Source organism: Saccostrea cucullata, unplaced genomic scaffold (assembly GCF_032062105.1).
Source record: "Saccostrea cucullata isolate Sc308-1 unplaced genomic scaffold, CSIRO_AGI_Scuc_v1 ctg391, whole genome shotgun sequence".
Lineage (NCBI taxonomy): Eukaryota > Metazoa > Mollusca > Bivalvia > Ostreida > Ostreidae > Saccostrea > Saccostrea cuccullata.
Genome location: NW_026938695.1, coordinates 412,905 through 484,993, shown reverse-complemented (window position 1 = coordinate 484,993; position 72,089 = coordinate 412,905). Strand labels below are relative to the sequence as shown.

Here is a 72,089-nt window from a genome sequence, read left to right as displayed (position 1 = left end):
CTTCAATTGGAAGTCTTTTAAAATACGACAAGATCGGGATGCCGTCGCTGCAAGTTAAAGTGTTAAGGACGTAGGTTGCTTCGTTAGCCTCTTTTATCTTGACCTCGCACTTCGGTCCAATTTGTCTGAAACCAAGCTCGCATACAGTCTTCAGACAAGATCTCTAAAATGAAGAGGTCAATCTCAATGATTAAATCAGAAAACTTCAATACATTTGTATATATTTGATTTTGTTTCTTCTACAGTAGGTTTTTAAAAAATGATTTTTGATTGATGGGTACATAATCAGAAACTCTCTCTCTCTCTCTCTCTCTCTCTCTCTCTCTCTCTCTCTCTCTCTCTCTCTCTCTCTCTCATGGCAAGTGATCTAACCTTGTTAGAAAATATACTTTTTTATACTATATAATGGTCTTTGTAGTTACCTTTTTTGGATCGTAAATTTCACCGGGGTCGCATTTTACGCTGTATTTGTGAGGAAATGGTTTAGGATTATGAGATGAAAAATGCACATTAACAGAATCGTTATCCTTGTTCCTTGCATATTCCTGGATTGACCCGGGGCATTCATAGCTAAGATTCTGATACGGACGCTGTGTATTGCAGATGGCACAGTAAACATTCTTGTAAAGTTTATTGCAGTCGGTAAATACGGATATGAAATCAAGATTTTCACACGCTTTCATGATGACTTGGTCGAAGTTTCTCCATACACCAGTAACGTTGCAGGTTGATATATATTCAGAGTAACATTTTTGGACGATATCTTTCGCGGACTTCGAAGGTTCAAAAACAATATCAAAATCAGTGATGTTCTGCATGAAGAATTTGTAAATTTCTTCATCAGACTTTTCAATATCAGAGACGCCAGCTAGGTCATCTAATTGAGATTTCACGAACATTTTCCAACCCGAAGTATTTTGTCTCTCTTCACCATTACACAGTGAACAATATATATTTTTATAGGTAACGGCAGTGACATAGGACGTGACTGGTCTGTGAAAGGAAATGTCTGGTGCCATGAGGTGAGCTTCTTGTGTACATTTTTTGTGAATATCATTTTCAGGATAATTTGAGGGGCACGACGTCATCATCCAATACTTCGTAACCTGTTTAGTTGTACTTCTGATTCCTTCTATTTCCGATGCAGAACACGACAGTGAAGAATTCCTCAATCTTTCTCCAGTGTTTCTTTCAATCATTGACCGGATATTCTCTAGGTCTTTTGAGGGACAGCAATTGTATGTTTTAAAACATTCATCGCTGCAACTGCAGGTAGTGCAAGCTTGTTTCTTGGAAATGTTAACGTTATTTCGTATTTCCTCTCCCAGACACATGTCCTGATTTGGACAGAAGATCATGTAATCTCTCAGCAATGTCAGATGTACTTGATCTTGAACCCAAGAGAGTTTACCGTTGATCAATCCAATGATTTCAATGGAAATGGTCGAAATGCTTCCGTTAACAAACTCTGTGCTGTCGACTGCTGGTGTTTTATCCGACGGTAAATTTACACTGCTCTCAGTGACTGGTGCATTTGCTTCCGTTGAATATACATCTGGACTTTCAGTGACTGGTGCTATTGCTTCCGTTGAATATACATCCGGGCTCTCAGTGATTGGTGCATTTGCTGCCGTTGAGTATACATCCGGGCTCTCAGTGATTGGTGAATTTGCTTCCGTTGAATATACATCCGGGCTCTCAGTGATTGGTGCATTTGCTTTCGTCGCATGTACATCTGCGCTCTTGCTGACTGGGGTAACTGTTGTCGTTGAATTCACATCCGGGGTCTTTGTGAGTGGTACATTTGCAGTTGTAGTTTGAAGGTGTACCCATACAATAAACTGATTGAAAAAAAAGCTCATAGAAATAGTCTTGAAATGTTATCTTTTTTTAAATAAAAATTCATACATAGAACTCTAGCAATTAAATAGCTTGTAAAAGATTTTTTAAAAATCTATTTTAATTTGAAAGACTTGTATTTCTTGACATACTCCATGAATGAAAAAGTGTAAAGTGAGGTTTGCTTAATACATTTATATATGATTTAAGTTCTGTTCATCCTCCACCGATAAAGATTCATAAATTATTATAATAAAATAATAATAATATATGCTTTCTTTCTCTTTCATGGAAACCGGTCACGGTAGCCTAGTAGTAGAGCGTTCGCTTCGTGATCGGGAGGCCTGGGTTCGATTCTCGTTCGCGACGCCGCGTCATACCTAAGACGTAAACAAAGGTAGTGACTGTTCCTTCGCCAAGCGCTCGGCACTAGAAGTGAAAGTCACGGGTCTTTCGGATATGACCTTAAAAACGTAGGTCCCGTGTCACGGTAGGCGCTGGCACGATAAAGAACCCTCACTGCTCAATGGCCCTGAGTGCCGAGTATAGGTCTAAGTTTGAAGCCCTTCACCGGCATACGGTGACGTCTCCATATGAGTGAAAAATTCTCAAGAGGGACGTTAAACAATATACAATCAATCGATCAATCTTTCATGGAAAGGGAAAAATGCTTTATTGAATTCAAAATAGCGTTATAAAATTTAATATCAAAACATTAAAAAAAAAAGTTGATTTGCAAATGATTCAAATAGCCCCCTCCTTTAAAATGTATAGACATTCAAAATGTATACTCACTATCAGAAAGATACTCAAATTCATTTTAATTTTCTATCAGCATGCTCAATGTTTGTTTAAATGCTCCAATTTTTAATGAGAAAGATAGGCTTTTCATTTCTATTTTCTCAAAGCTTACAAATATCCCGCTGTCAAGTCTATATATCATTGGAGCGTATTTTTGAATCTTTGACGAGATATTATCGGAAAAGTAAGGTGGTAATCCACTTTAAGATAGTTTTCCTTTTTTTTTTTGGAGTATCGCATTACATTGTTTAAACAAAATCAGCAAAGGTGTGGAGAAGCAGAGTGTGTATACGTACTTCTTATAATTATGATCTTGTATGACGAATGGAATACTTTTTTCTACTTCATCATTATTAACGCTATCTACTGAAATTTCATCCGAAATTTCATCATAAATTGATAAAAAATGAAAGGATCACCTGGAACCCCCTGAGAATTATATGTTTGCCTTCTAAATGTATCATTTACTATTATGACTTGATAATGTTAGTTGATAACTTGATCCTACCAACCTTTTAATCTTTAAATATTACACTTGAAATTAAGACGACAAACTCTACATGAATGGTCATCAATATCATAAACAATACGCATGCTTATGCTGCCCTCTATTCATTCTAAATTATTCCACCCACAGCGCGAGTAAGGAGAAAAATACAGAAAAAGAAATGCTAATTATTGCATTACAATTCAAGGAACATTACGTGTAAGTTGTGTACGTATAGCCTTCCATACAGCACCTGCAAGTTGTAAATGCATGCTGTATTTGCTTATTTTTAGGATTTTCATGTCTCCTTGAATCTTATAGTCATTAAAAATTGCTTTGAAGGAGCAAACAAGTATGGTGTGATATTGCTTAGAAATGGTATGATGAATGCACTTTGTCTAGTAACTACGAAAATGTCTAATTATTTTTTTTTTGTGTGAGTTAATGTTTGTATCAAATGAAAAGCACAAACAAATACACTGTTGTAGAAAACTGATGTTAAACCTCTATTCATTTGGGGTTTTTTTTCTATTTTTAAGTATTGATCGAAATATAAACTGCATAGTAAATAAAACTAAATATAAAAACTTGTCAGTTCACTTAAATAATTATCGATTTTTAAAGACTTTCAATTACCTTGGAAAATTTACCTTCAATACCTTATTCAATCCGCAGTATTCGCAAAATTAAAATGCACCGAGTAGGACTTAATTTCAACAAAAGTTAACAACCACGAACTGTTAAATTGATAGCTGAAGGGCAACATAAAGGAAAGGATATATTATATCCACGACGAGGGTGCATTCGTCACGTCAACAGGAACAGTCGTACGTGTCTGTGGTAGAATATGTTCCGTTCTTGAAAAAACAGAAGGTGGTTAGACAGTGTGGATCGCTACGTGTATGCATAAAATGGCATCATCTTCAGAAGAGCTTCAGGTTCACTGTAGTGACTTCTCAAAATGCTCAATTTGTTTTGAACATTTTAAAACACCAAGGTATTTACCGTGTTCACACTCATTTTGTCATGAATGTTTGTTGAACCATATCGTATCTACGAGTAATTCTAAAGAAACTCCTGTAGGATTCCATTGTCCGTTGTGCCGAAACTTCATTCCGGTGGAAAACTTTTTAAGTAAACCAATAAATTGGGCGAGTCAGTTCCCCGTGAATGAAATCCTAAACGAAGTATCCAGAAATCAAGAAAACGAAAATTTTTGTGATACATGCAAAAGGGACGAGGAGGAAAGTGAAGCTAGTAGATATTGTTATGAATGTAAAGAGAGACTCTGTGATATGTGTACTAAATACCACAGGCGTATTTCGCTGACCAAGGACCACAAGGTTACATCTTTAAAAGAATTGAAGCTGTCACCTGTGAAAACCAGAAACAAAGAGCAATGCCCTAAACATGAAGAGAGAACAATAGAATTTCTTTGTTTGGATCATTCTGTTCCTTGCTGCACAATGTGTATTTGTGTTGAACATAGAAAATGTGACAAAATAGAAACTGTAAAGGAGTCGGCAGAAAGAATACGAAAGGGCGAGTTTGATAATCTTGTTAAAGAATTGATAAAACTGGAAGACGAATTCAAGAGTACACAAAGTAAACAAGAGGAAAACATTTCACAAATAGAAGCCAAAACAGGGGAGGTATTGGAAGCATCTGAATCTTTGTTTTCTAAAGTCAAAAATCACATCAAACAGCTGAAAAATGATTATCTTGATAACCTGTCTGCCAAAGCTAAAGAACAAAAACAGACTTTGAGAAAGAATGCAGAATCAAACGGCGACAGAATTAAGTATCTCAGACAGGTTAAAAAATCACTTGAACGATCAAAAGAAGAGTTGGATGATGCTACCTTTGTTTTAGAATTCTATAGATGTAGTGAAAAACACAGAAAGTTGAAAGAAAACCAAAATACAAACAGAGATATATTATTTAAATTAACAACATTTTTTGAAAATAGTATAAGAGATTATGAAACGGTCAACAAATTTGGTGATTTTGAATTCACCGCATTTTATACTAATTCCCCAAGAGATAACAATACGAAGACACTTGAAAAGTGTAAATATAAGTGTCCTTCCAAATTAAGAAAACCTTTTGTGTGGGATTAGATATTTGTTTTAAATCTAAGGATAATCTCCCTCGTGCAGCATCTCTTTTATCATCAGACGAGTTTGGCTCCAGTCTTTGACACCTATTTCTTCTGGTTTTTTAAGTTTTTTCACCTAGATTTTCAACGTTTCGGCATGAGCCTCAATGAAGAGGAATAATTTGTCAAAATGTGCATCTGGTGCATCTACACGGGTACCGTGTATGATTTACTCTAAAGTATGCAGAAATAATTTAATTTCACTTGTATCAAGCTATTTCATTGGCTGAATCATTCAGAGGAACATATAATATTTTGGATAACATAACTTGCCTACTTCACAATGAGTTACGTCAAAAACGTATCACTCCGCTTGACGTTACTTTTAAAATAATGCTCAATTTGAAGCCTTATTCTGGAGGGAAAATTGTCTTATTGTCTATACTGAAATTAAATTATAAGGAATGAAGCTAATTTCAACTTATGTTATACGATATAACATAACTTGGGGCAGTTTACGCTTTTTTATAAACCGCTTCGCGGTTTATAAAGCGTAAACTGCCCCAAATTATGTTATATCGTATAACATAAGTTGAAATTAGCTTCATTCCTTAAATGGAAAAAAAAGTCACATGTCTTGTGTAAATATGTTTCATTCATAAAATTCCTATAACTGAGTGTAAATATTAAATAATATCCTCGGTGATCAAAAAGAAGCACAAGACGCATTTCAATGATTAAGTCTTAATGATTTAATTTAGATATTCTCTTTGAATTAAAACACATGTTCGTAATATTTTTTTCTAATTTCTGATTGTTTGTTTGCACTCATTTTTGAGTATGGCCCTTCGTGTATTGGATTATGGCATATCCTATGATTTCCTGGACTTGTTTCTTCTTTTTGAAAGGTGTTTTTAAGTTTGGAAAATGAACCAAGTCAAAGGGTGATAGATCTGGCAATTGTTGATGTGTGACAAAAAAAATTGCCTTTCGGTTTGTCCCAAAACTTAATTTAATGTGGTGTACATGTATTCCAAAGTCAATGTTTCTGATTCTAGTTCCTTCTTCTAAAAAACCTTTCGATTTTTCTGACAGCCTTCTCAAATAAAAATTTGAACAACAAGACCACTAATATTTAAGAAAATGGCATATAAAAATGTCATTGTCCTCTTCCAATTCTTTGCTCTTCTCAGATATTTGCTGTTTCTGTCAATTGCATATTATTGTAAATTTTAAAAATTAATGTTTTGAGGCTAATAAATCAATGGATTCAAGTGTAGTTGTCTGTTTGAATTTTAGACACACGTGGATAATTACAATTTCTGATTTTTAAAATAATTGTTTAAATATTCTTAAACGATGTCGTTTTCACTAATTATTCAAAGCATAGGGTGAACATTGAGCAATTAGCGTTTTTACTGTCAAATATTTCTCTCAAAAGGTGTGAACTACTTCCAAATTGATGCTTATTAAATTTGCTATGTGTGTTGAACTCATCAAACATCATAGGTAATACTTTGTTGAATTTTGGCAAATAGAGCATTGGTTATCATAAGTCCTTGTCGCCAAGGACGGTACCCATTTTTGATGCCCATTATATATCATTACTGTTAATTGAAATCCATCTGCTTATATGTCTTTAAAACAGCCATATGTTGTTACTGTAAACTTCACAAATTTCAGTGAATATTTCTTTGGGATTCTTATCAAGTTTTCCAATTATTTTCACTCTTGTTTACTGATTCTTTACCATTCATTTTTAATGTAGTGCCTCGCATATCTCTTGTTTTCCAGCTTCTTACAATGAAAATATAAGATAAAAAGTGGTCAAATAAACTGACAATAATTCATTAAAGATTCAGTCATAATAGAAAGTCGAGCTTAATGTCATATGATATATGTATTGTATTTTATAGAGTTCAGGACATTATTTATTGAACAGCCCTCATAAGTTGGCTGATATGAAAAATATACGTACATGTACTTCGCTTAATGCATGAATCATTTTTTTTAAATAGTTACACGTTTATTCAACACTAACTTCTATATCTACATACTTGAAAAAAAACTTTTAAGAAAAAATCGTGAATTTTATTTTGAATAAATCATTTTTTATATTTACAAGGTGCATATTAATGTACGTTTTTGTGTTTTCGTTAGTTTCCCAGAGTAGTTAATTCTTGTGCGTGTTTTGTCAATATTATTTAAGATATGCACAAATGGATTATCGACTAACTCTTTGATTATACAAGCATCCATTGTTTGTATATATACATGTACCATGCACATACATTGTATACATGTAGCAAAATATTAATAGTAAGGGGTAAATATTAAGTTTTGATTGAATTAATGGTACTTGGACACAGATTTGAAGTTATTATTTTCTCTATAATATTACGACTTATATATTTTAATAGCATCACACAAAAATTAATTAAATATCTTATTTCATTTAAAAGTTTTTAAAACTTCAAATTTTTCGGTGGGTTTGATTGACACATGCTTGCACTTTCACAAATTTTAACCTTATTCTTAATCCTTAGGAAAAGTGGCAATCTTGTTGTGTATTAATGAGAAATATTTAAACTTTAATCCAGAAAAATAATTTTATTCAGAGTAGAGATGTTAGAAAGCAAAACTCCTTCACAAGCATTGTCATTCCGAACTAAAAGTTGCATAAAGGGTTTAGCAAATCGAGCACAGTCGTGTTATGTTCACAGTTTTTGTAAACAGGGCACGAGTTCTGTTATTGTTTATATTTAGAATTCACTGGGTGCGTTCTAAATCGTCACAGTCTGCTAACCACAACTGCACGGACTGACAATATATTGTGTGTTTGTTTTGCTTTCGAACATGTCTACTCTGAATTTTCTGGATTATAGTATTAATATTTTTCATTTATACACAACGAGATTGCCACTTTTCCTAAGGATTAAGAATAAAATTAATTTATAAAAGTGCAAGGATGTGTCAATCAAACCCGCCAAAAAATTTGAAATTTTCATATATTTATATGAAATAGGATTTTTAATTAATTTTTGTGTGAAATGCTATTAAAATATATAAGTCGTAATATTATAGAGAAAATAATAACTTCAAATCTGTGTCTAAGTACCTTTACCTAATAAATTGGTAACAGTAAAATATTATCACAGTAAATTTCCAAAGACATATATACGATGTACCTATAATGTTGAGATGTGTCTTTGTTTTACGCGTCAAATAGCAAAGCAATCTTAGTTCGAAATGAATTTATTTTTGACATGTTTGAGTTTACTGTTATTTATTTGATTTTTTTAGATTAAGTACATGAAGCTTATTTTAGAAGTACATGTACATGTACTGTGGATTTGTCTGTTTTTTTTTGTTTTTTTTTTGTTTTTTTTTTTTTTCGGGGGGGGGGGGGGGGGGTGTTCGTGGATTTCGTGGTCATCCTTATCTACGAAGTTCATCCCCGCAAAAAGTTTAACATATTGATTATTTGAATCTTCTATGAATACAAGTTACCCACGAAATTACGTCCTCACAAACTAATTTTTTTTTCTTGTTTAGAAACAAAAATTCACAAATTAAAATTATTTTACAATAGTTAAAACTTAACTAATAATTGGGTGTAAGAAAAGAAAATATATCTTTCGAAAGCATTGCTTGAAACTGTGGATTTTAATTTGTTCCTGTTATTAATTTAGTCACCAGCATTGCGAAGCAGTTAGACATTTTGCTATAAGTTGAGTCAAGTAGTAGGAAGGTGATTCTTACTTGAGGGTTCAGAATCCCACTGCGTGACGTTACTTAGAGACCGTTTATTTGATTTCAAAAACAGTTCTGCATAAAACTTATTTTAAACAGGATATAAAAGAATGTATTTTTTAAAAATAATTACTACACTTACTCTCAGGCTCGGTCGTTATCACTTTCTGTGTCTTCGGTCAATATCAATTGCCATGAGTCCTTATAACCACATATCGACCTACACTGAAGTCCATAATTGTATAATATGGCACGCCAAATTCACAAAAATGAGATAATCATAATTTCACAATCGATAAACTAGGTTTATCGGCTGTAAACTAAAGTTTACGGATCGAAATTATAGTTAACAACGTTAATCTATATTTCACTTCTGTAAACCATAATTAACGCGATAATCTATGTTTTACAACCGTAAACTATACTTAACATCGAAAACAATCATTTGCGATTGCAAAACATAGATTATATGATAAATACAGTTTCACGATTTGTAAACTATAGTTTACAAACCGTTAACTATAGTTAACGATCCGATAAATGTAGTTTCACGATTTGTGAAGCTATGATTAACAACTCTTAACTATAGTTTACGATTGTAAACTATAGTTCATCAACAAAATCTATTGTTAACGCTTTATTCAGACAGAAAAACTTAGATTAGCATTCGTAAACTATAGTTAACGACCGTTAAATATAGTTTTACAGATGGAAAATATACTATCGAATCGTTAACTATACTAAGTCTTAACGAATCGTTAACTATAGTTTACGGTTTGTAAACTATAGTTTACAGTCGATAAACCTAGTTTATCAATTATAAAACTAGATTTATCTCATTTTTGTGAATTTGGCGTGCCATAGATATAATCAATAAATGGCATTTCAAATTGTGGAGTGGTAAAGGAGATTTTATAAGGCTCTGTCAGAGGAGGAATTTTTGTACGTAGGGTCTTATTTATGTTCTTATTTACGAGGTAAATAAATAGAAAAATCAACATTGAATTTCAAAGAAGTTAATTTTTTTTACCTTGGGACAAATATGTCTTTTTTGTTTATTGTCGGAATATATAGTTTGTTTGATTATTTTTTTATTTTGCAACGTCTGTAGCCCTTTTTTTAATTAAGAATAATTTTTCTCTCTTTTTATCAACTGATAAACAAAACTAAGACAACTATAAATCTTAATCTAGAACATTCTTAATTGATTTTGGTCTTATTTTTACTTGACATTACTCCTTGTAAATATTCAAAACCTACATATATATTTATGTAAACAAAGAAAATAAAAATATTGAAATAAATTATTTAAGTTTCATTGATCAATTAGGTACTAAGCAAGAAAGGTAATAGTTTGTTGAAATACATGCACTATATTGACAGTTGCTTTCACACTGAACTGTTTCCTGATTTTTTCCCCGTTTGCCCGATCATGCATGATAAAACAAGACACGTCACTTTTATAACCACAGAGTGGTGAACTAAAAGCTGACGGTTCAAAAAATTTAAAATGCATTTCTTATACCAGTACACTAAGACAAAGACTTCTTTCAAACAAACATTTTCGTAATACTTTCCATCTTCAATCAAAATAATTGTGATCACGTGATAAATATATCTCTACATGTTCGACCAGTTTAGCATCGTCATCTAACATGTCCTAGGTTTTAATTTGTATTAACTCTAATGATTTTGCAAGAAGAAAAGCAGTTTATATTTTTTCTTTGTATAGAAAGTCATTTTTATTGTTTAAAAAAAAAATGGGGACATCTTTTGAAACCCTTTTACTTTAGGCCTAAAATTAAAATCCGTTTGTTTGCAGAAGCCTACCGACCTACTGAAAATGCACCCGACCCAATCTTTTTTTTTTTTAGCCATTGTGTAATTTAACTTTTTTTTTTTATTTTTCAGGATATTGAAATTGTTTTATTTTCAATTTTTGACTTTTGTTTTTATTAATCAGTGGTTTGTAACAAGAGAAGAGCAAACATTCATTTGTTTGTTTGCAAAACTTTAATCTTGCCAATAACTTTTGTTTAGTGGAGCTATGACTTTCATATGTGTATTCCTTGTGATAAGACCTCTCTTTGGGTACCCCAAATTTGACATGGACCTTTTCCTTTGGCCATAATGTTTTTCACCGTAGATACTAATAGGACTTTCATACTTCACAAATGTATTTTTTATGACAAGACCTTTCATACCAATTTATGTGACATTTTGACCTTGGAGATTTGTACATACTTTATCAAATTAAACTTTTACCTTGGCCATAACTTTTGAATGGTAAGAACTAGGACTTTCATTATTTACATATTTAATCCTTGTGAGAAGACTTTTCATTGGGTACCGACAACGTTGACCATTTGACCTTGGAGTTTGATCTACTTTATAAAAACAAACATTGACCATAACTTTTACACTCAGGGTTAGGGCTAGGGCTATCATACCTAGCATATTTTATCCTGTTCTGTAGCTAAGTACTGAGTATCTCGTACGTACGACTTATTATCTCGTACGTACAAGTTATTACCTTGTACTTATGACTTAGTAATTCATACATACGCCTTAGTATCTCGTTTGACTTACTGTTATCTTGCTTATACTTAAAGGAGAGTATTTTTATGCCCCGCCATGAATATGGCCGGGGCATGTAGTGTTTGTCATGTCCGTCTTCTTTCTTCCGTCCTTCTGTCCTTCCGTCACACTTTGTGTTTAGCTCTGTCCAAAGAAACTGTCCAAGATATTTTCTCAAACTATATATGCTGATAGATATTGATGAGAGCTATGCAACTGCATCAACATTTTTTTACCATGACCTTTCCTTTGACCTTGACCTCACTTTTCTTAAATTAGTGTTTAGCTCAGTTTTAAACATACCATTTAAGATGATGTTATCAAACTTCACGTGTTGAAACAAACTTGCACGGATGATGCATCTAGGGATGAACACTACCAGACTTGCTTCGGATGCTGGATCTGACCTACATTTTCCAGATAAGTGACAAGGTAAACGTTTTTGGAGCAGGCCCATTCCTAAGAAACTTAGCTGCAATAATGTAGCCCTCTCCGATTTTTTTTATCTGATGTTTTCTGGAGAGGGCTACAATTCCATCGCATGTCCGTAATGGTGCAAATATATTTTTTGAATACGGGCGATTGAAGGCAAATTAAATTATTTTTACATTCAACTTACTTCTTATAAGATGGAATTTTTATTCACTGTCAACAACATAGCCCGCTTAACTCGAAAACCATGTAAAATATATCTGCATGTTTACCAGAAGCAGCCATGACAGTTCACGCGTGACGTACTGAGACTTTCGCTTGAAATTTAGAACAACTAAAAAAAGCAAATGTCGATGTTTATAAACGACTGTGCTGAAAAGTATCACAAAAATATCGGTAAATAAAACCATTTCAAATGTTATTTTTACGCAAACAGAAATATGTATGCTTAAAATAAGGGAATTCCTGAAAGATCCGCTCCTATAGATTCTAAATTCTCATTGGCTGTCCCATAATAAAATCTATCAAGGTCAGTAAACATGGCGGATAAATTCAAGTTGTGATGTTGACATACACGAAAAATAACCGATATATTGGTCATTGTGAATATTTTTGGATCGATTTATGTCTTGCATAATTACTTTTTTGGAGTCCAGGTAAGAGATGTTAATAAAATAGCCGTTTACTGATGATTTGAGCCGAAATCCGCGCGGGAGCGATTCACTGCCGCATTTGCACCATTACGGAGATCCTAAGGAGTTGTAACCCTCCCCCCCCACCCCCAAAGGAAAAGAAATCGGAGAGGGCTAAATTATTGCAGCTGCCAAGAAACTATAAGCCCTAGCCAAACCAAACGTTCACGGATGATGCATCTAGGGATGAACACTACCAGACTTGCTTCGGATGCTGGATCTGACCTACATTTCCCAGATGATTAACAAGGATAAAGTTTTTGGAGCAGGTCCATTACTAAGGAGCTATAAGCCCTACTTGGACCAAACTTGCATGGATGATGCATCTAGGGATGGACACTACCAGACTTGCTTCGGGTGCTGGATCTGACCTATATTTTCATTTCGAAGTAACTGCAAGCCCTGCCTGAACCAAACTTGCATGGATGATGCATCTAGGGATGGACACTTCCAGACTTGCTTCGCACGCTGAATCTTACCTACATTTTCATTCTGAAGTAACTATAAGCCCTGCCTGAACCAAACTGATTAAATTTTATACACATACAAATTTTTCATGTTGCTTTACTAATACATCCTCGGCGGGGCATTCAGGTCCTATGGACATATTTCTAGTTCTAAAAACATTGCTAATTTACCATTCTCGTCTCGGTTCTGTCGATATGTAGCTCCTAAAAAGGACAATTAACACCTCGTTTACGATTTTGAAACTTTTTGCTGTAGGATGGATCTCTCGTTATACTGTGTTTAGAAATTATTTCCTTAAAATGTCAGCTTTTTAACATAGAAAGCAGTCAAACAGATTAAATTACTGTTTGAAACTTTAAAAAAAAATTTTGCTATAGATCTAGATAGAATGTACAGAAAATACCAGTTACTGTTTCTATGACATCGCACGTTTCTGAAAAAGAAATATTGCTTTCAATATGTTCAAATGTACGGATAAATGCGCATGTATAGCTTCATCTTGTATAGCTTGTATAGCTTGCATCTCTTAGACAAAAATGAAATTCAGCAAATCACTAGAAACTGTCTAATCATGTTAAGAAGTAACTTCTTGATTAAAATTGTCTGCTTTGGACGAACATAAATTAGTATGTTAATTTACTATGTAAACAAAAACATGACATGGACCCTGTTTACACAACAAAGGTTTGGAGCTCTAAATCCGTCTTGTATCTCGACAACTGAAGTTCAAATTTTGATGATCATTTGAAAGACATTCGTTAAATGTTAGTAAAAATGGGAAAATAATTTGGAAAATTTTAAGCTGAAAATGTGTTCATGTCCCTTTAATAATAAAACCAGTTTATCGATATCGAACAAACAACTAGAATATAACAAGACTGGAATTTTTCCAAAAGGAATATTGGATCTCACGAAGACTGAAACAGCTAACCGCTGGGGAAAAAAGTTGGATATTTTATATCTTTCAGAATTCTAAAGATGTAGGAAAAGATATTAAAAGATTTAAGAGGAGAAAAACAGACCCGTAGTATTTAACTTTAATTTGACAGACTGATTTAAAAAAAATGAATGAAATTTTTTCAAAGAATAGAATATTCAAAATAATCTGAAACTTTAAATTTTCAAATTATTTTAAAAAGTTACGAAAGTCAAAATGACACTGATGTAAATTTAAACAACATTAATATGAATACTGTTGTATTTCTTAATTCCTAGACAAATGTTCTTTTCTTCATTCTCCAGTCCTTCAATAGCGTTGGCAAGAATAGCATATACATAAGAATGACATGGGATTGACCACAGTATCATGTTAATAATTATCCACACACACTTACATGTATATATTCCTCTGGATGGTCATTCATTTTATCCTTCAACAGAATCTGCACTGGCAACACATGGATGAACCAGGGCAGGTCTTATTATTGTTTCGATATGTTGATCCCTTTATACCTATTTTCCCAAATTATAAGATCTGAAGAAATTTAAAAAAAGATTTTAAATATGAGATATCAATAATGTTGAAAAACTTATTTTTAAAAATCATTACATTTTGCAGGTTACATTTTTTTTATTCCAAAAAGGTTGTTAATTCATATGAATATGTAGCAGGAGGAAATTACTTTTTTTATATAAAATGTTTAGATAAACGGTATATAACTTTCTTGATCTGCAGTTGGATTGCAGAATACACCATGATGCAGAAGGCTGTGTTACTGCCCCCCGGGCTTCTCATTGTACAGAATCCCACAATACCGCCCGGGCTTTACTAGCTATAGAAAAGTGGGAGCGAAATAATCCCACTCCCAGCCTTCAATAGATCCGTCCTTACATCGTACAGTGTGATCCCAATGATCATAAAACCACTGGGTTTCCTTTGGTATCAATTCTTCTGGACCTACCTGGTAAATATTTCACATATAATATAAATATTTAATGTGCTTAAGATTGTTGAATCTTGTGAAATGAGAGTTGTACATGCATACCAGAGAACAGTCAGGTTCATGAAGTGTAGTTATGTTCTTTTTATAGTTATGATGAATGCACTCTGACTGATGACTACGAAAGTATCTAAATATTTTTTTGTGTGAGTTAATGTTTTGTATCAAATGAAAAGCACAAACAAATACGCTTTTGTAGAAAACTAATGTTAAACCACTATTCATTTGGTTTTTTCTATTTTTAGGTATTGATCGAAATCTAAACTGCATAGTAAATATGAAAGACTTGTCGGTTCACGTAAACAATTATCGATTTTTAAAGACTTTTAATTACCTTGAAAATTTTACCATCAATACCTTATTCAATCCGCAGTATTTGCAAAATTGAATGCACTTAGTAGGATTTAATTCAACAAAAGTTCACAACAACGAACGGTTAGATTGATTTTTGAAGGGCAACGTAAAGGAAAGCATATATTATGTCCATGACGAAGGTGCATTCGTCACGTCTACAGGAACAGAAATATGTTCCGTTGTTGAAAAAACGGAATGTAGTTAGACAGTGTGGATCGCTACGTGTATGCATAAAATGGCATCATCTTCAGTAGGGCTTCAGGTTAACTGTAGTGACTTCACAAAATGCTCAATTTGTTTTGAAAAATTTAAAATACCCAGGTATTTACCTTGTTCACACTCATTTTGTCACGAATGTTTGTCGCTCCACATCGTATCTACGTGTAATTCTAAAGAAGCTCCTGTCGGATTCCCCTGTCCATTTTGCCGAAACTTCATTCCGGTGGAAATCTTTATAAGTAGACCAATAAATTGGGCGAGTCAGTTCCCTATTCATGAAATCCTAAGCGAAGTGTCCAAAAATCAAGAAAACGAAAATTGTGATACATGCAAAAGGGACGAGGAGGAAAATGAAGCTAGTAGATATTGTTATGAATGTAAAGAGAGAATATGTGATATGTGTGCTACATACCACAGGCGTATTTCTTTGACGAAGGACCACAAGGTTATATCTTTAAAAGAATTGAAGCTGTCACCTGTAAAAACCAGAAACAAAGAGCAATGTCCTAAGCATGCAGGGAGAACAATAGAGTTTCTCTGTAAGGATCATTCTGTACCTTGTTGCACGATGTGCATTTGTGTTCAACATAGAAAATGTGACAAAATAGAAACTGTAAAGGGGTCGGCAGAAAGAATACGAAAGGGCGAGTTTGATAATCTTGTTAAAGAATTGATAAAACTGGAAGACGAATTAAAGAGTATACAAAGAAAACAAGAGGAAAACATTACACAGATAGAGAAGGGAACTGAACAGGTATTTGAGGCTACCGAATCTTTGATTTCTAAAGTCCACAATCGTATTGAAAGGCTGAAAAATGATTATCTTGACAATCTATCAGCTAAAGCTAAAGAGCACAAGGAAATTCTAAGAAAGAATGCAGAAGCTAACGGCGACAGAGTAACGTATCTGAAACAGGTTGAAAAATCACTTAAAAGCTTTGAAGGAGAGTTGGATGATGCTACGTATGTTTCAGAATTCTATAGAAGTTGTCAAAAATACAAAACATTGAAATTACACCACGACAGAAACAGACCCACTCTATTCAAATTGACAACTTCTTTTGATGACAGGATTAGAGATTTTGAAAAAATCAACACATTTGGTGATTTTAAATTTTGGGGATATTATATTTATTCTCAGAGAGATATTAATACAGCGAAACCTGCAACGCTTGAATGTAAGGGTCCTCTAAGAAATCCACAGACGAAAATAGATTACGGATTTCGTGGAAGTAAATTTGATTTATAAAATTCAAATTTTGAGTGTAGTGTAAGATAAATGTCGCTACTGTTACAGACGTGCACTTGGTCAGGGGATAAAAAAAATCTTAAATATGATGTTTTTAACATTTAATGACATAATATTAAATTATTGTATATAAAATATAGGAGAGGATTATATAGAATTAGTCAATTGATGTCACAAAATGAAAACCACCCAAGACATACGTAGTTAAACAATTAGATATTTGAACCATTTTCTATCTTTTCAAAATCAAAAAAATAACATTGTGCATTTTATCTTTGAATTTATTTAATGGCAATGATATAGACTAATCGAGGGGTCTTTCTTTGTGAAAGAATTCATCGAAGTCTTTTACGAATTACAGGTATTGCTCCTATTACAATGCACTTTAAAGAGTTATTCAAAGTATGTTTAATTAAGGACAAAGTAAACGCACTTTGATTTTTTTTTTCAAAGTGCGTTAATATCAAAAATGTGCACCAGTTAGTCTATATTCCGGCATATTTTAGATGTGAGAAATAATTATTTGAACCTCACTGGTTGGATAACTTTTCTTCTCTACTTCATATATATATATATATATATATATATATATATATATATATATATATATATAGTTTGTGTATATAAAAAAAATTTATACACATATATATATATATATATATATATATATATATATATACGAGTGCTGTTCAATAAATAATGTCCTCGGTGCTCGGTAAGAAACAAAAACGCTTTTCAATGATTTAGTCTTTATGATTTAACTCAAATATTCCCTTTTAATTAAAAGACATGTCCATAACATTTTTATCCTATTTTTGATTGTTTTTAGAACTCTTTTTTTAGCATGACCCTTCGTATACTGGAATATGGCAGATCCTATGATTTCCTGCACTTGAATCTTCTTTATGGATCTGGTTCCGTCCTCTCTTTAACATCTCGATTTTTTGGCAAAAAATTTGCTTTCTAGACTCCTCCAGAAATTGAACTGCCTCTCCGAATAAGAATTTGAACAACAAGACCACTAATATTTAAGAAAATGGCATATAAAGTTGTCTTTGTCCTCTTGCAATTCTTTAATACCCCTTTTCAGATCTTTACTGTTTGTGTCAAGTTCATCTTATTGTAAATTTGTTTTGAGGGTTTAAAGCAATGGATTAGAGTTTCATCTCTTTGAATTTCAGACAAATGTGGATAACTACAATTTCTGATTATTTTAAATACTTCTTTATATCTTTTTACATGCTGTCGTTTTCACCCATTTTTCAAATCATAGGATGACCATTGAGTATTAAGCCTTTTTATTGTCAAATGTTTCTTTAAAATAGTGTGAACTAACCCCAAATTGATTCCTATCAAATTTGCTATGTGTCTTAAAGTCAATCAAACATTGTCATTGATAATTTGTTGAATTTTGGCAACCAGAACATTGGTTGTTGTAAGTCCTTGACCCAATTTTAATACTCATTATATCATTATTGTTCATTGAAATCCATTGGCTCATGTGTCTATAAAACAGACATTGGATGCTGTAAATTTCACAAATTCAGTGAATATTTCTTTGGGTTCCTTAATAAGTTTAACAACGGCTTTGATGAAGCATTTAATTTCACTCTAATTTACTAATTCTTTACCATTCATTTTTAATGCAGTGTCTCGAATAGCCCTTGTTTTCCAGCTTCTCACAATGAAAATATGAGATGAAAAGTGGTCACATGAACTGATATCAATTCATTAAAGATTCAATCATCAGAGAAAGTCAAGCTTAATGCCATATGATATCTGTGTTGTATGTCATAGAGTTCAGGACATCATCAGCCCTCGTAAAATGATTATTTGATTAGTATTAAGATGTATTAAAAATATTTATGCATTTTATATTTTTATTTTTTATACGTACCCGGTATTTTATTTTTTAAAGTTACTTTCGCCAAAGTTTGGTCAATTGGCTATTATTGTCAGCGGTATGGCTCCTAAGCATCTCTTCTATAAAACAAGAAGGCGTTCTATTTGTATGTTTTAGGAAAACTAATGTGGGTTGGAAAGATTAAAAAAAATGGAATAAGGGACCATATTCTTGTCTCCTTTCTCGATGAGGGTTAATCAATTCATCGGTTTTTCGAAAGAAATGTCTCGATAACAAGGAACACACGGCGGACGTGACCGGCTGTCAGATGATACATCTCTTCATGGCTTCTGCGACTAATGTTTTAAGAGGTTCCCTGGTAATTGTTCTCCATATTTTGTATTGTTTTATTTTGATTACTATTCTTTACTTCCATATGTCATTAAGCAAAAAGAGCAAATAGCTTAATACAGTACAAATCATATTTTAATAATTTTCTCGTCCTATGCCCCTTTAGAATCTTACAAAATCTCTTACATCTTATTTTGATAGCTAAATACTCAACATTTAATGACAATGGTAAACATATAAATAACGACAATGTCAATGGGATTTTAAAACAATAAGCCTTTATAACCAAAGACTACTGGACTAAATCCTGATGGAGTGATACATTTTAAACGCATGCATTGTAGAAACAGACAAGTTACAAGCATTAATTTTCTTGGTATTTTGTGCCTTCAATCGAAACAGTTGTGATCAGGTGGAATGGCATCGTCATCTAAGGTACCTGGTATTACCTGTAGTGATTTTATAAAGTGCTCGATATGTTTTTAACAATATAAAACATCAAGGTATTTACCTTGTTCGCATTCATTTTGTCACGAATGTTTGTCGAACCATATCGTATCTACGTGTAATTCTAAAGAAGCTCCTGTCGGATTCCGCTGTCCACTGTGTCGAGATTTCATCCCGGTGGAAAATTTTTCAAAGGGACCTTTCAGCTGGGCTAGCGAATTCCCGATTAATGAAATTCTGAGGAAAATATCCAAAAATCCACACTCAGAAAATAATTGTGATTCTTGCATAAGAGTTGACGAAGAACACGAAGCCAGTCGATTTTGTTTCGGGTGCAAAGAGAGACTTTGTGATATGTGTGCTAAATACCATAGGAGAAATTTGCTGACCAAAGACCACGAAGTTATGCCTTTAAAAGAGTCTAAATTGTCTCCTGTGAAATACAGAGACATAAGTAATTGCCCTAAGACAGAAAAATAGAATTTCTTTGTAAAAATCATTCGGTACCATGCACAATGTTCATCTGTGTAGAACATCGGAAATGTGTAAGAACCGAAACCGTAAAAAATGCTGCCGACAGAATACGTAATGGAGAGTTTGTCAAATGCTTAGAAAAAATAAAGAAATTGGAACAATATTTTATAACCATAAAAACAGAAGAAGAGGAAACCATTTCAAAGCTAGAGGTAAATTTGGAAAAGATATTTGAGCTTACCGAGTCTTTATACACAGGTGTTCAAAATCACATCCATCGGCTAAAGAATGATTTTCTGGAAAATTTTCTGCAAAAGCTAAAGAACACAGGGAAGTTACAAGAAGGAATGCAGAATCGAACGGAGACAGAATAACGTACCTGAAACAACTTACAAAATCATTAGAAAGCCTGAAAGACGAGGTGGACGATGCCTCATATGTTGACGATTTCTACAGATGTAGTGAAAGATATCAAAAAATTAAAAAGAAAACAGACAGTCCTATGGTATTTAACTTGACAGCTTCTTTTGACTCAAAGATACAAGAGTTTAAAAATGTTGCAAATTTTGGTCAATTCCACTTTACAAAAACATAAATATTTTAAACTTCTATTGAAACAGCAAAAATAGATGTCCAGAAATACATGTTCTAATTGTAAATATTGAAAAAAATAAACAATTATAAAGCTCAAAAGTATGGAATCCGGATAGGGCCATGCAGTTCACTATCGCATCATCGCACCATCGAGGTTTGGGTTGATAATGCGATGATACGATAATTGGATGACGATGAATCGATGGTTCGATTGCGTGATGACGATGAAGCGATGGAGCGATAGTGCGATGACACGATGGTACGATAGCGATGACACAATGGCGTGATGGTACGATAACAATGAAGCGATATTCACTTTTACTCTATCCTTCTATCGCACCATGGTCATCACATTATCACGTCATCGCATTATCGTCATCGCGCTATCGCACCATAGCTCCATCGTCATCGCTTCATCGTTTTCTCACCATCGCATTATCGTGCCATCGACCTTTATAGTCGATGCTCGATGGTGCGATAGTGAACTGCATGGCCCTATCAGAATTCCATACAAAAGTCCAGTAACACGATACTCATGGACCGGATCAAAGACAGACCTCTTAGAAACATCAAAAGTGGAATTATGCGACAGGGAGGAGTAAGTATCCCCTGTCGACCGACCATATCCTCCTTGTCCTGACCGAGCTAATTGTACAGACCTATGATTCCAAAAGAGGGGAAAAGCTCTAAAGCAGGCATTCATACTAACAGATATGAAATTGTAAAGCCTTTTGGCATTAAATGACATATGAAGAAAGATATGGAGATAACGAAGATTTTATATTCGCGTGTATTACTTCTGTGTTACTAGTATTTTGACTTGATAAGGTTATGTAGATCAACATAGTAGGGTATTATTTTTTTTAATATTTATTTCGTCATTAATTGAATAGGTAAAGGGACCTAGTCAAGAAAACGTCGAAATTATTAGGTCACCTGAGTCACTCAGGTGACCTCCCTATTGCTATCTTTTTTTGTCTGTCTTTCGAATATTTTAGCTTCTTTTCTGGAACCACTGAATTAATATCAACGAAATAAGGCATATAGTATCTGTGGGCAAAGAGGAGGGGGAAAAGTGAAATTCATTACCCCAGCCTCATGAAGCCGGAGGATTGGGACAAAAACCACTAGAATTAATACAATCTTTAAAATCTTACTTTTACTCCTGGGCATCAAGCGGTCAAACTGTTGGCATGATTGTAATAAGCATTGAGTCCTTAATCAAAATTGTGAAATTTATGGTCCCAGGGTCAGGGGTTCTGGTGTTAGGATGGGGATCTATTGTTTATGTAGTGAACATGCATTGATTCTTTGAAAATCTTCCCTGTTCCTGGGTATTAAGCAGATGAATTATGTACATTGTTATGATGAGCAAGACTGCCTCTTCCAAAATTGTTAATTTCATGACCCCTGGTCGGGTTATGGGTCCTGGCGTTAGGGCGGTGCTTTATTAATTATATAGTGAAAATGCTTTCTTTGTAAATCTTTTCGCTCTCTCTCTTTTATTGATATCAAACAAACAATAATATTTTAAGTAACATACAGATAAACAACATTTTACACGTTGAGATTTGATAATTATTTTTTACATATACTAATAAAAAAAGAAGAGCTATAATTAAGTTGAGACAAATTTAAATTTTACAATAATAAAAATTATAGATAATTATAATTTAACTCCAAAAAAAGACATAGGTGAGTATTGGTTATGAGTCCTTTTCAATCAGACGTTAAAATATTTAAATGAAATTCTTTTTCAAAAACACAACAGGAAACTCATAATGATTTCCATCTTTTATCAAATTATTATATTAAAATTACCAAGGACAAAAGTTGATGAGCCTATGTAAATTTAACAAAATAAATATGTACTGTTGTATTTCTTATATTTCTTAATTACTTTGTCCCTTTCTTCATCATGTTCATGCTAGTAATTATCAAGAATGATACGGGAATGACCAAAATATCCAAATACACACATTCAGTAAAACTTGTTTCTAACGAAGTCACTGGGACCTATAAAATTATATCTGTATAAGGAATTCGTTAAATTTATACAGCTGGGGATCCAAGATAATTTCGCTATGTCCATGAATTCGCAATATCCCTGTTCATACTAAACGAGTTTAACTGTATATTCCTGTTGTCATTTTTCCCATCTGACAGAAGATGCTGCAGTGACAACACAAAGATGATAGCTTCTTTTCTCACTATGGTGATGTCTTAAGCACTATTTTCCCAAATTATAAGATCTGTAGAAATAAAAAAAGGTTGCACATGTATTTTGTATAATTTATAATAAAATCATAAAAAATGAACAAAATTGTAACATTTTACAAAGTTCAAAAAATACACTCATTACAAAGTGGTTGTTCATTCATTGGTATATCAATATACACAGTTCGCACTTAAATGTTGAATATGTTTCATATGTTCCATATGTTTCATGTAGTTTAACATTTTAAAATATCTTTGTTAGAATAAATATTTCGTAACTTACTTGATCTGCAGTGGGATTGCAGAATACACCATGATGCAGAAGGCTGTGTTACTCCCCCCGGGCTTTTCATTGTAGAGAATCCCACAATACCGTCCAGGTTCTACTTGAAAAGTGGGAGCGAGATAGTCCCACTCCCAGCCTTCAATAGATCCGTCCCTACACCGTACAGTGTGATCCCAATGATCATAAAACCACTGGGTCTCCTTTGGTATCAATTCTTCTGGACCTACCTGGAGGTTATATTTCACATAAAATACAAATATTTTACATAAGCTAAAAATGTTTGAATCTTGTGAAAGGATAATGGTATACTTGTGAAAGGACAATGGTATATACCTAAGAATAGTCAAGTTCATGTGGTGAAGTGATGGTCTTTCTTTAGGTATACATACCAGAAATAATCAAACAAGCCTCATGAAAAGTCAAAATTCTAAGAAAGTTGTACTTTACCAGAATAATCTAAATCTTATCAAACTCTACTTTACCAGTTACCTTTATAATCTAAAAGCTATTATACAAACGCAACAATTTTAAAGAGTATCATAATCTGTGTCAAGCTCTATTTAAACGTAAAATATAATCAAATCAACATAACATTCAAACCTACCCGAAATAACCTAAATCCCAGACAGGCATCGTCAGAGTTCCAGTCTTTAAGGACTTTGAAACGAATCACTTGTTTGAGTTCATCTGAAAGAAAAATATTAATCAACATGCAAGATCTCTGGTCTGTGTTTCTCAAACACCTGGTAAAATTTGATCACTGGATAAGTTGGTCAATTGCTATATCCTGTATCCACTGGCCAACTAACCACTGGTCAAATATTTGTTGCTCAGAATAAAATTAGCCTCTGGTTAGTTAACCATTGGTTAAGCGATATAACCAGTGGTTTACCAGTGTTTTGAGCAACCCAGTCCTGAGGACAAAACGGTATTGCAGTTCCTCTTACCTCCTTCTGGTACGGAGATGTCCACCTGGGGATTCAAATCAAAGTCTCTGTCGTATATGAATCCTCCCTGAAGACCCTCTGACCACCGCCCCCAAATCTCCTCACAGCAGTCTGTTTAAGGACATGTTAACAAACTTTCAAAAATTTTGAATATTACAAGAATCTAACCAGCTGAAGTCAGGTTTTTGATCAAGGTTCATTCGAGAATATTAGTATTTGAAGTTGTCAAAGAGGATGTTTTATAATTGGTTTTTAGACTTGTGTTTAAGATGCCAAGCAATCATGATCTCAAATATACTTTCACAAATCACAGTGGATTGGTTTGTCTTGATGAATCAGAAGATATTTTTGAATAATAAAATGACAAAGGAATATAACCTCACCTAGTGTACATTTCAGGTCTTTGAGATTAAGAGGTTTGTCTTCCTTTAGAAGAAGCAATGGTTCAGTTGAAGGAACCCATCTATAATTTCAAAAAAGCTTTGAAACATTTTATAAGAAGAAGGAAAAGATCATTAGTAACATATTACAATGATGTTAAATATGACGAAAAAAAACATTAACAAATGAAATAAATTGTAATTTGCCACAAGTTTAATCAACGGCGTTCTCAATTTCCCCGGTATCGATTCAAAGGCTTCAATCTTACAACATCTGATAGTTCCTGGAAGCTTAAGGACAGATGATACAAACAAACTTTTGTCCAAAAAATTGGAAATAACAACACGAGTCATGTTTTAATGAGTAAAATGAATTAAGTTTCACTATAGTTTCTGATGTTTTATTCAAATTGTCACAAAAATGGGATTTGAAGTGAAAAATATTTGTATAGATTATTAAGGATGCTTTCAGACAGGCAGAATTTTGAACATCATAGGTTTACAATTTCTTTATATTCTAGAAATTTATTATTTGCATCATTTTCAATGAAATTAGGCCAAAAAATATATACTAATCCAGGCATCAATTTTTTTGTTTGTATTATCTACCCTTAAAACCAGTAGAATTTTGATTTAGATTTTTTTCAGAATAACAGTATTGAAACCGAGTTTGTAAATACGTACTGAATATGCTTCATCGGAAATGTGGTATAAATCCTCAGTAGAAATTGCCTCTCTGTTTTCATTTTGGCTGTGTGGGGGAGGATCATGTATTTTCCCGGTTTTAGTTTGAATGTCCTCAGAATCTGTTGGAACCCCTGCTCAAACGTCTCCCCGATCTCCTCAATCAGCATCCCCTGCTTCTGTTGCCTGGCCTATCATAAAGCATGGGGATATTTTGAGGGAGACATTTTGTTAAAATAAGAATACATGATCATGACGATGTTAAGTGATTTATTGTCTTGGAGACAAAATTTGTCTGGCCTATCATATATCATAAGGTTATTTTGAGGAGGTTCATTTTTTTTTAAATAGGACTACACAATGTAAGTGACAGGAATTGATTTTCCTGGAATCAACATTTCTTGATTTGTGGAGAAAAAATAGTTGAGGAGGTTTGGTTTTATGGAGATGAATATTACACACTTGAAACTAGACAAAAGAAAACGAATTCATTTCGTGGAAAATCAAAAAATTCTATGGTCTCTTCATACAATGAATATCATTAAAATCATATCCCTGGAAACTAAATAATTCACAGTAACTTAATTGCAAAATCTACTTACGTCACAAAGCGAAAAAATAACTACCTTGAATACTCTTAGTGCTATGGGGACTCTGTCGTCTAATCTGTCTTTACAGAGCTGAAGTAGGGAAATTCCTACGACCATTGGTGTCTGCTCCTTACTGAATCCTGTCAAAGAAACATTCTCTTTGCTTTGATTGGTGAAGAAGGGGTTTTTGTTAAGGGTCTAAAGCTGAAAATTTGCTGCAGAATTTTAACCTCATGCAAATATTGCTGTATGGCTTGAAGATGAGATGTTGCTACAGATCTAGAATTTGGAGATTATACTTTCTTAGTTGGTTCGAAGATGAAACTTTGCTGCAGAGTTAAAAGATGGGGCTTGCTACACCATTTGAAGTTAAAATTTTCCTGCAGTGTTTGTAGACAAAAATTTGCTGTAACGTTTGAAGTGAATTTTTGCTGTAGGGTTTGAAGACAAATATTTCGCTGCAAGGTTTGAAGATAAAATTTTGCTGAAGAGTTTAAGTACGGGACTTAAATACTATATAATAGTTTGAAGATTACACTTTTGCAACGGTTGTTGAAGATTAAACTTTATTTAAAGGTTTGAAGTCGAGACTATTGCAGCAGGATCTCAAGCTGAAATATTGCTGCAGGATATGTAGATGCTAGAGGATTTGATGATGAACTATAATACAGGGCTTCGAGATAAGATTTTGCTGCAAGGTAAAATTGAGAAAAAGACTGCTTTAGAGTTTGAAGACGAGACTTTGGTAAAGGGATTGAAGATTAGACTTTGCAACAGTATTTGAAGATAAAACTTTGCTGAGGGGTTTGAAATTGAAACTTTGCTACAGGGTTTGAAGGAAAGACTTTGATAAAGAGTTTGAAGATAAAACTTATCTACAGGATTTGAAAATGAAACTTTGATGCAGGGTTTGTAGATGGAAATTTGCAAAATTGTTTGCAAGTGAGACTTTGCCACAAAAAAATTACGGAGATACAGCTATAACGAAGAGTACAAGACATTCAAAGATTTCATAAATGTGAATAGAAAAAAACATCGGAAATATCTACATCAATTTGATCTTTCACTTTACCTCGACTTGGAAGGGTAAAACAAAATTTGGGATTATCCAGAATTTTTTTACTGCCAGCTGCTGTCATTCCGTACCATTCCCCAAATACATGTGTACAATATTCTACAATTCCAATTTACACTTGGATATAGGAAATAATGTTAATGATCTAATTGTTTTCATTGTTTTTATGGAAAATCAAGTATGATCAATATTGCAAGTCTTAGGTTACTTCATAAATTGTATATTGAGAAAGGTCACATGTATGAAAAGAAGCATGTAGAGAAAACAACTATAAAGATTGTCTCAAGCAAAACCTGTACTTGTAACAGTACATCTTTCCTGCACAAACATATTTTGTACCTATACGAAAAATACTTTTGCATCTTTATATGTTTGTTAAATTACATTTAATTTGTATGACTTTGTTTTTTCTCATACTTGAAAACTTCATGTATGGAACTTTGTCAAATGATATTTTATAGCAGATCGATCGATTGACAAGAAACGTAATTTTTAAATGTTTAAATATCTTCGTTGCTTTGACTTACTGAGACGTATAAATTGGTTTATTTCCTGGTCGACCACAGGAGTTATAGAACACACACAGACATACTCCATGTATGCAATAAAGTCTCGGAAGGCCATGATGAATTCGTTATCACAAAGTGGTCTCTGCATAATGTCACTATCTAGGGGTAACGAAGCCCACTCACTTCCGCTAAAGGAATAGGAAAAGTAGAACATGAATTATGGTACGACTAGAATACGCACTGAGGAATGGAGTTGGAAGAGAAAAAAAAATGGCGCAATAGTGCAACTTGTCTGGAGCGAGGAGCTTTGAAAATAAGTAGTGGAAACATAACAGGACAGTATAAATCTGTTCTACATGTATATATGCTAATATGATACACTGTGGCATCAACTTTTCTTATTATGTTTAAGTTGAAGATTTCATAAATAGATTACTTTTCATTCCATGGCCCTTTCCAAAGCGTATATCCCAAAGGATCACGCATGCGTAGAAGATGAATTTCTTTGCCCTTTTGCGTATGAACCTTCAAGATGTAATTTTTCAATATGAGTGGTATATATAATAACTATGTATTTTAAGAAGATTAAAAAATAAAAATAGTAACTTTGAATTAAAATTAATAAATTATTGCTGTTAACGGTAAACCTATTTAACTTTCAAAATCAACGAATGCTTTGTGTAGGATGTACATACTTGATATGTTTCCAAAATGGTGAATGTATCACCAGCGGTTAACCCATAAACCCCATCATGTTTCCTCTGGAAAAAAAGAAAGAAACAGACTTTCTCATAAAGCAACTATTTTTTGATTTTTCTATCTAAACTCCTATGATATTTGTTTAACGTACTACAGTTTCTTTATGCATTTCCCCCGTTATTTCAAAACCTCTGCATTTATGTCTATCATTTTAAACACTTAAAACTTATACATATAATTGATCCTCTCTAAACAATTCAACTCTGGTAATTCAGTTCAATTTATTAAACATTTTACATTTAAACTAAATGTAACGAGTTCTGTTATAGATGTACATGATATATTAAGCTGAGATACATGTACACTTATTAGATATTCTTTTAAGATTCTGAATAATCTTTCATTCATCAATAAGATGAGCTATCCAGATGATACCATATTCCATTTGAATCAATATGTCATCGATAATTCCTATCCAGATACTATGGTATCTATTTAAGGAGACAACCTACAGCCCCCCCCCCCCCCACTCCCCTCTGTGTGATAACCCGCCATTATCTCTACTTACAGACACAGAACACCCAACATGTGCCCCCTGGGCGATACCCCGGCGGATCTTGTAGTAGATATCCCCGGGCTTTAGTCGGGTCCTCTCTAGATTTATTGCATCATACACCCCTCCCGTCAGACTTAGGTAGGTGTCGTGTATGTACCCGTATTCAATGCTTGTGTAGCCACCCCAGAATCTGAAGGGGAAAAAACTTCTTAGAAATAATATCTAAGTCATGTGCAATTTTAGGGTTAATGACATCAAAACGTTAGAATGAATTTGAGACCAAGAGTATTATGTTACGAAAATTAAACTAGCTCCAGTTACATAATCATTGACATCAATCCTACCTACCTACGTGAGGTATAAACTTACCTTGCCCATGCTTTTTCTAGAAAGGTTAACCAAAGTTCATCCTTGTCGTGACAATAGGATAGGAGACGTATACCCCCGCTGTTGGAGACACAAGGGACAGAATCGTCCACGTAAATGTCGACCCAGCGGCCGAACCTCCATACCCTGCAGTGGACAACGCCCACGTAGATCTCCTGCTTTTTGTAAATCACTCGGGTTTTATCGTTGGGTATCAACTGAAAGTTAAATATTTACAAACATGATTAGGGGAGAGCAAAAAAAAAAAAATAATAATAATAATAATAAATAAATAATAATGGCAAAATACAATTATTTAAGTGTTTTTATATAGCTTAAACTTATTTATCAAGCTTGGTTTGAATAACTACATGTAACTAAAATGCTTTTCAATGAAAAAATGCATAAGCATACCGCCTTTTTCAATCTCTTTTTCTTTTTTTTTCTTTCTTGTTTTTTTTTTTAACATTAAACGTTTCGTCTACTCGATAGCTATCATAAATTAAATCGTGATTTGAAGAAAAAAATAAAACTAAAAAAAAAAATTAATTTATACGTGTTTTATGATATCAGTTCGTGGGGTCAGCTTTTCGATGACATTAAGGAAGTAGGTCGTATCAAGTTCCCCTTGATTTAAGTCCGGGCTTACAGGATCCCGGCAGAGCAGCATAGAGTGAACTCCTTCTATCTGGAAAATAATAAAGGAGAAAAGAGGTAAAACAGCTGATGCTTCTGGGTTCCGAAGACTGTGGCAACCAAATTGTAGGTCATGGTGATCTACTTTTGAAAGTTCCAAGATAATAGCTAAAAATCCGATAAAAAATAGAAACTTTCACATGTTTCAGGTAAGAATTCATTAATTAAACAGGTTGTTTCTTAACTATGATTAAAAATTGAAACAGAACAAATTTTAATTTGAAAAGTTGAAAAAGCTAATGTAATGTACAATGTGATTTAGCTAAAAATGTAACACACTCATTATGGTGACAGGTATTAATTTACTACATTGTTTTACCTCAGCCCGAAAAGATTGACAATCTTTGGGAGGGGGAAGGCTTGTGTCCGTCCATAGCTGGATACATTTGGGAGGGATCTGGCCATGAAAACGATCAGATGTTTCTCGGAAATCCCAAAAACTTTCGTAAACCCCTAAGAAGTTAAGAGTGTACGGGTCGGCAACTCGGACAAAAAGGGGACCCTCATCCTTACTTCCTCCACAACCCATTGTCAACGGTCATTGTCACCTAGGTGATTTGGTCTGAGGATAAAACCAAAAGAACTTTATATCGTACCAAAAGCGAGAAAGGGGTGGGGTTGGAGTGGGGGATCGTTCGAGTGAGAGACAAGAGACAGATAGAGAGATATTGCATTACATGTTTTCTTTTTTACCTTATAAATTTAGAAAAAAAATCTTTATAGTTGGATCATACCGAAGAGCATCCTTTCCTATTAGGAATATTTTGATTGATTAAGCTTGCCACTCAAAAAAGGGGGATGTAGAGAGGATCGAGGTATACATAGGTTAAATGTTTATACTTATTTTTTTTTATTTCACAAAACCCGGATGGGTACTGTATACGTAAGCACACAACTGTATAGCGACATAACATGTATCTAAACCCCAAACAGTACAAAAGAGATGCAAGTTTTTTAGGGGATTACTTTACTCGGAGCAAAAGAGTGTATCTATTATAATTTAGTGTATTTATCATAATTTATTAAAGAAATATAAACACTAACCTGAATTCATTTTCCCTAGATTTAAACACACACCTAACATTATTTCTAAAGAGTGACCAAAGATTTAAGATCAAGAAGGCGGATTATAGCCCGCGATACAACGGATTTAGCATTTAACATATAAACCTGGGACGGAAAACGTAAATATTTTGCGCACATGTTCTTTATTGGTGCAATTCATGGTGCTTTAAAAATCACAAACACCCATTGTACACTTGCATGATTACAGTTGTACGTTTATAAAAGTGGGCTAGTTTACTAGTGTACAGTGTATCTCGAGAGAGTAGCATTTCGCATCAGATCGGAGACACTCCTCCGTATAAGTTCGGATAGAACCTTGTTATATTACTTCTTCGTTAGTAAATCCAATACATGTATTATTCATGGAAAAATCCCCGAATTTTTCCCATGTTATAGTATATCTACCATTCCGGATGATGCTTATTAAACCCAGGCTCGTGTCCGCAGGACCCCCCTTAATTTTGCGTTTATGTTTTATAAAATAGAAAACAAACTTTTCAAGATAGTTTATGATTACGCTCCCTGAATAACTTTTTGTATGTCGAAAATTCACGTTTGGTTGGCTCTGGCTTAACTGATAGTGTCTCCTCCTGCTATTGATAAATCACACCTTATAAATCCCCCCCCCCCCAAAGAAAAGATAATCCCATTCAATTAAGAAACAACGACCACTCGCCAACTGGATGATGTTGATAAAAAATTTTAATCAAATTGAAATTTATGTCATAATTTTTTAAAATAAAATTATACAATCAATTCAGAATAAAATTTTGGAGAAGGTATTTACAAAGTATATAAATTACAATTTATAGAACTTTTTATATAATAAAACCAAAAAAATGTATGTTTTTAAAATTTTTTAAATCTGTCAGCATAAAAATGATTCAGTACAGTGATATCTCCATAAATTTTATATTTAACATTCAGGTTGAATACCTGTAAAGCAATTAAATAAAAAAAATAATTGTCATTAAATAAATACAAAGAATTTTAAAACCTAAACTTTTATCAGAAGCTTTTATCAATAAGAATTTGAAAAAAGTCATAGCAGAGCTATGTTTCACAGCCGTAGGATAAATAATTCAGTACATCCACTAACATACATTGTAAAAAGTGAGAGTTATAAAAAATTTCATCTTTAATTAATTCAACTTAAGTATTCGCAACATTCCAAACATTGTGCACAGGTTCAATAATTCAGTCTATACCTAAAACTAAACAAACAAAATCTTAAAAGCTGCCAAAGAAGTGAATCAATAACATACTGCTACAAATTGTACTTCCTATTGTCTTTCCCACTGCATATGTTACTAATGTATATGTAATACATACATGTACATACATGTACTACATACATGTATTATGCAGTCTGTATTTCAATATAATGACTGTTATTACAGCACGCTGGACATATCTTTGAACATAATTCTTTAGATTTATTTACAGGTATTCAGGTTAATTCATTACGTATAACACAAAACAATATTTAAACATGGGCATTGTAAATATTATATAGGTTTTTCATGAAGTGATGCAGGGGTCAAACAATCTGAAGTCTATGTCTTAAAAGTATTATGGCACTATATACATATTCTTAACAAATATAATATATCACAAGAATTCATGTTTTCAAAGTTAAAATACAGACAATTGACTTCAAAAATTGTGCTCCGAATTTGAAAGTATATGAACTGGACTAAAAAAAAATCTGCTTGAAGATTTGGTTTATTATAATTGAAGGTCAATTATTTGAGGTAAAATTCATACAGAAAATGTGGATGGTACATCTTACTTCCACATATCTATGGTTTTTGAGAAATCCATGATTAAGATACATTGTACAAAATTTTGACTATATTTAGCGATTCCTTTTGACCCAGGTAACTTTTAAATTTGCATGATACCTTATGAAATAGTTGGGATTGATAATTAATTTAAATGAAAAAAAAAAATTAATACATAATGGATTCTATCACAGTTAATAAATAAGAGATAAAAAATCATATATTTTAAAAATATCAAATAAATAGAAAATTAATAAGCATAAAACAACATCTATTTGTATTCAAATTCACTAGGTGAATAAACAATAAAAAGATATTTGAAAGCACTATCGTGCACCTATCAGAAAACAAGTAAACATTTTGATGAAATTGGACAGTAACACATGAATCCTAGTCCAAAATATTGAGAAAATTAAGCTCTACATAATTTTGGAGGATGAATTTAAGGAACAATAATTTATAAATGCTGTCTATTCACTGTTCTGGATAATAATTCTCTGGATCCATTAGTTTCTTCTTGTTGATTGAGTCATACAAGAATTCCTCTGAAACTATCGGAATCTGAAAAGAATATGACTCCAATTCAAAATACTAGTATGAAACATAATGTACATGTAGTGTTCATGTGTCTGTTTCATGCAATACTGTCAGGGGTTCAAAAATCCTCAAGCCCGACGTCCCGGACTATCCAATTCTGGATCCGGACTCGGCATTTAGAATTCGCAAAAGTCCTGGGACTTGGCTATGTTTCATGTTTATCTTTTTTTATAAGTTAAAAAATGATCTTAAAGCTAAAAAAAAAAAAAAGCAAATTCTCAAATGTATTAGGTAAAAATGTGGGTTTGTGGGCGTTAAAATACCAAAAAAACATTACGAACGTTTCGAAATACAATCCGTCTTTTTATTTTCTGTTGCGGCTAGACTCTTGCTTTTACGCAATTCCTCATGTTTCCACCTAGATATGACAAATGGCAATGAGTTTGTTAAATTTCGGTTTTAGCTGTGACTAACAGCAAATTCTAATTTCTACTTATTGTATTAGATGGTTTATTCAGTAGTGTGTATTTGTAAAAGTTATTGTAATGTACCAGTAATTTATCAGTCTGGTATTGTGTTAAAATACTCATGACATTTTATGGAGGAAAAATAAAACATATATATTAATGCATATAGTCTTTATTCATTCAACGCAACAAATGAAATTATAAGTAACATAAATTTAATGATGTATAGGTAAATATGGACTATGAAATTTCTTCCTCGGACTTGCTTAAAATTTACTCTTCAAGTCCTGGACTTGACCATGACAAAAAAAATTTTGAACCCCTGACTGTAAACCAAATATTTTTTGCCTTAACTTTTATTCGCGATTTGTCACTTTGAAATCAATTTGTGATGATTAATATATATTCACAACTGAGGAAAAATATTCTAGATTAATATTCGCCAGTTGAAATAGATACCGGTCATGAAACTTGAGGATATTTCTTGCACACAAATATTACTAAGTTTACGGTACGTAGTTATTAATAAATGTATCTTATATCTGATAATGGAGTATACAGATCAGTATAAATAACCCTGAATAATGAAGTATAAACGTACAACTTACATTTTTGTCCATGGCCTTCATGAACTTGTTCGTTGTACCTTGCACAGATCCCAGGGATGCGACACAGAGATTGAAATTACCCAGTGTTCCTAGGAATAAATCAATGCATATCATAAATACACATGTACATTATATATATATTCTCCTACATGGTTTTTTTTTTTATTTCAAATGAAATTCATTTTTTATAATAATCATGTTTAATAACCGGTACCTTCTGCATCTAAATCTAAACTACATGAAAAATTAAATAAGTTTACAAATACATATTACAGACTAGCCTCTTTTTGTGAAAAAAAATTCAGAACAGACTTTTTTAGACGCAGGATAGGGACACTACAGAAATCAAAACTGATTTGTCCTTCTTTGCCTATTCATATATCCTTTAACAATCGTAAACAACACTAGCATTTTTTGTTAAAATAAAATTAAAACATGTTTTAAACCCAGAAAGACAAGTGGCAGTAGTAATACACATTTTAGGATAAACAGGAAAAGTCATAAGGGAAAAAAACAGGAAATTTGAAATGGGCTACTGTAAAAACATTGGAAGACTTCTTCAAAGGACTGGTGTGATTCTTATACACCAGCGGCAAACTTAATTTTGCTAAGCCCTAATTAAATGAACCATTTAAAATTTGAACCTCATTTTAAAATACATATATGCATACAGTATACATGTTCATAAATGCATACCTGTTGTGGCCCCATGCTTCACTACAAGATCTGTAATTTCTTTCTGGGTCAAACAAAAAGCTCCAGTGAACAAAATTTTCTGGTCCTTCAATACTCTGTCAATGCAAAAAGGGAAAGAAAACAATTTAGTTAAAGCAAAATCCTTTATACATGTATCTATGAGCAATGTGCAAAAAATGAAGATTTTTTTGTTTCTTTTTTTACTTTTTTGACATTTTTTTTTCTTTTTAGAAATTAAATCATTTCTATTTTGGGTGTTTTCAGAACTTACTTTGACTTTTTGGCAGTTTGGGATTTCATACATTTTTCATGCACACTTTCATCATCATCATCGTCGTCATCATCAGCTGTTGATTTCTTGGCTGAAGTAGCCTTACCCCCAGTCCCAGTTTTCTGTATAGGAAATCAAAACATATACAGTTAAACACACTTAAAGAAAACGTGCTATAATGCGATACCTCTTACATGTACAGCAATTCATTATTCAAAACCTGTGACATAAAATTCATTGTTCATTTATAAAAATACAAATTATTTTTGTATAAGAGCTGGAAAAATAGTCTGTCCCTTGCTTTTTGGTATGACTGTGTTTTCCTCTAAATGTTGCACATGCTGTACAATATTTAAGCAATATGAATCATTACTTTTTTGAAAGATGAAGGCACATAACTGCAACAGTGTGTGCACACAAATTGAATAAATTTATGTACTTTTATTTTTTACTTACACTGTAAGCAAACTCCCCAGAGGCCATCTTATAATGAACAATATAGCTGGGCAGGATGTGACCGGGGTTGAATATGACCAGCTCTTTTTTATCAGGGGACGTGTGGGAGTCGTGTCCCTTAGTAAGCGCTGCCCCATGGATCAGCTTTTTACAGTGGAACACTTTCCCAGGGAGAACCTGACACAGGAGTAGCTTCTCTGCCCCCTGGATGTACCCCATACTGTAGTCGGGGTACTCACTAAAGTACACCCCCTTACCATACCAGCCAGTGTCTGTTCTGTGTTGGAAACCTTTGTCTCCTACAAAAACAATGTATAATAATGTTACATTCATAGTACATGTTTTTTCAGCTACATGTATGCTTGCTTACACAGCTATACTTTTAACTTACATCAATAGTAATTAATATGGTTTTCTTTTTTTCAGCTTTACATGCTTACACAGCTATACAAGAACATGTACTAAACAATGCTATTACTGATGATATTTTTTTATCAACTTGACCTTGAAATTTTGGCCTTGACCTTCTAACAAAAATTTGTTTAAATACTATTGTAACTTTTAAAAGTAGAATTTGATTTTCCTTATGTGCAGATTTTTAGTCTATAATTAGGAGGTAGATACTATGATAAAAAATTTCACAATGTGTAAAATTATACTCACTTGAATGCTCATGAGCAAATGTCTGTTCAAATATAAATTAAATATATCCAAGTATTTACCAGGAACTCTGAATCCAGTTTCACAGATTTTGGTGATATTCTCTACTTTGGTTCCATGAAATGCTAACACGGGGTAGGATAAATCCTCTCCTCTCTGTTTCTTTAGCTCATCTTTAGCATGTCTGAAAATCAATCAGGATTTTAAAATCCAGAGTTTATTATAATCATGCAAAGAGAGACAGATTTTTTAACTACTCTTTATCAACATAAATATTATGCATAAAGTTTATACATTGTATTAGCTGTTACAAGGTGCCCCTGATATGTTCATGTCATATTCTACTCAACCACAATATATTTACAAGTATCAAATATAAAAAAGTTTCTTACAATATAAACATGTAAATTCATATTAATCTTCTTTCTTTTTCTTTTCTTTTTTGAAGGGGGAGGGGGGGATTCCATGATAAGTCAGTGACATTTTTCATTACAAGATAATTTTGAAGGAATTTATTGATCCATGCATACAGGTTCAACTCTAAGGTCGAGAGGTCAAATTTGGGGTACCCAAAGAAAGGTCTTGTAACAAGGAATACACCTGTGAAATATATCAATTTATAAGTTTCTACAATTATTTATCAGAATTACTTGCTCATACCACACCATTATTCTTACTTGAATTTGGTCCTCAACTCTGGATTAACAACATACTCCACTTTCTTAATGGTGTAGCTGAAAAACACATCATGCATCAATCAATAAATAAATTGTGGCATATTAAAATTTAACTCTTAATTACTAAATCTGAGTGATAACAAACCTATACATACTTTATTAAAGCTGGACACCATTTGTTCAATGTAAACTCGTCTGGTTAGATTAAGCACCATTTTAAAGAAATGGACTCAAGGATTTTACATGTATCATAATATGCTAGATTTCAGAGTACACAATATATTCAGACTAGACAAGTTTTTTAAAATACTAAATACTCTCTTCATCTTTCAGAGAAAACTTCATATGGTACATGTACAGCAAAACTCGTTTAGTACAAACACGGATATAGCGAATTTATGGATATAACGAAGTCATCTTGGATCCCTAGCTATATAAATTTGATGAATTTCTTATACGGTTATTATAATAACGAATCACAGATATAGCGAAGTAATTTCATAGGTCCCTGTAACTTCGTTATAACCGAGTTTTATTGTAAATGCATATTTGCAATGCTCCTTATATTTTTTGTTTACTTGACTTTTAGCTGGTTAATGATCATTTTTAAATAATAGCTGGTTTTCAGAATTATGTAGAACTATTTTCTTTACCTATTGTCTGTGCCACTTAGTAGTCGATAAAACTGGGACTCGGCCAGCCTGAAGTGAGTCTGCTCAGCTGAGCCCTCCTTGTGGTTACGCTCAGCCATGAGTGAGAAGTACACTGTGTCTGTCCCCTCTAAAGCCGCCTTTTCACCCTCCACCAATAAAAGGCCAGAGGACACCTAGGCACCATAACCATGATAAAGATTATGTTACTGTAGAAGTACTTTTTTCCGCGTGGTATTAATTTACGCTATGTACGCGGTCACAGATTTTCCGCGTAAATTTGTCCAAGCGTACTTAATATAAATGCAAGGCATATAGTGACATTGTAAGAAATCCGCGTACTTTTCTACCCGCGGATTAAACAGATATTGAGATTCCGCGGAATTATGACCCCGTGGAAAAAAGTACGTCTACAGTAAGTCACTGCTTACTGAATTACTATGAGAGACTTCAATTATCCTAATAGCTTTCTGAAACAGTAGCTAACAAACTGATCTTGTGTTACTGAGTATTATGCAAAAATAAAATACATGCACATGCAAACTTGCAACAAGGACAACCAGCACATCCCTTGTTCAATTTTGTTAAATTTATTTATTTTTTTTTTGTGCTAGAGGTATTAAACTCTTGTTATAACACTTGACAAAAGTTTATCAACCTTTTGCTGCATTTGTTCCAGTTCTTTTTCCTTTTCTTTAACTTTGTCTTTTGTTTCCTTAAGCTCTTCCTGTAGTTTCTGCTTGGCTTCAAACGCTTGCTTGATCAGCTCCTTTCTTTCATCCTCTGTCATCTGCGAGTACTTCTTCACCAGAGACATGCCTCTTTTCAAGATGTCTGCAGACTTGACTTTTGACTTTTTCTGCAAGAAATTCAATATGCAATGATTGATTGTTACAATATATCAGGCCCCGGGATCATGAATCATCTTAAGCTTAAGGGGGATGTACAAGCCATATTGGATCTAGTCTGGTGTAAACTAAGAAATACCAAGAATGCGCTACATACTCTACTAAACTAGCTCAAAGTTACCCAAAGTGCTAATGCACTAATTATCTACTGTTAAGACCAAAATTAGTAAACAATTAAGTTTATTTTGTCTTAATTAGAAGAAAATTAATCATGTTAGAACTGCGCAGCTACAGCATTCATGAGATGAAAAATGCATTGAAAATGGAGTTAGTTTGATTCATTGATAATATGGCTACAACCATTTGTTTCGTTTTTTTCTTGTCATTATCCATAATTCTTGAAAATTTGATTTTTCATATGTGTGTCTTCCTGAGGCCATGTGTTTATTTCGTCCGCCATTCCTCTGTCACAAAGAGTTCGAATAACAATGATTTTAGAATAAATGCGACCATAATAACACCAAGACAAGAAATTACTAAGTAATAATCATTAGGTTATATTACTTACTACTTTTATTTGTTGCATCGCATCGTCTGATTAATGAAAAAACGCGATTTTAACCTCACTCCAGCAAATCGGGAAAAACTTTTCTGTTTAAAACTCGAAATTCCTCGCTAAAATTATTCCGCTAAGCACATGGTTGGCATGTGCATATACCTGGTGTGGATAGATGCGTTTATTACCATGATTATATTTAATTTTTCATGGAACAAGTCTTGATAATTTGTTGGTTTCTTTAACACAAGAAAAAAAGATAAAAATGTCCTAAACATATGTGTTTAAGGTTTTTTTCATAGCGAAAGAAGTTATTTTCAAATGGGGCACTGCAAGGAGGATGCTTAGCATTTAATTTGAAAATGTTAAACAAAACGCAGTGCATGAAAAATAAATTGTAATTACATGTATTACATTCGAAAAGTTGGTACATATGTCTATTTTGTTTATAAGTTAGATAGAAAAAATAGGCATTTATATGTTTCCTTCAGGCACCTCACATAAATAGCTAGAATGTTTGCAATGACCCACACATTGTATGGGGTCATGTTTGGACACAAAAACGCATCATGTCTCATTATGTTGACAACGTTGTAAGCTCTCGCTCATTGAACGTACGAAGCTTGATAAAATATGATGAGTTGTTTCTATGAAATTTAGAAGCGAGCACAATGTTTGCAATGAAAGGTCCATTGCATATGCTATGTCTATCATCGCAAAAAAAAGTGAGTGCTGTGTCCCCCCCCCCCCCCCCTTCCCCTGTCCTTTGTTTGTTTTTCAAAATAGTGTCAAAGATTAAAAAAAATTGCATTTCTAAGTATGTGATGGAACATGTACTAGCCTTATAATACCACTTGTTATAAAAATATTTGGTTGCCCTCTCTCCCGATCTATTGCCTAGAAATGGCCCGACTCATTTTTTTAACATTTCATATCACGATATTTTTTTCTTTTTCTTCCGTAAACAATTCTGTTTAAATTTTAAAGATTTTTTTTCTCACCTATACTGACACGCAAAAGAAACGCAACAAGCAATAATTTACAAATGTTTTATTTTTTATCTTATGATTTTCAAAAGTGAATAAAGTAAGGCTAGATTCACTTTTCAGAACATCAGAGATTTGATAAAAATGTTAGATGTTTATCTGTTTACTTTACTAAGTAAGATATGACTGTTAAAACACCCCCCTCCCAGCCATTCAAGTAAAACATGCAAGACTGCCCTAAACAACAATTGCAGCTTAATTTCTACGATACTATAGGTTCATTAATATCGAGATCTCAGCGAAGGAATTATTCTTTGACATTTTTAAATGCCCATTTTTTAGATAAGTGGGTCGAATTTTCTCCAACTTAGAGCAGTGTAGTCACCCTTGGACTTCCGGTACAAGGACTGTCCTTAATGCATATGATACATAAGACCCTGTTGAGGCAAAATATAGTGAAATTTCGCATCAGCAACTCTCCATCACCTTTACATTGAAATTTTCCAGCTAGAGCAATGGAAATGCGTAAATAAGCCATTTTTTAAGTAGACTTAGCATTGTTTCGGGAAACGAAAGTAGAGTTTATTTTTTGAAATATTGCTGCATTATTTATGATGAACAGTAAAAAACCCTTAAAATTCCATAATATTGCCAAATGTTTTGTTAAACATGCAAATTTTGATTTCTGTTAAGCAGACTAAAACTTGACTTCCGGTTATGGTATGGAAATCGTTCAACCGTTAATTTACTGATGTTTACCAAATTCAAGATATTCATAATTTTAAGATACAAAATTCTTTACTTTACATAATCATTTCCCCCTAAAATAGGGTGTTGCGTTTCTTTTGCGTGTCAGTATATAAATACGGACCCAATAATTTTTCCCTGAGTTGGGAGGACCACCAAACATCATTTTAAAGATGTTTATATATAGGTTGATTTTTTCTCTTTACTTTGTACAATTGTAATTTTGAAAATATGGGCAAATAGAAAAAAAAATTTATGTTCAAACTAAATAAATTACTTCAAGCCACACTATAACACCTTTCCTCTTTTTAAAGTGTTCATATTATTTGAAATATTTTGCAACTGTAATTCTCTTCTACATTTAAAGATTGTTATGCCCCTCCATATTAAGAAGAGGTCTGGAAAACAAGATCTGTGCTAAAAATAGACCACGTGCTGCTATCCATGAACTACTTTCATGGTTCTTTACATCTTTTTGAAGACGATGGTACCTTGTTTTGAACTTGAAATTATCATTTAAAAGTGCAAAATTTAGACATTTTCTCAACAAATGGTTGTAGAGAGAACATTAATGCACAGTTTGCATATTTTTTTGGATTTTTTAAGGCTCTGCTGAATTCTGTAGCTGCGCAGTTCTAAGGAGCATATCAAAAGCATTTTTCTGCAAAAGTATAGATTATATATGCACAACATGCATTCGGTTATGTATATTTATTGTATCTTTATCAAAAAGACTTAAAATTTGATCAAAATATAATGTATTTTAGCCATTTGAAGAAATGTTTACATTTTGCGTTCACTGCACTAAAGGTGGCCGTACATCCCCCTTAAGTCAAAATCTATACAAAAAAAAATGTATTTGATAATAAAATGTTGTAGAAGTCAAGCAGACCAAAATTAGAATATCTTGCAACATTATTTCACAGAGGTGTTGTTATCTGCAAATTTAGAAATAAATTCCATAGTTAACAAATATTTTATAAGCGATTCAAAATTTAACTTAAGTCTAAGTTTGTTTCATAATCCTGGCCCCGGGATCATGAAACAGACTTAGACTTAAGTCAAAATTTCAATTATATATAAAATCTTTAAAACTTGTTAAAGGAAACTCATAATTTGCATATAACAGCAGACTGATGATACAAAATCGGAAGGCATTTTCATTTTGGGCTGATTGACCTTTAAAAAAATTCAGCATCTAAGGTATTTTTTGACTTAAGCTTAAGATGCTTCATGATCCCGGGGCCTGGTCTCAAAAGGAAAAACTTACTTAGAACTGTCAAGAACACATGTCAGACAAGTACATGTAGTATATGTGACCTAATGTTTACGAATTGGTAGATATTTTTTTAAATAAAAACATGCTTTTAAATTTTAAAAACATTTTTTTTTAAGAATCAATTTAAAAGAATGAAATGAATGAAATTGGATATTTAGCTAAGATTAAATCAACTCTTAATCTAATCACCATGATCACCATCTGTAAGACTTACTGGCAGGGATCAACATTAACGGTTGTCCGATTGCCCGGGACAAGTAAATTCTCAGTTCGGGCAAGTGAAACTATCAATGTACTTGTCCGATCAGGCAAGTGGATATTTCTGATAGAAACATTTTTTTTCCACATAAGTTTATAAACAACACAATAAATTAATGTTAACACTTGATTTCCGCCAAAAACGGGACATTGTTATTGCATTCGGATTCCCTCGGTAGCGTTTCTGGATCTAACCTTTATTCAGAAATCGGGCTCGTTATATTCTGTTTTCTTTCGTAGTTTGAAAAGTACGATTATCTGTCTTACAACTTACGTTACAGTCTTATTATAAAATAGAGATTACAGAATACTTTCTCTACCCAGTTAAGGAATTAGATGAAGAACACCAATTATTCACGGTGCACGATGTATTTTGATTCAAAACATAACGACTCTCTTCCTTTTGGCTTCGCCTCAATTTTTTAGAGGAAAAGTTAAAATTTCAAACAAAAATCGTAAAAAAAATAATATTCCTGCAGTACTCTGTGTGTTTTCAGGATATATATAGTTAAATGACAGGAAAGTGTTTTACATATGTACATGTACATTTACAATTGTAGCTTCACCATCATATGAACATTTTTTCCGGCAGTTAACTTCAAAATATAGATTAATTTGTCAACTTTTATATTTACAACAAATTAAGGTACAATAACTGGTTTTTTTTCTTCAAAAATTTTGGGCAACCAAATTTTGCATTCGGACAAGTCAAAATTGTAGTTCACTTGCCCGAAGGACAAGTGGAAATAAAAGTTAATGTCTACCCCTGACTGGACTGCAATAAATCATGTATACTTAGCAAATGATTTAAACCAAGTGGCACCGGATTCACAGATAGTAAAAATAAAGTCTCAAAACCTCCATGGGTCTCTGGCATACCGTGCCTGCAATCTAACCACTAAGCTTTTTGAGTCACCCGATATATACTGACTGAATTTCAGCACCTGTGAATCTGGCAACACAAGGAATAATGATTTAAAACACATCCATGACAATGTAAAGGTTTGGGTCATGGATATCGGCCTGAATAGCTCAGTTGGTAGAGCACCTGACTGGAGATGTAGGGGTCCCAGGTTTGATTCCCGGTCCAGCAATATATTTTCTCCTATCCTGTTACAGATTTGGTGCTGTTGACCACCCCTGGAATTGCAGGTGAAAATTCTGCCAGGGGGAAATGAGAACTTGGATTGTGTCTTCGAGGGCGAAGACCATTTAAGGAGGGAGGAATGTAATGGTTTGGGCCATGGATATCGGCCTGGAGAGCTCAGTTGGTAGAGCACCTGACTGGAGATGCAGGGGTTCCGGGTTCGATTCCCGGTCCATTCATACATTTTCTGTCTTCCAGTTACAACAAAACAACCTGACAGTATAAGCTGAGAATCTCACCTTCTCCTCTTCATCTGATTCTATAGGATCTGTGTCACTTCCACTGTCCTTGCTTTTTATCACAGTGGGGTGAGAATACTCAGCAAAATGGAGAAGATTCTTCCTGTAGCAACTAGCGCCATATTTACAGGGCGGAAGGCTTTTGTCATTGAGACTAGGTTTGGTATCATCGTTAGTGCCGTCGTCACTTGATGAAGCGTCAGTCTTCGTCGGAGGATGTGAAAATTCTTTAAAATGCTCGGGATTTTTTCGGTAACACCGTGCTCCATATGGGCACACTGGTAGAGCCGATGTTTTAGGTTTCTTCGCAGGACTTGCCATTGATCAAGCTTTTCACATGCAGTGAAAATATTTAGTACATGATAAATCTCGTCTAGTTTCGAATTTGTTTAGACAACAATGGTCGTTCGTTAAATTCTTCGGATTTATAGTCAACTCGTACACAAACTGATTCGTAGACAACGAAGTGTTACATTATTCGAGCTTAAACATTTCAGTTTTGTATCAAGTTATTTTTAATTGTAAATGAATATTTTTTTTATTCAATATTTCCATTTGTATTATATAACTTATTTGTATTGTATTTATAATTTCTTATTTTTATGTGAACTGATAATTTTTCACACATTTTTTTTTTATCCAAAATATTTTCTACTTTCTCATTTTTTTTGTTTCACCTATTCGTCACGAAAGATTTCGATCATTGCTGGTGCTTTCATGTACATTTTGGATTTTCATTTTAAGTTTGCTTTTAAGACCTCATCAATATGATCAAGTATAAGGATTCAGAATTTGGTTTAGTAACAGTATGTCAGTTTTAACGCGTTTAATTCTAAAAAAAAAAAAAAAAAAAAATACTTATAAATTGTCCAACCCAGACTTGGCTGCTTAAGTAACTGTTACTAAACCAAAATCTGAATCCCTCATTTTTTTTAAACAGAACTGGGGCTCTCATGTTTTATATAAAATATACTAATTCATTTTCATACATGTAAGTCCTTCATTTTGGTAACAACAATTTTGATCTCTTGAGCATGGAGTTTGACTTTCATTTTAGCTTCAATACTTGCCATCAGGATCGAGCATAATAAAAATGATAGGATATGTAAAGTATGTCAAAACCTTGATATTGAGGATGAAAATCATTTCATTTTGCTATATGTCCAAAATATGAAGCACAGAGAAACATATTCAAAACAAAACTATCTACATGTACTTTTCCTAACTTGAACCAAACAATCTATAATAATGACAAATTGTTAAAACTATTGATGAAAACTAGTTGTAAAAAGGTTCTTAAAATATTTTCATCATTTTTATATCAAATATCTGAAATAAGAAAAAATATTTTAGCTATAAATGAGTAACTACATTGTACTGAATCATATGGATGTATTTAGTATTTTATGAGTACAATACATAATTTGCTACACCAGTTGTTTGTATTCTAGTTGTGTTCTACTGTATTTTCATGCTTATCACTATGTTTTCTATGGGCCTTTACCAATTACTGTAATTGTGTTTGTGCCAATAAAATATTTGACTTATTTATTTGTATCATGCAGTTTTCACAAACATACATCTTATTAATACAGAAATACTTGACAAGATTTAATTAGGTCTAGCTCTTAAATATCCTTCATTGCAGGTCAAAACTAGACGTACACTTAATTGAAAATGTGTTTAATTTTCACTGTCTAAAAATTAATTTTAAACATCTCTTCCCTAACAAAAAAATACTGTATTAAGTATAGTTAACTAAAGTTTACTATAGTTAACTATAGTTAATTATAGTTATAACTTTGACATTTTGAAAACTTTGGTTTACTATAGTGATCACTTTCACACTTTGCAAAACTTTCTCGTAAACTTTGACACTTTGAAAAACTTTCGCGAAAACTTTGACACTTTGAAAATCTTTGATGAAAACTTTGAAAAACTTTGGCGAAAACTTTGACACTTTGAAATACTTTGGCGAAAACTTTGAAAATTTGAAAAACTTTGGTGAAAATTTTGACGCTTTGAAAAACTTTGGCGAAAACTTTGACACTTTGAAAATAAACTTTGGCGAAAACTTTGACACTTTGAAAAACTTTATTGAAAACTTTGACATTTTGAAAAACTTTAGCGAAAACTTTGACAGTTTGGTTTACTATAATTAACTGTAGTAAACTATAGTTATATAACTATAGTTTTTTTTGTTAGGGTTCTATTCAATCATCTTCATAGTTTGAATGGATCTGGCATATTTATAAAATAAAAATGCACACTTTGGCAATATGTACCTGTACTCTCGGGTATCCCTCGATTATGTATTACACGTATATTTCATGTATTTGTTAAACACAAAATAAGGATAGGCAATATTCTCTTCAACCAATGAATAGCTTATATTTACAGAAACATCATAACAAGAGAGAAATAAAAAATGACATAGACATCTATCACTTACGGGTAATTTTGTTGTCTTGAGGCAATTATTAAAGTGCAAGTCAGGTGAGAAAGGCATGAAATGTTGCGTTAATGTTGGAATTTGTACATATGCAATTTAAGCATATATATATCAGCATAGCTGTTAGAAGGACTGTGTAGGTAATGATCTCTCTCTTTCTCCCAATCTCTCTTTCTCTAAATCTCTCTCTCTCTCTCTCTCTCTCTTAAAAGATTTTTTCAGTGGGACTGAATAGGACTTGATGTCTATGAAGTGGCACGTGACTTTATAGTTATAATTTATTTGTCATTTTCATATAGTACCTTGTACTTAATGTGCATATGCATTGTAAAGACAATCTTTTAATAACTTAATTGACTATTATTTGTAGAGCGATACTGTATTTTAATTTCTTGCAATATTTTGACTTTAAATTTAAAAAAAAAAATTTTGTAAAACACTGATGTCCCTGTATAGCATTTTACGTCTAGGGTTGATTTTTCTCAAATCCATGTCGAACTCTAATTAAAGACCAAGGTCAAAATTATTTATCCCCAAAGGACTGTCTTGTCACAAGGAATACGCCTGTGAAATATGAATGCCCTTGTTCTAACTGAACGTTGAAAAAGTATCAAGTTTTAAAAAAGTGGGTTAAACACTTAGGTCAAGGCCAAAAATACTAGGTCTTGTCACAATGCATATACATGTATACACATGTAAAGTTTGAAAGCCCAGTTGCATCAGCTGTTCAAAACGTATGACCAAAGTTAAAGTGTGATAATGTTTTTGTAAAAGTGGGTCAAACTCAAGGTCAAGAAGTCATGAGTTACTAGTACTCAAAAGAAAGGTCTTGTCACAGAGAATATACCTGTGAAGTATGAATGCTAATTACAGCACTACCCACTCAAAAGTTATGAACAAGGTTAACGTTTTCGCGGACAAACAGACCGACGGACAGGACAAAAATACCAGAATCTGGGATTATGGGGGCATAAAAAACTATATACATGCATGTATACCCCGGAATCTTCTATTACGGGGGGGGGGGGGGGGGGGGGGGCTTAAAAAAGAGATGAGTTGAAACACTAAAGGACCCGCATGGTAGGTCAAGGCCAACATTAGATTTTTTCAAAAGTAGGATGTTAAGGTCATGATCAATAATTTTTTTAAAATGCCGAGATCCAAAGAAAGGTATTTTTTTTTTACAAAAGATACACATATGAAATATAAATTACAATTCTAATATTAATCATTCAGAAAAATGCCAAGGTTACTGTGATCTTTTTAAGAAGGTCATATTCCAAGGTCAATGTCATGTGGTAAAAAAATAATGGAACCAAATGAAAGGGTGCAATTCATAAGTGAATATGAAAACCCTAGTGGCAACGTTAACCTTTCCAAAAATAAATGCAAGGTAAAACCCTCGAACATGTATATCTATATCTTCAGATCACAATGTCAGCGCCATTGATACAGGGGTCCGGAAATCCCCCGCTGGTGCCCATTGACCCTGTCGGTGCCTCAGCCATTCCTCTTTTGCTCCCATTAGGCCTCGCTACGGTGTGTGGAGTCATGTTTTTGTCAGGTTGGTCTGAATTTTAAAGTGTATTAACTTATTAACATAGTAAACTATGTTTAAAAATATTTTTAAAACAATTAAAAGTTCTGTTTTTTTATGATTTTTTTGCAAACTTAGCATATACTAGTATTTCAATATATATATATATATATATATATATATATTCTTCAAAGATTCGCTGTGTTTTTATTCTCCCGATTTTTGAATAAATCAAACATTGGAAAAATTATCATTTCTTTTCTGTTCTACGATATTGACGCGTATCTTTTTTTCATTCATTTGATTTAGGTACCAGCATTATTACGATGAATGCGAGGAAACTAGAGGGTATTTTTTTTTATCTAATGAAAATTTGAAAAAAAAATTACAATTGATATTTACTGATTAATTCACTATTGTAAATTCAATATATACAGTGTTATATAAAAGACATATAACTCATACCGGATAATTCATTAAAGAAATGGGAGAAATTCTGTTCGTATTATTAAGATTTTTTAGCATTTATGTGTGATTAAGATTTACACAATTCATGTAGTCTATAAGTTGTATTTAAATTTTTCTTTTGAAGATGTTGAAAGCAATTTACTCACCAAGTTACTGGAATGCCAAGATGAGGCTAAGAAGCGAGGTGAGAGTGGTCACAATTACTGTAGATTCCTTGTTTTTCGCGAGTACTTATTATCGCGAATGGGCTGTTCAACGTCAAATCGCGAGAATAATTCGCGAATGGGCAGTTGATTAAGAGAATTTACATAGATTTCAGCACTATAAAAATAAAGTCGAGTAGTTTTATTTCGCGTGTGGTGCTTCACGCGAAATTAAGAGATAATTAATTCCATTATACTTTTAGGAATATATATATATATATATATATATATATATATATATATATATATATATATATATATATAGAATATATATATATTATATATATATATATATATATATTGCATATTTATTATTTAAAGAAAAAAAAAAGATGTTTTAAGTTGATGTTGAGAGTAATTGTTTCCTAATATAAATATAAATTTCAATATTTGATGTTTAAGAAATGGAAAAAAGCAGTTTAAGAAATTCATTGTCGGAGTGTGAAAAAGAGAACAATAGGTTAAAGAACGAGTTAGAGGAAGCAAAAAGACCTGGTGGGTATACATATATATATATACATACGTGTACCGGTGTTTTATATATACACATACGTGTACCGGTGTTTTATAGAGAAGGATTTCCCCCATTGCCAGCTCCCCCCCCCCCCTCCCCCTGGAAATCGTTCTCTAGAGTAGGATGTCTCCCCGAGGGGAAGTCGAGACTCACACCAGAGCCAAATTTCCCCTCTTTCTTTCTCAGAGTAGGATTTCCCTCTTCGTTATAATCAATATAAACCATGCACAGCCGCAACATTTGTGCCCCCCCCCCCCCCAAGGATATATACGACAAACTGATTTTTAAAAGGTAAATGAGTGTTTTTTTCTGTTTTTTTTTTTAAACTTATGTTGTGTAAGAATTTCAAAGCATGGAATATCAACCAAAATATACAGCTTTCAGAAGAAATGTAAATATCCTCAAAATATGATGAAACAAAACAAAAAATGAATGTCTGGATTGCGTAAAATATTAAAATGCTCAAGAACATAAGAACATTCTTGAAAATGTCCCCAGAAACTTTGAAGCAAGGGAAACTTAATTTCATATATTTTATATTTTAAGAAACATGTGGAACTGTAAAGTTGCATACTTGAACTTTTCGCCAAATTATCTTCAACATGTTCAAGCATTTAGGAAAAACAGTGCGGAAAACCATTTATATAGGACACACAGACATACATATATAGGGACAGCTAGATAGACGGACGGACAGACGCAGAGGAAATTAACTTATATACAGCTGTATTCCTCTCCAATTTCATCTTACACTAGTGTTTGATTTAGAAAATGGTTTATAATAAGATTTAAAATTTTCATGTTCATTTTTTCGTATACGTATGTTCACTACAATTGTTGGCCATTTTGAAGAAGTGACACTTGTAACAACAAGCCAACCATTCCTCAAAAATAAGTAGAGCAATTTTATTTTATTGGGGGGGGGATTGGCTCTTGGGGAAATCGCACACTATAACTACTACACAGAGTACGATTTCCCCCCGAAAATTTGACTCTAGTGTGGGATTTCCATAGGGTAAATCCTATACTATAAAGAGCCAGTTTTCCGGGGGGTCTACTATAAAAAGCCAGTTTTCCGGGTGGGTCTATTCTAGAGCCAGGGAAAGATATTGGGGGAAAGTCTAATCTATAAGACCGGTACATGTTTATTATTTTTTCTTTAAGTTTCTGAAAAGGTCATTTAAGGTTCATAAACCCTCTGCTTGTTGTTATACAATGTTGCTTGAACTTTAACGAATTTCCAAAAGAAATGTATTTTAAAAGTAAAAAAAGAAACAATTATAGCATACCTTGCCTAAAAAAAATGACAAAAAAAAAAGACTTTAACTTGGTAAATCTATAAAGGAATAATAGACATATCATTAAGAGTTATCTCTCTTACATGTGACATAGTATCAATAAACCTTAAATTAGAAATTGAAGATTAATCAATGATTAAATTGCATTTTCTTTTCAAGAACAAAGGACGATAATAATCTGCGAGTCTGATGACGGGGAAATCCGCTGTGAAAGCCCCAAAACACTCAAAATTGAGTCCGCCATTTTTGGTCGCACCGAACCTGAAGCTGTTGTGTGTCCATTTACTGGAACAAGTCTGGACAATACAAACTGCCGATTAGACGTGCGTGACCAGTTATCCGGCAGTTGTGATGGTGAAACCCGCTGTCCTATTCCGACTGAACTGCAAGACTTTCCTGGCGCTGCGGATCCTTGTGTGGGAACGTACAAATACGTTGAGGTTACTTACACCTGTTCTTAAGTAGTGAATCTACAGTATGTAAGAACATGAGAGGAAGTTTCTCTAAATAAAACATTTTTGTGTGTTTCCCTATTTTCTTTTTTGTTTTAACATTTTTTGAATCCTTTTATAGAAGAAATATCTTAATCGATGACTACAATATGTGTTTGATCTCTTTTTTCATCAACGATTAGCAGTTCCATTGAAAAATAGATCTATGACCTCTTAGTTCTGAATATTATGGAAATTGCAAACCATTAATTCTGGGGAAAAAGTGAAGAGAATTGGAAAAGATAAGTTTTGAATTCAGTCAAAGAACGTCTTCATTTGGTAACGACATATTTCTATTCATCGCAAAAACTCGGCCCTAAAAACACAAAACCCAGCATTGAGTAACAGGATAGAAGGGTTTTACTTCACTCAGACATGAATCTCCTCTCTAGATTGTCTTTCAAATAAAACAAGGAAACCTCAAAGATTTCTTCCAGCATAACAAACAAGCTCGTCTCCATTCTTTGAAGGATGTGTTCTGCGATTTTCTTCTATGCACATATAGAATTTTCAATATAAGAATACGTAGCCCGAGGCTCATGCAAATGACAAACTATACTAGTATCTGTATATACTTTGGATAGTTTATATATCATTGTATAAATCTGAATTGCCCGGCGCGTCCGAAGCAAATTGAAAGGGGGGGGGGCTAAATTAAAAAAAAAAAGTAAAAAAAAACTTGAAGAGCAAAAATACGTGTCCATTGTCCAAACACAAAAATCCTACATTGGGGATTGGGATGGGGATTGGATCGAACTTCCTTCTACTTACCATTTTTTTACCTAAACTGCGGCGTGTCCGTTGAAAACCGGGGGGGGGGGAGGTAAACGTACGCCCCTATGTTCAATGCCTATATTATGTCTGTATATCTTTGCAAAAAAGGGGAGGGTGTAAGCCCCAGCACCCCCTGTTCCTACACTTATGTGCAGGCGCGTAGCATCGTTTTTGGAAGTGGGGGGGCCAACCTGAGAAAAATTTTTTTTTACTTACCTGAAAAAGTTGACAAGCAAAAAAAAAAAAAAAAAAAAAAAAAACCAAAAATTAAAAGTTGCCCGAAGTCGAAAATCCTATTTCGTGGGGGGGGGGGGGGGGGGGGGGGGGGGGGGGGGGGGGGGGGGTAGTGGCTAACTCTTTTCAATACCAAATGTCTTTCAATTCAAACTTTCTGGGGTTAATTTCCTTATAACACTACCCTTTGCTGCAATGTGGGGGGGCCAACCTTCCTTTCAGTAAACATTTTCTATAGTGGGGGGGGGGGGGGGTAGTGGCTAACTCTTTTCAATACCAAATGTCTTTCAATTCAAACTTTCTGGGGTTAATTTCCTTATAACACTACCCTTTGCTGCAATGTGGGGGGGCCAACCTTCCTTTCAGTAAACATTTTCTATAGTAAAGGTAATGTCGGGAGAAAAAGTTGGGGGGCCTGGCCCCCCCTGGCCCCCCCGGATACTACGCCCCTGATGTGTCCCTGTAAATGGTCACAAGACCTTCCTTCGATCAAATTTTTAGCAAGTTCAAAGAATCTAGTTAAAAAATGCATGCGTGTATATTTCCATGAAAATGTAGGAAGAGCAATTTAATTAAGGCAGTCTGCCGCTGAGAATTCTTCCTAATACATGTTATAGACGACAATAAAACGGAATCTCTTGCTATTTGAGGAAGGCATGTAAATGTGAGCGCATGTTAAATATCCAAACTCAAGTGCTCTAGCACTGGAAAAAATGACGGGCTTATTGTCTTCCTTAAAGTCAAAAAGAACCTTATAATACGGATTTTTAAATATGAAAACATTGTGGATATTGTAACTGCCCTAACAAAAAAATACTATAGTAAACTATAGTTAACTATAGTTTACTATAGTTAACTATAGTTAATCAAAGTTCCAAAGTTTTCACTATAGTAAATCAAAGTTCCAAAGTTTTCCAAAGTAAATCAAAGTTCCAAAGTTTTTACTATAGTAAATCAAAGTTCCAAAGTTTTCACTATAGTAAATCAAAGTTCCAAAGTTTTCACCATAGTAAATCAAAGTTCCAAAGTTATTACTATAGTAAATCAAAGTTCCAAAGTTTTGACCATAGTAAATCAAAGTTCCAAAGTTTATACCATAGTAAATCAAAGTTCCAAAGTTTTCACCATAGTAAATCAAAGTTCCAAAGTTTATACCATAGTTATTCAAAGTTCCAAAGTTTTTCCCATTATAAATCAAAGTTCCAAAGTCTATATCAAAGTATTAAAGTTTTTGTATGTTTTTAATAAGTTTTTTTGAATTATTAGTCTGTTTTAAGAGTGATGATTTTGGTTTTTTTTTTGGGGGGGGGCTCATTTTTGTTGTTCATCTCAATTTAAATATGCAAAGTAATTTATTTAAATGCAATATTTACATTGAACGGTAGAAAAACATGTTGACGGATGTTTAAAAAGCCAATATTTTTATTCTAAATGACGGATTTTTTTATCTTATAGTATTTTTTCTCCATAAATAATAATAAATATTGCTTATTTATCGGTGCAAGGACAATTTATTCATTAAGATTCATTTCATGTACTTTGTTCTTTTAGGGGACGATTCGGGTTTTTAAATGTTCATCGAAGCTGTAATAAATCTTATTCTTGACATTTCATAAAATGTACAAAATGAGAATCAAAACCATAATTCCACACGTTTTAAAGTACTTAATCAAAGTTCCAAAGTTTTCACCATAGTAAATCAAAGTTCCAAAGTTATTACCATAGTAAATCAAAGTTTCAACTTTCAAAGTTTATACCATAGTAAATCAAAGTTTCAACTTTCAAAGTTTATACCATAGTAAATCAAAGTTCCAAAGTTTTCACCATAGTAAATCAAAGTTCCAAAGTTTTTACTATAGTAAATCAAAGTTCCAAAGTTTTCACCATAGTAAATCAAAGTTCCAAAGTTTTCACCATAGTAAATCAAAGTTCCAAAGTTTTAACTTTGGTACTATAGTTAACTATAGTAAACTATAGTTAACTATAGTTTACTATAGTATTTTTTTGTTAGGGTGTGACCACTTAAAATTTAGAATCATTAATATTTTGTCATAAATTCATGTGTGAGAAAAATTAGATGAAAAGAAAACTTATAACAAAATCCTGAGATACTTTCTTTCAACGTTATTTTCTTTTAATCGAAGCGAGAAGGTTTTTGTTACACGGACCGAATATAACTAAGGTCGAATCGACTTGTTACCGCTATTTTTTACGCGGAAGTTCGAAAGGTGAAGCCTGAAGTGAAAGTTCGTCGGAGATGAAATTCATAAATTATGCAGTTTGGGAGAACATTTGTGTGTTATAAGGTCTCTTTCACATGTCTTTAAAACGACATCTTTGGTAAGAACCTTTGATATAGATTAAAACACTAAACCACTCCCCAAATCATGAAATATCAATGATCTTAGCCTTATGTATTACGGTTCTTTCTAGCGTTTCAAACAAGGAAAGTGATAAAATAATATATCGAGTTATTTTTATGGTATTCATAACTATGATAATATCCAACTTGGTGAGAAATAATTTGCTGTGCATGCAGTTCATGCTAGAGCATTGACACATCTTTTAATCCGAAATTCCTGAGTGATCCATTCCTAATCATGCTAATCAATTTTTCTGTTATATAGGGGTTTTGACATCTTTGCTCACTTTTTATCTCAGTCGCATTTTTCCACTATTAATGTTTTTGGAAAAAGGGAGACTGAGATCAAAAGTGAGCTTGTCTAATTTTTATTGCCCCCAAGTCAGATCTTGACTCTGTCCCACAAACGGTTACAAGTGTAACAGGAAAGGAAAAAAAATGTATGGCTGGACCTGGACCCATGCATCTCCAGTCAGGTGCTCTACCAACTGAGCTATCCAGGCGGATATCCATGGCCCAAACCATCACACAAGTACAGGGGCAGGATTGTTATAATTTTGGGAATTAATATAGGATTATAGATTTTGGGGGAATAATATAGGCCTAATTATGAACATCCATTGATATTTCCAGGTATTCATGCAATTCTATCATACAGACTCAAAATCATAAGATCGATGTAATGTATATCACTTATCATGCTTATGGATATCATATCTTCATGTACTTTCAGATTACTACTGTCCTATTGAAATGTGAAATGGAGTAATAATTTGTGTTTTTCTTCGTGGAATAAAAAGACATGTCATCTTTAACTGAAGAACAAAAGAGGCGAATCGAGGAAAATAAAAGAAAAGCTTTGGCTAAAAGGGCCGAAAAACGAAGTCCAGTAAAATGCGGTATTCAAGATCAAAAACAGCGAATTGAAGAGAACAGGCAAAGAGCTCTTGCTCTTCGTGCTGAAAAACATAGTCCATGCAGTGAAAGATTGTCAGTTTAAATCTGTGAACAATTCCACAGGAAATGAAAGGAACGGTACTACATGTACATCCCAGATGACTAGCTCATCTAGTACATTTTATAATCAACAAACCCCTAATTCTGTGAAGCAGAGACTAGCAGACTCATACAAGGACCCTGTTGCTCTAGGACAAAATAAAAACACTGTGAAAAGTGGGATTCCATGTAATAGTTACTCAAGATCTAACAACGCTGGTGACTCAAACAATAACAAGACTAATGCCTCAAACACAGGACTGGCAAATAAATTTAAGACACAGGGAAATCAGTCGAAATTCCATAAGCCTGTGTCGCAAGGGTCAAGTCAAGATGCTTCTGAGGCAAAGCTGGCGAAGATCGCAGAGTCTGTTGCTTCTTTGGGGGGTTCCACACAGACCACCCTGGTGGGAGGGACCACTGCCAAATGTCTCCTGATCTCCAGAGAAAGGTTTGAGGTCACCGCAGGGTATTACCCACCCCTCATTGAGTTGTTTAAAACCATGGCAACCAAAAAATATGGTGGGTACATGTACACCTGTATTATAAAAATAAAGTAAGCATTATCAACATGATCAATGAAGAAAAATTTTCTGAAAATATTCAATATTGTTTTGAAATATGATAATCACAGGTTGTAGATCAATATTAACATGATTAACAAACTTCCTAGTTCTTAGAGAGAGAAATCATTTCAACTAATTTTTTTTATCTAAGACTTACTGTAAATCACTTTTTATTCGCGAGAACTTTATTTTCGCGTAATTACGCGAGACGGTATGCTCGCAAAAATTTCATTCTCGCGTATAAAAGAATTCCTTAAGATTATATAAAGAAATGAGCACAATTCGTGAAAATTTTGTCTCGCTAATAAAGAGTCAGTGACTATCTCACAAAAATAAAGTGTCGCGAAAATTAAGTTATCTACATTTATCTATATTTAAATACTTTTCTTTTATTTGGTACAGACGCTGTTACCAAAAAATGGTCCTTTAAGTTGGAGGATTACCATAAGCTTGGTAAATTAATGTTTCTTACAGTGACCTTTATTGTGTGGAGGGAGGGGGAAAGTGTCCTTACATGATTAAATCATAGCAAAATTAATCATTTTGCATGGATTTTCATTTTGCTTTCATTTGCTGTCTGTTGGTCATAATTTTTTTGCCCTACGAATCTTATTACATGTACTTAACTACGTAATAATAGTAACGAAAGCATGGAATGTTAATAAGGAAATGTAGGTACACATTACTGTTAAATTTAACACTAGGATGTCTTTTTATACTCTGAAACATGCATATTTATTCAAACAGCATGAGTAAAATCCTGTATTCAATTTTTTGAATGTCCACATTCATATAACTATTGAAATAACCATCACCATAATAATATTGTTTTATTTTCGTGTTTAACAGTGGCAGCGATGAGGTCCATGAGTCCACAGGTCAAACTAGTGACCCTTCCTCAGGCCATACTCTCAACCTTCCAGCAGCAACTTAAGGGCATCTATCCCGACAGAGAAATCCCAACCGCCAATCTGGACAACCTGGATCAAAGTCTCGTCAACTCTTTACTACCTTTCCAGAGAGAAGGTGTTAAGTATGTAGCCAGGAATATCATTATTTAATGTCCATACCAGAACATGTTTCTGTGCAATGCATAAAGGATCTTTTTAGCAGATATGTATTTTCTTCAATGCCCTTAAGGCCCACTCTTAAAGACAAAAGAAGTTCAGTTAAACAAACACCATTTTTATATAAATTCTGAGGTCATTCTGTCAATGATAAAGGTTATTCATGTAAAGAAAAAAAAAACATAACCAGTCTATGCGAAAGACATCAGACAATTGGACCTGATCAACCTATGTGCAGTGCCTCTGGTCTGATGCGATACCAAGAAGACATGCATTCACAATAATATTAACATGTATAAAAAGATCAATCTTTCCCTTTATCGGGTCTGAGGAGTTCTGAAATTTTCATCTCTTTCAGTTTTGGAGTCCACAAACAAGGTCGAGTCCTGATAGCTGATGACATGGGTTTGGGTAAGACGATCCAGGCAATTTGTTTGGCCTGTTACTATAGGAACGAGTGGCCCCTCCTAATTGTGGTTCCCTCCTCGGTCAGATTTGACTGGGCTCAGGTATGTGGCTGTTCTTTGTGGATCCTCAATGTTACTTTGGCTGAATTTGTATTTGATATAGCTGGAACAAAACAAATTGCTCTAAAAAAAAGAGAAGTCTGAAATTGTGTTCCCTGAAGCGATAATTCTAGAGGTGTCTTGTCCATACAAAGGATCATATAATCATATATTTTGAGATCTTCTGTTAATTAGCTTTAGTATTTGTAACGAGCAATAATTTTCTTAATCTCTGAGCTGAAAGTCTTGCTAGAGCAGGTGTAGTTTTGTTTTTTCACACTTTTTTTTTCTAAAAGTGCATAAGTACACTCAAAAATGTCCTAATCAAGCCCCAAATTAATTGAACTAATGTTCTTTCGAAAGATCCAAGGTCCATTTGAAATATGTTGATATAAACACAGACTGAAAGTACCTATCATAGTACATTGACTTGTGTGCTTTAAAACAATTATTTTTTTTTACTTTTAAAACTAAAAAAATAATTTTAAAATGGTAATTATGCATTGTGGGAAAAAAATTTCCTTAAATCTGTTACACTTCTTTGTAAATTGCTTTTTATAATTTTAGCAACTAGAGCGCTGGGTACCCAGTCTGGATCCACAGGAAGTTTACGTTGCCATGACAGGGAAATGTAGCCTATCAGGTCACAAGGTCTGCATCCTTAGTTACGAACTCATGGCCAAGAAAGCCAAGGAACTCCTGGAGAAGAACTTCAATGTTGTTATCATGGTAAATAATATAAGATTGTAAAATAATAAAGGTTGCATATCATGTGATGGTATGAAATTTTACACTCAGTTTGAAAGTTGGTATAAGTACAATTTTACTTTATCTTATGGAATTATCATTCAAATGTTTTCTTTAATTGTTTAAAGCATAAAATGCTACATTACAAATTTAGTGTAAGTAGGGGACCTTAGATGTACTAGCTGTTAGCATTACAGGTTAAATTGCAATATGACATGATTATTTTAGCACATTGCTTTAACCTGATAGCCTTGAATGTTATAACCATGCACACATAAAACTGCACTAAAATGTACATGTAAATGCAAAAAAAAAAAAAAAAGAAAAAAAAAAAAAGAAACAGAAAAGTCACAACAGAAAATTTAACATGTTGACTAAAGTGACAAAAAGGATACATGTGTGATGCATATATGCTGCACCCTGGCTAAAGGGTAATAACTTAATGAATAGATTCAGATTCAAGTAAACATTTTCTTTCAAAGTAAATTATAACATTATTATGAATTAATTTGCAATTTCAGGATGAATGCCACTTGTTGAAGAATTTCAAAACAGCAAGATGTAAAGCAGCCATGCCCATTCTTAAGGTAGGTTTTCCAAAAAAAAAAAAGTACAGAGTATGCTTTCACTGTATTCTTACTGTAAAACTGGGTTCACACTGCCCTTTATCAATATACTGTAGATCACTTAATTTTCGCGACACCTTATTTTCGCGAGATAGTCACTGACTGTTTATTAGCGAGACAAAATTTTCACGAACTGTGGTCATTGCTCTATTTAATCTTAAGGAATTCTATAATACGTGAGAATAAAATTTTCGCAAGCATTCCGTCTCACGTAATTACGCGAAAATAAAGTTCTCGTGAATGAAAAGTGATTTACAGTATTTTCATTTATTTACGTATCAGTAGCCTCATTGTGACATAACAGTGTTACAGCCGAGCACTTTGTAATTCTGACACCTGTGTCCTGTAGAAATTTTTGTGGGTTTATGAATTTTTCAGATATTGAAATGGTCTTAATTTACAATTGAAAGATATGAAAATAAAATTGTTTCTTTACTTTGCAAAAAGAACTTAATATTTGGATTCCTAAGACTCTGCTGCATACATGTATTAATAGGCATGACATAAATGTATAAAAATGACATTTAATATTTCATTGTTGATTTATTACTTTTTTTTATTGTAGGCCTCTAAACGTGTGATCCTTTTGAGCGGAACTCCTGCACTATCTCGGCCCCAGGAACTTTACACCCAGATCTGTGCAATCAAGCCCTATATGTTTCAGTACCAGGATTTTGGGGTTCGCTATTGTGATGGGAAAAAGGTTGGTAGTAAATTTTAGCTATAGCCTAATTATCATAAATGATACTTATTCTAAATGGAATTTTTATGCCCCCCTTCGAAGAGGGGAGGGCAAATTACTTTGCTGCAGTCTTTCGGACCACTTAGTTTCTGTTCTTTTTCTTCACAACCCTTGCACATCGAAAATGAAACCCTTGGACTTAGAAAAATTCCAATTATTTGCAGTTTCCATTCATTTTCTTTGCAGAGGTTGCACATACTGAAATGAAATTTGGTATACTGATTTATCAGATGAATATGTAGGTCAAGTTCTGTTAATGCAAGATCGCACCATTTTTGACAGAGTTACACCCCTTGGACTTAGAAAAATTCCATTTATTTGCTGTTTTCATTCATTTTCTTCCCAGAGGTTGCCGGTATTGAAATGTAATTTAGTATATAGAATTTTGAGATGATTATCTAGGTCAAGTTTTGTTTTGGGAATGATTGTGCCATTTTTGACAGATTTATGCCCCTTGGACTGGACAAATTACAATTTGGGAGAGGGGGGCATAAATGTTTTAGAAACATCTCTTGTTTTTTTATTTTTGAATGAATTGAAATGAGATATTTAATATGATACGTTCAGTAAAAAGTAAGAGGAAAAAATAAATTCTATTTTTGTCTATATTTTCAGAATCCCTGGGGCTGGGACTTCTCCGGATCATCCAACATGGAGGAGCTACAAATTCTGTTGGAGGAAAGCATTATGATCAGGTTAGTTTTAGTTTTACCTTATTAAAAAAAAGGCTATTATCATTATTACTGGTATAATTTACTGTACTGTATAGACTGTAACAGAGGGAAAAGTCTATTTATAATGTGTAGATGCTGTCTACAGTACAGGCAACGCGGATCCCGTATTAGACCGCGTCCCCTCCGCGGTGTATTAATCCTTTCCGCGTTACACCGTCGCGGGTTTTGATCGCGGTGCTACCTGAGACCTTGTTTACACCGCGGCGGGGCCAGCTACCGTTATTCTTCAGCTAAGATGTTCTTACCTGTAAAGTATTGTCGATTTTTAATCGTGTCGAAATGGGGGGGGGGGGGATTACAAGCACATTGATATTATAGATTTACACCATTACATGGATTTTTAAAAAAATCATTTTTTAAGTTTTATCAAATTGTTTAATAAAAAACATTTTTTTTTTTGTACTAATAGTCACTCAAAATTAATTAATTCTCAAACACGTCTGTTACATGTACAGTATGGGATGAAATAAAGTCGAATAATTTATCGAATATATTAACTTAAAGTTTATTTTCAAAATCAATAATACCACCCCAAATGGTCTTCAAATTGCTAAAAGGGTATAATTAAAATTTAAAGAATGCCATGATATCGCTTCTCTTTATATGCACTGGTGTAATCCGGTGTTCACAATTAGCCCGTGCAGTTGCAGTTACATGTAGCTATGTGTTTATTTATCTGTGAGATTATATCAGTCATTTGGTTTCATTTAGAAAAGTGCCGTTACTTCTGTATACATATATGTTATAAATAATAGCATGAAAAACGATGATAGATAGTGATACATAATTACAATTAAATTTTAACAAAACACGCGTAAGTGTAGGAATACCGTTGTTCCATTATTATGCGCTACACTGTAAGACTATATGAACTAAATATCGACGATTTTTATTTGTTTTTATTTTTTTGGGGGGGGGAGGGTTATTGTTAATAAAATAATCACAGGTCATTCTATTCAGAATATCAATAATATCATAGCTAGTATTTGAATGTATTTCTATTTTCTGCTCTTTTCGAAAATTACTAAAATCATGTCAATGAACATAAACAAATTTCAGATTTCTCCGGTTCAAATAAAACACAAACACAAATATGGGCCCTTAAAATATTTGAACACACAACACAGAAATTAACTTATTTTAATCAGCAAGTTGCCAAGCTTCAAGTTTTCAGATGTCTGTGTTACCGTTCGGTTTTCCTCAGGTAAGTTTGGCGTGGAGTGTAGCTTACTCAAAGCGGATGAGAAGCCCCGAGGGAACGACGCTGTCTAGTGTACATACTACCTATATACACAGGATGTTACCTGAGTGTATGACCTGTATGCGCTTTCCTACGACATTGTAAAACGAAGCCTTTTTTTTCATGTACACGTAGCTCATGGATTGAAATGCATGAAATAAAGAATTCAATGTTTTTGTTGAAGACAGAATCCTTTTTAAATTTTTTGTTTCAAATAAATATTTTTCAATAATTCGACAATTTTAATATACTGTGTTTTTCTTAATCAAATTTTATAACAAAAATACATTTTTTTCCCCAAAAAATCTGTCGTTGTAATCTGGCGACAAAAAGGGAAGTAATTCAAATTACATGTCATGTACATATGCTAAACGAAAGAAGAAAGTGGATCATAAACAAGTCTCTCGATAAATAACAATAAAACTTAGACAAAATTCACAAATGGTCAATAAACTGATAAATCAGCGGTAGTTTTATTCGCTAGACTTAAGAAATTGATATACTGATCAAAAAGGAGGAAAAACGATCATGCACGTGCCTTAATATTGTGATATTTTTCTTCTCTCTCTCTCTCTCTCTCTCTCAACTGGTACAGGTATAAACTGACACGAAATAACATAGCAATGGATCATTATTTGATTTAATTAATATCAAATACTTCATTAATTTCTTTTAAAAGGTTGTTTTTTTTTTTTTTTTTACTTTTATTCTTTTTATACACTCCGTTTAAAAAAAGCAACAATAATTTGACACAAATTCCAAGGCTAATATCGCATCTGAAAATGATATCGATGAAATAATAATGAAACAATGAATCAAATGTGTTGCTGAATGGCTAGACAACGATGTACACATCCAGCGAGCGTTACCCAAGGTAAACTCTAAGACAGGTGTGAAACCCCCAGGGCATGTCGTTTCCTGCTCAGGCACTGCTAATCCCTATACACAGGAAATGATCGCGGCTAATACTTAATACACAAAGAAACAGAATTTGTCAAAGAAAACAAAAATATATGAATTTTTGCATTGAATATTTAATATAAACTATAATTTCGTCTGTGAAGTTTATCATTACACCTACACATCCTATCTTATCTATTGAACACGAAAATCGAGAAATATTAAAATTAAAAAGAAAGACATTGTTTTAAAAAGTAATACATGTTAATATGAAGGTGAAAAACGATATTTTTTCTTGATCTCTTGTATAAAGTTCACGTGCTCAAAGTTAACTCTCGCCATCGAATGCTTTTCGGTCATTTGACAATTTGAGAAAAATGCCTGCACATTTATATAAAAGAGGGAAATAAATTAAAGAAAAGTTTTCTTAATTTGGGAACAGAACATAAACGATGAGAAATAAAGAAGAAAAGAACTTTTTTCTTGATATCTTGGATAAAGAAAATTTAAGTTCACGTGCCCACTACATGTAACTGCAAATGCTCGTCATCGGATGTTTTCCGGTAATTTGACACTTTAAGAAAAAGCCTGTACATTTTATATACAATAAATCAAACTTAATTAATAAACAATATGAAGATGTACATTTTTTAAAAGATGTACATCTTTTTTTTTTTTCCAAATGAATGCTGAAAATCGTTAATCGAAACTTAAACAGTCTGAGTTCAACATTTATTACAGTTTGCATATAATATGAAGATTTAAAAAAAAACGAATTAAAATTTCTAGTATTTAATTTTGTTTCTTGATAGATTCTTAATAACACAAAATAATTAACCATTGCAAAGACGTAACAATTTAATAAAATTTTCTATTCAATTTCAAATATTGATATGTAATTTTAGAAACAAAAATAAACTTATTTTTTCTTAGTTTAAATTCTATTCATAGCAAAATTAATTGATAAACACACGGTTTTTTTGTTTTGTTTTGTTTTGTTTTGTTTTTTTTTTTTTCGCAAATTACAATTCGGGGAGATAACTCCCGTTTGTTTACGATACTAATTGTCAGTAATTCATCGATGATTTAACCGCGGCGGGGACAGATAAGTGATGAATTTCCCGCGGAGGGAACGCGGTTTACCTGTCTACCTGGCCAAATACCGCGTTGTGATTATACCGCGGCGGGGACGCGGGAAATACGAGATCCGCGTTGCCTGTACTGTATTTCAATTTGTTAGGTGCACTATTTTAAATCTTATGCAATGCAATCAAAACATACATGTAACATTTGTGACAAAAAAGCAAATCTAAATGCAGTTTCACAAAGAAAATGTACCTAAATAGTAACATATTACTTGTAACAAAGTACCTGACAGTGTGTAACAGCATGTTTTATGTTCATGTATATTTAAGCTACAAAAATATGCATTTTTAGTTCTATTAATCTGAAACCATTGATTCTGTTTAATCATTAGATTTTAATGATCTTGTGTGTGTTTCAGGAGATTGAAGAAGGACGTTCTCACCCAGTTACCAGACAAGGTGAGACAGATGGTGCTGTTAGACCCTGGGTCTGTGAAGACGACTAAACAAATGGAGCAACAGAGCAAAACCATGGAGCTCAAGTCTCTCAAAGTATGATACATCTTCATTACATGGCTACATGAAAGGGTTGAATGCTTGTTTTTAGCTCTATTGGTCAGAGACCAGTTTCAAGTCCTAACTGCTACTTTTCTCTTCCTTTATTATAAGTACAACCCAGTAGAGCTACAGTCGCGACAGAGACTTCTGGTTTCCCATTATTATAAGCATTTGCCATTATATTATCCTACATGTACATGTATACATTGCCTCTAGTCAATTGAGACAGTGAACATGTATTTTATAATGTTATCATTTTTATACAGGGAATGGAAAGAAGGGGAGCTCTTTTGGAATATTTCCATCACACAGGGGCAGCCAAAATTAAAGCTATCAAGTAAGTCCTTATCTCAAGATGCAGGCAAAAGTTTGTTTGTCTGTAACTTCCCTCATGAGAATTATTCACTCATATGGAGACGCCTCCACTTGCTGGTGGAGAGATCTTTGCTTGACACTCATGGCCATTGAGAAGTGAGGGTTTTTTTTTCACGCCATCACCTACTATGACAAGGGACCCTGGTTTATACATGTACAATCTCATCCAAAGGCCCTGTCACTACATCCCACTTTTGGATTCGAACCTGCGACAGAAGGATACTCTCCTTACTCCACAACTCAAGAGCAGATGCTCCTACCACTGCACTTATCTCAGGCAGAAGTAAACAAAAGTAAATTTTTCAAGTGGTTCTGCTCATTTAAATGTCAGATGTCATTCTAAGGTCATGTAGAGACTCAATTGTTCTGTTGCCATTTATTTGTTGTCTTTCATTGTCAATCAAAATTTTCTTCCCTTGAACTGCTGAAGCAATTTAAACCAATTTAGGACAATAGGATCTAAGGAGAAAAGGGTAAAAATTGTTAATTTTTTGGTTTGGTGAACTTGAAGCTTGGAACCTGCTACATAAATTACAGCAGGATCAATGCTTTGCTGTGCAGCTCTGCTAGAGCAAAACACAATGCCCAGCAGTCATCTTATGGCTTTGTAAGGGTTTTATATTAAATGATCATTGTTGGTCTCTTTTTTTTTTTACAGAGACTATGTTTTGGACTTGTTGGATTCAGACAAAAAGTTTTTGATCTTTGCTCATCATCAGGAAGTTTTGGATGCCATAGAAACAGCCGTGGAATCAAAGGTGAAAATACATAAATGAATACGTAAATATTTAAGAAAAGGGGGGGAGGCAACAGCTCCCAAAATATTTATATGAGAACATTTATTTTGTATTTTGAACAGTACAGTTTCTTCTATAAACTTATATTTTGTTGTCTGCTGAATTATCTCCATGTACAATTTTTATAAGGCATCAGAGATATTGAATAGGAGTCTAATTTATAAAATTACAAATGTTATTTTTATCTTTGTGAACATTATATTTTGGCAGATAGAGAAAGGTTACATCAGAATTGACGGAAAAACCACGCCAGAACAAAGAAACTTCTTCTGTAAGAAATTTCAGACAAAGGACTCTATTCAAGTAGCTATTTTGTCTATCTGCGCTGCCAATGCTGGTCTTAACCTGTCGGCTGCAAGTCTTGTGGTGTTTGGAGAACTCTTCTGGAACCCTGGGGTAAATTATTTTATTATGTAGTCCAGCTAAATATGTTAAATGCCCATAAAGACTTTTTTTCTGTAAATTTCTTTAATTTTACTTTTTAAAAAAGGTGCCCATTGTGATCCTGGTTCAGCTAAGTAATTATAATTATTTCACAATATTAAAGAAATCTATTTGACTAGAAAGACCTTATTGCAATATTAATCAAGTGCATTTTAAAAATGCAGTGGCATTCCATGTAATTCATTACAGTGAAACTTGTTTAATTCAGATATTCTTGTTGTCTATTACAATGTAACTTTAAATCCCCTTTAGTAAACTCTGACATTCTTTATGTTTTGTAATCCAGAATTTTGTTAAGTCTGGCAAATTTCTATGGAAGCAGTTATATCTAGATCATTTTACTGTATCTACATTGTTTGGTTTACAGATTTTGGTGCAGGCTGAGGACAGGGCGCACAGGATGGGACAGAGAGACATGGTCAATGTCCACTATCTGGTGGCCAGGGGAACTGCTGATGACCACGTCTGGTAACTATTGATAAGAAGATTATCTTCCATCCCAGTAATTTATTCTTTGCAAAATTGGAATTGATATAAATAAAGTGTACCAGAATGTAAATGTATAAGCCCCCTAATTTTGTAATGGGGTTAAATGGGGTTAAGGACTTATACTATTTCAAAATGAAATTTCAGAGCTTATTTAAGGGTTGATGTTTATTTATGCACTGACTTCGTAAGTGTACATACATGTGCAGTTTATTACTATCAGTGTTATGTGTGCATTACAAAAAAGATTGTTATTTTTGGGAAGGGGGATATTACAACTTGAGGTATGGTGTTCACAGAATCTGTTTCTTTTATTATTAGGCCACTTGTGCAAAAGAAATTAGAAGTGCTGAGCAAGGCAGGGCTCAGTAAAGAAGACTTCTCTGCTGCAGACACCAAACATATAACTGTAATAATTACATCAAATAATTACATAAAGCAATCACTGTTATACTTTACATGTAATAACATTACATTAAAACTTTAACTGTAATAAGGAAATTATAGTTGAAGTAAAACCTGAAAAACAGCATCTGAGCTAACTATAACTTTGTTGAGAAAATGTTCTCTCATTTCTTGTGATTTAATTTTTATCATGTTCTTGGTGTGTAAACACAGTGGGAATGTACATATTAATTTTACAGGATTCCAAACAGACAGACTTGATGCAGTTCTTTGAGGAGAGTTTTATGGAGGAGAGTGTTCTGGAGACATCACTTGAAGAAGACAACCAATCAAAACCTGTGGATGAAAAATCATCCAATAAAAATCAAGAAACAAATCAGAAACTGACCAATCAGAACTCAAGAGACTCTAAATGTAGGTGAAAGTAATTTTAACAGTCGATTGGTAATGGTATTATTCTAGTAAAATGTCAGATTGTCTGAACAAATTTTACATTTTTTGCACAAATCAACATTTTTAAGATAAAGCTACTCTGCAGTATATTTTACTCTGCATTTTTTTTCTCTCACTATCCAAGAAACAAAATAGTGGAAATTCATTATATTAAATAAAAAATATTTTGTTCTTGAATTATTTGAATGTTTTTGTTTTTTTGTTTTTTCAGTGTCGGTTAAACCAGTGAAGCCTAAAGCAGAACAGTCCTTATTTAATTACTTTGGTGCTAAAAAAGACAGTTCAGATTCCAAACAAGGAACGTCTTGTGTTTCTGAGGACTCTGTGAAAGACAATATTGAAGACGAACTCTTATTTGATGATGATGAATGGTTAGAGGAAATGGATGAACCCAAAAATAAGAAATTAAAATGTTGACCTGGGAAGGTGTTGTGAATAAAAGTTAATGCATGTCATTTTCATTTGCATTTGTATATTTATAGATCATCTGTGTTCAATGCTCAGGTAAGTTCTCTGATCAAAGATTGTCATTTTTCTACCTTCTTTGCTAGCATTTTATAGCATTAATTTTTTTTCCAGAATCTAGGACCTTTTTTCCTACAAACTTGACAGAGAGTAAAAATGATTCAAACTGAGTAAAAATCAGTTATTACTAAGTGACTTTATATACCAGTAAGTGTAAATTCTGGTTATCTGCACTTAAAATATTTTAAAGCTTAGATTTGGAAAACCAATATATTAGGCCTGTCCTATATTTAATGTACATGATTTAATATTACATTTTATATTGGGTTCATTTATGAACTTAGTGCAGTGATTACTTATGATTTTTGGGTGGGTCTAGACTTAGAACCAAGGTTTTCTCAGAAAGTTTAACGTTACTTGCAGAGAAAGAATAAAAATTCTTATCTTAAGAATCATTGGCAGCTCGTACTTGGAAGGATATTGCTTTTTAAAGTGGAGTAATCGATGGCTTAACCCAAGGTTATTCCTAAAGTTCAAATTCACTGACAGAAGAGGTTAAAAAAAAATTTCAGGACTTTCACCTTGTACATGTACCAGTAATTGAGAATTTGGTATTAAGGTTAGTTATGTTATGCAGATTTGTCATGATTTTGATCCAAGATCATTCAAGCAAGTCCAATGTCACTGAAAGACAAGAATATAATTCTTTTCTGTTGTAACTTTGCAATTTAAAATCATTGGAAGCCCGTACTTGGGACACAGATAGTTTATGACCTTATGTATGCCATGGGCTTATGGCCGTGACCAGGGCATTCCAGCAAGTTCAGGGTCATTGGTATAAAAAGTGTAAAATTCATAACAAGCTTCTTATTTTCTGGAAAAGTACAAGTTTATCTACATAAAGTTCAAACCTGTTTTTCTGTACATTGACAGCTTTTCTTTTGTGATGATTAGAATGGCAATTAATTTTTTGTGATTGCAGCCAATTGCTCCATGAAATTTGGTGGGATCAGAGACTTATATAAATTAATCATATCGAATAATATTAATATTTCTTTCCAATACATGTAATATTTTCCATGAAGCGTGAACAGTCCTAAAATTATTACCATTAAGGGTTGAACGCTCAAACAAGGTGTAAAACTAATACACATAATTAAAAAAAACCGCTTTGTCCTTTGCTGAGAATAGTTTTATTATATTTTTCATGATGATAATTATCTAAGTTATTATCAAACATGTATATTTATACTTTACGGACAGATTCTTCATTAAAAACGATATTTGGAATAATTAAAAAAAATCCTCATTTACCGTTTTCGAATTTTTTTCAATATAACGAATATTTTTCAACATGCTGTCAACATATGTTGCAATTTGCCTCATAGAATCAAAATATACTTTCCTCTATATTGTAAGTTGAAAAGGTCTTAATTATTTATTTATTAATTAGTGATGAAAAGACGATTACAACTCACATTTAGTTATATTTCTATATTATTTTTATATTTATACAGAACCTGTAGAATCTGCGATCGTTTTTTTTATGATAAAAATGTTGAATGTGTTGTTTATTCCTACAAAATCTTCATTTTGATGCATTTAGTTCAAATTCGTGTGTCTTTTGAGCGACACTGGACGGAACATTTTCTTAACTTCATGAAAGTGGCCATAGCAACGGAACAGTTTTATTGCTCAAATTAATCCCCTTTCGTTCACTAAAAGCATCGAAAGGAATTTATTTAACGTATTCTTGACCTAGTAAAAGGCTACTTGTTAATATCTTGAGCGAATTATAAGATGAGAATTTTAGCCTCTGATTGTCCGTTATTAGATTGACGGGACGGGGAGAAAGTTCTTAATTAAATGGATAGCGGGAATTAAAGTAAGTCACTTTACTGTTCTATTAATCGTTTTACTTTGCTAAAATTTAAGGATCATAAATACACAAAAAGAAAGTCGAGAATGCTAAACGTAAAGGACAAGTTTTTTAGCGTTAATAATTAATATTAAGAAGGGGGCGAGAAAAATGTCCATTGATCGTGGAAGAAAAAAAAAGATTTATTGAGAAATTGAATCAATTATAATACAATATGTCTTGGTAAGTGTATTTAACTCATGTCCCGTTTAAATAAAACTGGAGTAAGGAATGATGCAGTTAAACTTTAAAAATACACTTTATAGCAGAGACCAAATTTTTATGCATGCATCTATTTTTCAGGATAATATATTCATGATATTATAAACATGATTTAAATGTTGTTCTTTTCTTTGAGCTGTGTGGTGAGCAGAATTTTAAAGTTTATTTTTATCTCAGGAGGCTTTTTGCTGTAGATTCATTTTTGCTAAAAGAATTTTCCCGCTTTTTTCAGTAAAATTTTAATTTCGTAGATCAAGACATTGATTTTTGAGCAGATTAATGCAAATAAAATATTTCATATTTATTTTGGTCGTGTAAAAAAAAACGTTTAATACAAACTGAGTATATGTACTAAGCGAATTAAAGCAATATGAGCTGCAACTTTGATAGCGGAATTTTTTGTTGCAAAATTGTAAATAACTATTTCAAAGACAGAAAAAAATAACGTAAATAAACCTCTGCTGTTCATATTTGTGATGGAAGAACTATTTATATGCTTTGATTGAATCAAAATTATAATATTATTGTCCTGTATAATAATGATGTATTATGCCTTCCATATGATAATAGTGCAAATTTACAACAAAGTTTCCCGCAGCTTTGTTATTTTTCAGATTGAATGAAAAACCGAGAATGAGTATTGTTGTAAATATGTCATTTATTAATGACACAAATAAAACACATGAAGTTTGGGAGATCCTATGACTTTCTAAAATTTGTATCTACACTTTGTTATGGATCTCCCAAAAATTAAAATAACATCATGACAATACTAAAAAAAAAAAAACGCAAATATATCAAACATTTCAGCTGAAAAATAAGGTGGCAACAAACAATAGGCCACCAAAAATCCAACTACACTGAATTTTCCGCCACCCAAAGGAAACAACTCGTGTACATGGACAACATAGGAGAAAAACCTTAATAACCTTAATATATATGTTTTAAGAAAAGATGATCGCTCTGTATACCTGAATAATAAATGGTGGCCAGCAACTCTTGTAACTTACCACATTTTAACTGCATAAATGATAAACAATATTTCCAGTACAAAGATTTAAAATATTTGTATATTTGTAATAAAACAACATATCAGCAAAAGTTAACTACAATTAATTAATTACATTGCAAACAGTAACTTAGACTATATATATGCTTTGCAGTACACATTCCAAATGTCTGAGTCCTTTATTTCATGTCCAATTTGTTTTTTACTCTCTAATCATCCATTGCACATGACTGAAAATAACTTAGGGGTAATAAATAAATAATAAAATAAACTTAGGGGGGAAGGGGATGACAGACCTAATCTGAACCATCTAAAGCTGACCACTAAGGACAATTAACCTACATGAACATGTCAGACATAATATGATCCATTGAAAGCTTATCTGGGGACAACCTACATGAGCATGACCCACATAATCTGACCGATTGAAAGCTTATCTGGGGACAACCTACATGAACATGACCGACATAATTTGATCCATTTAAAGTTTATATGAGGGCAACCTACATGAACCTGACAGACATAATCTGACCCATTTATAGCCAATAAAGGGACAATCTACATGAAGATGACAAGAATTCTGTCTAATCCAAAATTGATTGCAGGATGACCTTTATAAGCAGATGTTTTGTGTTGTACTGTTATTATTAGGAGGGGGTGGTAGACCATACCTTATCGATTCAATCAATTGTGGAAAAAGACAAACTACTGGAGAGAAAGGTAAATGATCCTGTCCTTATATATCTCTTGACTGCATCAGATTTCCATCTACCCATACGTTGAATTGCATTTTTAGAAGAACCCAACCTAGCTGCATGAGTTGCTGCCCAATACGAAAACTATGATCTGTACAATTTTTGATTAAAACCGATGAATGTAATACTTGCATCTAAATGTTTTGAAACAAATGACTGTGAAACTGGAGTGCCATCAATAAATTGAAAAAGGGTCCCTTTTGAATGTTTAAATTGGCGCAGATTCCAAAAAGGACAAACATAGGACAGAGTTCTTTTACAGACTGGGCCTCTAGGTAGATGGTAACTGACTGACCAGATTGCATAGTTCTTGTGTGTGACGCAAAATTAAACTTACACTTTTCAATTTCCCTATCTCAGTTTCAAAATGTATGTCTGACCTTAAAAAATTTGATTCATAGATTGCGGTGTCCTAACAAATAATTCTCCCAATCTAAAAATTCCAAAAATTCTGTAAGAAACAATGCTCTTAAAAGAATTCAGTGACTCCAAGTAGAGCTTGTATGAGGTATAGCTTCTATAAGTTTTACAGGAATTTCCCCACGTTGTTGGGAGTCTCAAGTTTGTTCCTTGGCATGATTTTTGACACCCTTTTAACAATTACTGAACAAGAAAATTCTGAGATGGGTCTAACAAATTCAAAAGTTTATGAAAAAATGAAATGGCCGAAACATGTGATGCCAATGTGCTTGGTGAATAATTGTTTGAGAGAGTCTGTCAGCGAGTACGTTAGATTTTCTTGAAAGATGGTTAGCTCTAAAGTGAAGATTGCACTGCATTGCCACTAGTACAAGCCGACATAATAATTTCATGAGGTTATGTTCTCCAGATGACTGTTTATTTATGACCCCTACTACTGCCATATCGTCAGATAAGTATTTTTTTTTAAGTTTGTGCCCCCATAATTCTAATGCAATAACAATTGTAACTAGAGGCCCAGGGGCCACATCACTCACCTGAGCAAATCGGCTAGGAAAACACAAATCAGATCAGAACTGAAAAAGTTCACTGAAGGGAGGGGGGCTTGAATTTTAATACTGCTTGAGATTGTCTTCATATTAACACAGCATATGACTTTGCTGTTCTTGATAAAAAAGATTTTTTAA

The 72,089-nt window shown here is 33.1% G+C and overlaps 6 protein-coding genes across 6 annotated transcripts; 4 read left to right on the top strand and 2 right to left on the bottom strand.

The window, feature by feature from the left end:
• Nucleotides 1-4,038: 4,038 nt before the first annotated feature.
• On the top strand, nt 4,039-5,247 carry LOC134250979 (E3 ubiquitin-protein ligase TRIM33-like). The gene has a single exon (XM_062733345.1). It carries the CDS (start codon nt 4,039-4,041, stop codon nt 5,245-5,247), a length of 1,209 nt encoding a protein of 402 aa, XP_062589329.1.
• Nucleotides 5,248-16,057: 10,810 nt separating this feature from the next.
• LOC134250978 (E3 ubiquitin-protein ligase TRIM56-like) lies at nt 16,058-16,909 on the top strand. The gene has a single exon (XM_062733344.1). It carries the CDS (start codon nt 16,058-16,060, stop codon nt 16,907-16,909), a length of 852 nt encoding a protein of 283 aa, XP_062589328.1.
• A 5,911-nt stretch (nt 16,910-22,820) lies between these two features.
• Nucleotides 22,821-30,176, bottom strand: LOC134250962 (calpain-1 catalytic subunit-like). Its single transcript, XM_062733324.1, has 15 exons — nt 29,943-30,176; nt 29,484-29,615; nt 28,931-29,145; nt 28,574-28,751; nt 28,002-28,067; nt 27,743-27,831; nt 27,325-27,494; nt 26,795-26,896; nt 25,759-25,862; nt 25,133-25,323; nt 24,452-24,531; nt 24,069-24,179; nt 23,726-23,808; nt 23,119-23,348; nt 22,821-22,870 (listed from the first exon to the last, which is right to left on the bottom strand). The coding sequence occupies exons 1-15, from the start codon at nt 30,150-30,152 to the stop codon at nt 22,849-22,851; spliced, it is 1,983 nt and encodes a 660-aa protein (XP_062589308.1). The 5' UTR covers nt 30,153-30,176; the 3' UTR covers nt 22,821-22,848.
• Nucleotides 30,177-32,871: 2,695 nt separating this feature from the next.
• On the bottom strand, nt 32,872-43,938 carry LOC134250975 (uncharacterized). The gene is made up of 10 exons (XM_062733341.1): nt 43,555-43,938; nt 38,153-38,353; nt 37,498-37,670; nt 36,845-36,901; nt 36,230-36,351; nt 35,508-35,806; nt 35,052-35,173; nt 34,781-34,875; nt 34,085-34,173; nt 32,872-33,033 (listed from the first exon to the last, which is right to left on the bottom strand). Exons 1-10 carry the CDS (start codon nt 43,873-43,875, stop codon nt 32,947-32,949), a joined length of 1,566 nt encoding a protein of 521 aa, XP_062589325.1. The 5' UTR covers nt 43,876-43,938; the 3' UTR covers nt 32,872-32,946.
• A 2,138-nt stretch (nt 43,939-46,076) lies between these two features.
• LOC134250955 (uncharacterized) lies at nt 46,077-50,559 on the top strand. Its single transcript, XM_062733317.1, has 6 exons — nt 46,077-46,146; nt 47,435-47,570; nt 47,853-47,891; nt 48,136-48,195; nt 48,617-48,709; nt 50,186-50,559. Exons 2-6 carry the CDS (start codon nt 47,441-47,443, stop codon nt 50,485-50,487), a joined length of 624 nt encoding a protein of 207 aa, XP_062589301.1. The 5' UTR covers nt 46,077-46,146; nt 47,435-47,440; the 3' UTR covers nt 50,488-50,559.
• Nucleotides 50,560-53,782: 3,223 nt separating this feature from the next.
• On the top strand, nt 53,783-67,345 carry LOC134250956 (SWI/SNF-related matrix-associated actin-dependent regulator of chromatin subfamily A-like protein 1). The gene is made up of 18 exons (XM_062733318.1): nt 53,783-53,865; nt 54,621-54,877; nt 54,960-55,405; nt 55,852-55,902; nt 56,299-56,482; nt 56,875-57,025; nt 57,590-57,751; nt 58,291-58,356; nt 58,961-59,098; nt 59,753-59,832; nt 63,516-63,648; nt 63,921-63,991; nt 64,688-64,787; nt 65,037-65,222; nt 65,638-65,738; nt 66,078-66,165; nt 66,401-66,575; nt 66,826-67,345. The coding sequence occupies exons 2-18, from the start codon at nt 54,690-54,692 to the stop codon at nt 67,029-67,031; spliced, it is 2,526 nt and encodes an 841-aa protein (XP_062589302.1). The 5' UTR covers nt 53,783-53,865; nt 54,621-54,689; the 3' UTR covers nt 67,032-67,345.
• Nucleotides 67,346-72,089: the final 4,744 nt, after the last annotated feature.

What these genes read in the sequence shown, in the direction of transcription:
- LOC134250979 (XM_062733345.1), top strand. Translation starts at nt 4,039, where the DNA reads ATGGCATCATCTTCAGAAGAGCTTCAGGTTCACTGTAGTGACTTCTCA.
- LOC134250978 (XM_062733344.1), top strand. Translation starts at nt 16,058, where the DNA reads ATGTGTGCTACATACCACAGGCGTATTTCTTTGACGAAGGACCACAAG.
- LOC134250962 (XM_062733324.1), bottom strand. Translation starts at nt 30,152, where the DNA reads ATGGGTTGTGGAGGAAGTAAGGATGAGGGTCCCCTTTTTGTCCGAGTT. An exon ending in AGACCTGAAATGTACACTAG is followed by an intron (nt 24,180 to 24,451) that starts GTGAGGTTATAT and finishes GTCCTTAAACAG; the next exon opens with ACTGCTGTGAGGAGATTTGG. An exon ending in TGGGATTTAGGTTATTTCGG is followed by an intron (nt 23,349 to 23,725) that starts GTAGGTTTGAAT and finishes TATAACCTCCAG; the next exon opens with GTAGGTCCAGAAGAATTGAT.
- LOC134250975 (XM_062733341.1), bottom strand. Translation starts at nt 43,875, where the DNA reads ATGGCAAGTCCTGCGAAGAAACCTAAAACATCGGCTCTACCAGTGTGC. An exon ending in CTAAGTGGCACAGACAATAG is followed by an intron (nt 36,902 to 37,497) that starts GTAAAGAAAATA and finishes TGTGTTTTTCAG; the next exon opens with CTACACCATTAAGAAAGTGG. An exon ending in AACTGGATTCAGAGTTCCTG is followed by an intron (nt 35,807 to 36,229) that starts GTAAATACTTGG and finishes TTGTTTTTGTAG; the next exon opens with GAGACAAAGGTTTCCAACAC.
- LOC134250955 (XM_062733317.1), top strand. Translation starts at nt 47,441, where the DNA reads ATGTCAGCGCCATTGATACAGGGGTCCGGAAATCCCCCGCTGGTGCCC. An exon ending in TGGAGTCATGTTTTTGTCAG is followed by an intron (nt 47,571 to 47,852) that starts GTTGGTCTGAAT and finishes CATTTGATTTAG; the next exon opens with GTACCAGCATTATTACGATG. An exon ending in AGATGAGGCTAAGAAGCGAG is followed by an intron (nt 48,196 to 48,616) that starts GTGAGAGTGGTC and finishes TTGATGTTTAAG; the next exon opens with AAATGGAAAAAAGCAGTTTA.
- LOC134250956 (XM_062733318.1), top strand. Translation starts at nt 54,690, where the DNA reads ATGTCATCTTTAACTGAAGAACAAAAGAGGCGAATCGAGGAAAATAAA. An exon ending in TTCCAGAGAGAAGGTGTTAA is followed by an intron (nt 56,483 to 56,874) that starts GTATGTAGCCAG and finishes CATCTCTTTCAG; the next exon opens with TTTTGGAGTCCACAAACAAG. An exon ending in GAACTCAAGAGACTCTAAAT is followed by an intron (nt 66,576 to 66,825) that starts GTAGGTGAAAGT and finishes TTGTTTTTTCAG; the next exon opens with TGTCGGTTAAACCAGTGAAG.